The sequence below is a fragment of the Lynx rufus genome, unplaced genomic scaffold (genome assembly GCF_022079265.1).
Source record: "Lynx rufus isolate CCGP_SWC_20201006 ecotype Redwood Valley unplaced genomic scaffold, mLynRuf1.p SCAF_24, whole genome shotgun sequence".
Lineage (NCBI taxonomy): Eukaryota > Metazoa > Chordata > Mammalia > Carnivora > Felidae > Lynx > Lynx rufus.
In genome coordinates, this window is record NW_025814839.1 from 13,222,542 (window position 1) to 13,283,489 (window position 60,948).

General features: G+C 55.8%; 1 protein-coding gene across 1 annotated transcript; it reads left to right on the forward strand.

Moving 5' to 3' along the window:
• The first annotated feature begins 5,182 nt into the window (after nt 1–5,182).
• On the forward strand, nt 5,183–60,697 carry FAM222A (family with sequence similarity 222 member A). The gene is made up of 3 exons (XM_047088332.1): nt 5,183–6,000; nt 35,047–35,174; nt 58,171–60,697. The coding sequence occupies exons 2-3, from the start codon at nt 35,093–35,095 to the stop codon at nt 59,451–59,453; spliced, it is 1,365 nt and encodes a 454-aa protein (XP_046944288.1). The 5' UTR covers nt 5,183–6,000; nt 35,047–35,092; the 3' UTR covers nt 59,454–60,697.
• Nucleotides 60,698–60,948: the final 251 nt, after the last annotated feature.

Genomic DNA, 60,948 nt, shown 5'->3' on the forward strand with positions numbered 1-60,948 from the left:
CGGTGAGGAGGCCTCAGAATCCTCCTCAACACACAGCTGGTGTGTGCGATGAGCCTCAAATGAAACCGTATGCCCCGAGAGGGCTCTGGGTTCAAGTCCCACCTCGGGCCCAAACCTGCTGCATGACTTTGAGCACGGGCCTTCCCTCTCCGGGGTTTAACGGTTCCCAGATTCTCTTGGGTTCTGCCAGGTGGAAGGGACCCCACCACCTTCTGGCTGCTCTCCCAACTCCCCAGGCATCTCGAACCTTCCCCAATTCTGTCAGCAAAATAACGACATAGAACCTACTCTGTGCAAGTGATTATGCAACGTGCTGGCGATCCAGTACCGATGATGACAAAGAGTCCTCCCCACCACCTCCCCAGAGCTGACAATCTAGACTGGGAGACAGAAGAGAAACAAGTCAACCCACAAGGGCCCAGGGAGTTGCCGACAGTAATCAGCGCTGGGGAGGGAAAGCGAAGGAGGGTGCTGTCGGGGAATAATGCAGATGGGGTGGTCAGGAAGTGCTTCTCTGCAGATGTGACATTTGAGCTGAGACCTAAAGTATGATAATGCAAAGAGCAGAAGGAAGAGCGTTCCAGGCGGAGGGCACAGCTTGGGCAAAGGCCTCGGTGGAAACAGTTTGGCACCTGCAAACAATCAAGGGGACGCCAAGGTGGCCAGAGGGGAGCATGGCAGGGGCCAGTCCCCAGGGCTCCCTGGGCCTCCTCAGCCCCCCTCTTCTGGGCTCCTGGCCCCATCTCCCTGGCCTGCCCTAGAGAGAGACTCTAGGTACTTGGGGGGCAGGGCTGGGTGAATAACAAGGTTACACGTGCTTCTTCGTCTTTCCCCTTTTCTCCAGGAGGAGCATAAAGAGCTCTTTCTTTTCTGCTTATTAATAGCTCTGATTAAATTATCTCTGAAAAACCTACATGGTGTGCACCAATGGGGGCTCGGCTCCCTCCAGGCTCTGGCCTAGATTATGGCAACAAGGGCAGGTGAGGCAGGTGGGGGCTGGGGAGGGAGGCTGGGGCAGGCCTTCTCCCCCCACCAGGACAAAGGCTCAGTCTCTGCCTCCCCCCCCTCCCTCCCCAGCCCAGCTCAGCCTCTGAACCCCCTCCACTCTTGGGACACTCACAGCCCCCTCAGTTGGGACACTGGACCTTTGCATTGGCATTACCCTCTGCCAGGATGACTCTTCCCTCGCCCCTCCCCTTGGTTACCTCCTACCCATTTTTTAGGGGCTGCTGAGCAGCCTTTTCACCAGCACCAGCCCACTGGCTGGATCAGGTGCCTGCTCTATGCTTTTCCCTCCTGTTACCCTGGAAGATAAGTGCTAGCTGTCTTATCTGTCCCTCCCCCCACCCCCCCCCCATGAAACCTGAGACCCACAAGGTCAAGGACTGTGTTTAGATTACTGCTGAATCCCTAGTGGCTGGCACAGAGCAGGTACTTGGGAAATTTTGAATGAATGAACGAATGAATGAGCAGAGTGAAAGAGGGAACAGGCATGACTAACCTTACATATATAAGAAAGTGGGAACAAAAGTTCCAGGCTCCGGTCTCCTTGAGCAGTACCCACGTGGCAATTAACCCCATTTCCCGGTTGGGGAAAACCGAGGCACAGAGCAGATGAGCCACATGGCTATTAACCTGAAGAGTCAGGATTCAGATCCAGCCAGTGTGATGCCACTCCCTCCTCCTCTCCCTGCTTCTCCACTACAAGAGAACAAAACAAAACCTGGGCCACATTTATTCGTTGGTTCAGAGATGGACTCAACAACACTTTACTGAGCACCGACTGCATACCAGGCCTGTGCTGGGGTGAAAGCAGTTCAAGTGCAGCTCCTGCCCTCACAGAGCCCTCAGGTTGGCGGGGAAGACCGTCAAATAACTGGGCCATTATAAAATAGACGGGGTACGTCTAGGAAGGGGGGAGCGCTCCAGCCTGGAGGGCAGTAGTCAGGGAAGGCTTCCCGGAGAGGGGGCACCCTAGCTGAAGTCTGAAGGAGGAGCAAAAGTCACCTACCTGGAGGGAGGATACTCTAGGTGGAAGGGACAGAATGGGTAAAGACCTGGAAGTTAGCCACCTGAGAGGCTGTGCAGGTATTGCAGCAAGGCTGGGATACGGTGAGGGCTGAGGTGCTGGCTGTCCCACAACCCCTTCAGGGCCTCTTGAACCCCTGGCTGGAGCCGGCATTCAAGCGCTGGCCCGCCTGGTGGTTCTGTGGACCGTGGCAAATCTATCTTGACACTGTCTCCATTCACATAATGCAGAGTTATCGCACGTGACCAATAGCAAGGGAAGGCTGGATCAAAGCTGGGAACTGGAGGGCCAGGGGACACTGACGGGAGGGCCTGACCTCAGGGAGGTAGGCACTGTGAGTATGGGAGGGTGTAAGTGAAGACCTGAGGTTGAGCATCTGTGAGGCCGTCCACCTGCCTGGAGGGGCAGGAGAGGAACCTGGAAGACTGAGCTCTCCGCCTATACACCTGCCCTCCAGCCCACCGCTGCCTGAAATCCCACCATTAGCACATCACGGGCTCACGGACCTTCGGAGATGGAGGGGCCTTTTGAGAACTTCTAACCCCCTGGCTGTACATTGGAACCACAGTGGGACCTTTGGGGGCTACTGAGTCAGGGAGGGGTGCCAGCTCAAGAGAGTCCGATTGGTAGGGCTCATTTATAAGCTCCACCCTCCATTTTATAACAGAGGAAACTGAGGTCCAGAGGAGGAGAGGAAACTTGCCCTCAAGGCCACAGCCAGTCAATTAGTGGCCGGTATGGGGTGCAATAAATCAAGTTCGAGGGCTCCGGTGCTCAGGACCTGGTTCTGTCATTGTGTGACCTTGTGCAAGTCACATGGCCTTCCCCGGCTGTGAGATGTGGATCACAATCGAATAGACCTCACGGGGTTGCTACGAAGGTAAGAGGAGATAGAAAGTGATATAAACAGCACTGAGCACACAGCCTGCACATAGTAGGTATCAAGTCATGGTAACCTACTATGGAAAAAAAAATCCCAAACTTTGGAAAATAAATGGTGTGGCCCCATAGCCTTTTTCTGCACTTCCTCTCTTTTTTCCCAGGTTTGGTTTGTTTGTTTGTTTGTTTGGTTGGTTGGTTGGTTTTTGTCCCTCTCCCTGCACCTGGCTTGAGTCCTGCACCGTGTTCTCCCCACCTGTCCACACCCCAGGTCCACCCAATGTGTTGCCCAGGCAACCTGCCCAGGTGTCCCTGGAAGCTCTGGCAGCTGGCCCCTGGAACAGCTTGAGCAGAAGCGGCTGAGGGTTGGGTCATGTTCCCAGGTAAATCCCCACCCCCACTCCAACTCCACGAGGGTTGGGTGGGTCAGCCCGCGAGAACTAGAGCAGGGCACCGAAGCCAGGAACTACTGGGAATGGCACTCGCAGCAGCCGCGAGGACCTGAAATAGGGCCAGCTCCTGCCCTAGATAAGGTGGCAGGTGGCCTACTTGGTCGGGCCCTGGAGCTCCCCCTCTGGCGCCTCTCCCAACCTCTGGGTAGGGGGTGGGCTGGATCCTAAAAGTAGGCTAGGGCCTGACTATAAGCAACCCATCTCACTGGGTACACTCACCAGGGTCTTCAAAGCCTTCCGTGTCTGGATGACCACTGTTGGCATTCGTGAAGCATGTAGTGTGTTCTGAATCCTTTCCAGCAATAACTTTTTGTCCACACAAGAACCCCCTAAAATAGGACTTACGATACACAGACAAGACAGGCACAGAGCCACGAAGACAAATGACCAAAACCAACAGCTAGCAAGGGCAGGGATGGAGTGCCACCCAGGTTCCATGGGCTCCAAGGGGTCACAAGACACGGGCTGCGGTCACACAGACATAGCCGGCTGCGGTTCTGCCTTTCTGTAGGGACCCTGAAGTCTTTCCTAGAAAGCTGGCTCCCCAACTTGCTGTGTGATGGACACATGGCAACGGGGAGAACTGTCCCTCCCAGGACTCAATTTCTCCAGCTGTAAAATGGGACTGCTAAGCAGGCCACCCGTGGGCTCTCAGACAGACCTACTGAGAGCGTATGGAGCTGCTTAGAAAGTGAAACACAAGGTGCAGTACAGTTTGATGGGTTCAAAATTTGGACACCAGGTGATACTGTGCCTCAGATTCCCCATTTGTTAGGTGAAGAATGCCTGGGCCTGCCTCCCATACATGTGGTGTGGATACTATGAGATGAACCTTGCAAAGAGCACGGTGCCTGGGTTTATAGTCAGTGGTTCACAGATCTTAAATGTGATGCCAGAAATCATTGACTGCCAAAAATAGGCCTGGGGGCAAAACACTCAGGACCGAGTGTCACTTCACATCTCTTAGGGCCAATTTCCTCCATAAGTTGGGAGTATAATACTAGTACCCACCATATCGTTTTTCTCATCTGTTAAATAGGGATGATAATACCAACCCTCTAAAGGGTTGTTGCCAGGCTTAGGTAGAGTACTTCATTACATAAGAGTTAACTTGCTATTATTTTTAACAAAATTCCTCATAGGGTTGTTTCTAAGATTATATGAAACAATGCAGATAATGCTCTTAGCACAGTGCCTTGCCCCAAATATGCGCTCCATAAAGGATACTGGTTTTTCCACAGCTGGGTCCCGACAAAGGGACTACAAATACGAGCATGCTCTGCGCCCCAAGTCGGGGCCCCTCCGCCCGGCGCCGGCGCGCTGCATGCCGGGAGTTGCAGTCCTCGCGAGGTAGGCCCCGCCCCGCCCCAGCTTGGGGGAGGAGGTTGGAGAGCCGCCCTGCCGGCCTTTGAATTTTGCCGCGAAAAGCGCGCGTGGCGGCCCCTGGCCCCGCCTCCCGCAGGACGCGGCGCCGCGTCACCCTGGTAACCGCCTCTCGGCCGCCGCTGATTGGGCTGGATCGCAGGGGGCGGGCGGGGGGCGAGACGCCGCGGCCGCTGCCGGCGCTCGCGCCTGTCAGTCGGGCCGGAGCGGAGCAGCGGGCAGGACTGCCGGGCTGGCGGCTCCGCAGAAAGGCTGCGTGCTCCAGCCGGGGGAGGTGAAGAGCCCGGCCCGCCGCCTGCGGGACGCTGCGCGCGGCACCCGGGCCTGAGGCGAGGCGAGGCGAGGCGCCGGCGCGCGCCAGGCGGCGCGAGGCTGAGGCCCCGGGAGCCCCTGCGCGCCGCCAGGGGCCATGGGCGCGTGAGAGCCCGGCGCGCGCCGCCCCTCCTGCAGCTCGAGAGCTCGCACGCCCGGTGTACCGTCCTCCAGGCCATTCCCACGTCCGCCCTGCGCCACCCGGACCAGTTATTTCGCGGCGCCGAGGCCCCCGGGACTGCATCCGAGCCTCCGCTGCCGCCGCCGCGGCTGCCTCTGCTCTCCAGCTTCCCCTCCCCCCACACCCAGGGCTTGGAGTAGGAGGAGGAGGGGCCGGTGCATTCTCGCCGCCGCTCTTTGCAACCTGCGGGGGCCGGTGCATGCCCGGCGAGGAGTCGGGGCCGCTGCAGGTGCGTGCAGCCCCGGAGGAGACGACCCCCTCCCGCCCCCGGGCGGACCTGGGGGCTGCGAGCCGCGGGCGGGCGGTCTTGTGAGAGGAAGCAACAAAGACAGGCTGCAGCTGGGGCCGGCGAGAGGGGCCGCGGCCGCCCGGCTCCTGGCGCGGGCGGAGAGGGCGCCCCGGGGAGCGGCGCGGGCCGAGCTGCAGCCCTGAGCAAGACCCCGAGGGGAGGCGCAGCGCCGCCCGCCGGACGCGGTGAGCACAGGCCCCGGTGAGGATGCGCCGCCTGAGCGCCCGCACCGCCCAGGTCCCGGGCGGGCACGACCCACGCTGAGCCGAGAGACCCGCCACCGCCGACTTCGGACGGCGCGGGCCGGTGCCTGGATCACTCTCACCGACAACGTCCCTTTCCACCCGGAGAGAGGCATCGGCCCCCAAGGGGGGCTCCCTCAGGCAACATCTGCCACCTCTGCATGGCTGCGACCCGGCGAGCAGAGAGTCGTCGCCGCTGAGACCTGGTGCCCTTCAACGGCCTGGCTGATCTGGTGAGTTGCGCGGGGCGGGGTTCCGGGCTGGAGCTGGGGGCACTCCCTGGCGTCTGGGCGGCCGGATCGGAAATAAAGGGGCCCTGAGCTGTTGGGAATCCTGAAGCATTGGTGCTCCTTGTCTTCCCCCCACCCCTTTCCCTCTCACCCGCAACTTGTCTAAACCGGCCAAGCGGCCGGAGTGGAGGTTGTGGGGACTCCACGGAGCCCTGGGCGAGGCGTATGCCAGAGAGGAAAGGTCACCCCACCCCTAAAGCCAACAGACAAAGATAGCAGCTCTGTCATCCGAAAATTCCCTGGGAACTCCCGTGTCTTGGAGGGCTGGAACCCTCGGGGTTCTCCCAAGCAGCCTCTGAGATCCTCAGGGGACATCAGCTCAGGGCGGGGGGGATGTGGAGTCCTGGCCGTGCAGGTGGTTGCGTTTGAGGATTGCGCCCTCCAAGGCTAGACCATAGCAGGGTCTCCTGTACAGCCCTCGTTCTTCAAAAAATCTTGCAAGGATGGTGGGTTCTCCAGTGGGGCCACAGCGTGACGTCACTGCCAGGCTTCTGACGTCACGGGTTGCCTGGGCGACGCGACTTGCCTTGACCCAGGGCCGGAGGGGGCGGGGCTGTGGTAACTCCTGGTGAGACCTGATGCCTTTGGGTAATGGAGGGGTGAAGGCAGATTCCCCCACTCTCAACTGTAGTCCTCTGACCTAAATCCCCAGCTCTTGGATGAGGTGGGGGAGGGAAACAGTGCCAGCTGTCCCGGCTGATGCTCCTCCCCCCAAGGACAGGTGTTCAGCTTTGCCCGTGTAGCCTGGCACTGCCTGGGGGCTCAGGACTGCCAAACAGAGCAGCAACTTTATGCTTTCAAAAGGGATGCTACGGTGAAGACCTCGAACCCCACCATACATACACCCAGCCGGGAGGCTGAAGTTCCCAGGGCCCCCAGAGAGACGGGGGACCCCTGCCTTAAAACAGGCCACTTCCACTCAGGAAAAAGTGTGTGCTCCCCCAGCCAGGGAAGGTGCAGGGCAGCTGCTGCCTGCCAGCCCTCAAGTCTAAGGGTTTCCTCTGCTGCACAACCCCAAGATGAAGGGCCTCGGCCAAGCCTGAACTCCTGTCGGCCCCGCTCTCCTTTTGGCATTTAAGATGATTTTGACAGGCACAGTGTGGTGCTCATTAAGTGAACAGAGGGCAAGTCAGGCCCGTCAGTGCCAAGGTCTGAATGAAGTGTGCCCCTGCCAGGGGCCAGCTTTGATGGGGTCAGGCACCAGCCCTTTCTTCCCCACACCCTTCAGGCACTGGCCCTGTTCCTTGTGAAGGCCCAGAGATCCCCCCAGCCAGTATCCTGCCGCTGGTTCTTTGATTCCTCTTCTGAGTTCCTTCCAGCAATTGCTACCATTGTCGGATGTGGGTGAAACTGCCGAGATCACATTTTGAGGTAAAGGTTAGAGAACTGTGTCATCGCTTCAGCGTGGGGTAGGGTGAGAGCAGAGGGAAGTGTGTGTGTGTGTGTGTGTGTGTGTGTGTGTGTGTGTGTGTGTGTAGGAGGGGGTCATAATGAGAAGCCAGGCCCTAGTCTCTATGCAGCCAGCATTTTTTCTCTTCTCCTACCCAGCTCTCTAGCTAGATTAACAGGTCAATAAATATCAGTGGAGCTGCTTTTGGGGGCTTGGCAGGGAGATGATATTTCCAGCTGAAATGGTGTCGTTAAACACACAGGCTTCCAAGGACAGAGCAACAGCAGATGGGGGGAGAAGTGGGAGAGGTGGGCAGAAGGGCTGTTTGCACTGCCTCTCGAAGCTTCCCAGTTTAGAAACAAACCCGGAGTGCGCGCCAGAGATCCACAAACACAGGCAGTTGGAGGTCCTCCGTGGAGTATTTACACTTCCACAGCCAAAGCGGAGGGAAAGGCTGTCAGAATTGGGCAATTCCTTCTGTTCCCTTCCCTGGGCTTGGCAATAGCACCAGGCGACGAGCAGGAGGGAGTGCCAGCTTACCCAGTGTCTCCCTGTGTGCCAGGCATCGTATAGGATCTCAGTTACCGCTTGGAGTGGCTCGTGCGCTGTGGCCCATTTTACAGATGAGGAAACAGGCTCAGGTGCTCAGCCAGGCAGCTGTAGAGGTTTGGCTCTGAAGTGCCTTGGCTCCGGAGTCCTCAGGTCTTCCCACACCCTTCCACGGGTGGAGGGGAGGCCTTACACCACTTGTTGGACAGGGTCCCTGCAAAAGTCGGGGACTGTCGGCTATGGAGGGAGTCTGGCCTCACCAAGGTTCCTTCCTGCACTGAAACCTGGGTTTGAATCCTGCCTCCCCGTTACCTACAGGATAGTGTTGGGCAGAGTAGCAACTTCTGCCCTGGCCTTGTGGACACCCTGCTTCCCTCACCCCTGGCACCCCTCTTCTCCAGCACTGGGGGAAGGAAGGTGGGACATGAAGCCTGCCTGGCAGGAAGGGTTGAGAGAGCTGGCCCTGGGTTCCTTGTCATCTGCCCCTCCGGGCTCCCCCCAGGGAGGGGTGAGGCTTCAGTCAGTTACTGCAGAGACCCTCTTGGTAGGCACTCAGCTGGTAGGGAAGTCAAGGATGTATGTAGGTGGGTCGGTGGCAACTCTGGTAGATGTGGCTCCTGACCCAGCCTGGAGGTTGAGGAGGGCCCTCTAGGAAGGGTACAAGGTGACTCTGGACAAACAGGGATCTGCCCGACAGAGAAGTGCAGAGTGTTCTGGTCATTGGGTGTGGCCTGTGAGTGCTCTGGGGGTGCTGAATGAGGGGAAGGGGTGGCCTTGGGGTGGATGTGTCCTGGAGATTTAGGTAGATGGGAGAGGTTTGAGCAGGGGAGAGGTTTGGGCAGGGGAGAGGATCCCGCAGGGCTCCCTTAAGAGGGATGGTAACCCTGGACAGTCTCCTCTCTCAAGGTTAGCTCCCTCCCCCAACCCCCCAGTAATCCTTATCACTGGTCTAATTCCATGTAAGCTCGCCCATCCCCTATCCCTTCTGAGCGTCACAGTTGCTCTGGCAGGGAGGGGGCAGGGTTGGGCTGAGTTGCTTAACCCCCTGTGGTGGGCAGTGGCTCATGGTTAAGAGCCAGGCTATGGAATGGGTCCACCCTTGTTGGCTGTGTGACCTTGGGTGAGTAGCTTTGCCTCTCTGAGCCTCATCCTCAGAACTGGGCCGCGAATGACTCTTCCTGCCCCACCCGGAGCCAAAGATCAAAGACTGCAGGGTAGGCAGGGACCCTTCCAGCTGCCTCTGCTGGATCTCCCACCCACCTACCCAGGGCACCCCACGTGGTGAGCACACGTGGCTCCCATCTGAGCTCCTATGGGGCTGGGGCCTGGCCAGGGCCCCCTCCACCTTCCAGTCCCTCACGAACCGGAGGAAGCAAGCGGAGCAGCTCATATTCATGAACCGTAATTCAATCAGGCGGCGATTCCTCTGGGCTCGGGGCGGGGGTGAGAACGAGGAGGCGCGCACAAAAGGGCCGCTTTATTACCTCCCGCGGGCCGGGAATTGCTGTTCTCCCCCAGCAGCGGCCGGAGCCGCCTTTATTGTGTTAACCCATTTGCGTGTCAAGAGCTATTGTGCGCTTTCTCCGCCTGTGTCGGGCGGACTGCGGGCGGAGGGCTGCACGCCGGCCGGTCACCTCCGTGGGCGCCGCCCACCGCCCTGATTGGTTGCTAAGTGATTTGCATCCAAGGTAATCACTTTTATCTCAGAAGGATGTCGACTATAATTATAAGCTACTGACATCTTTTGAAATCTGCCTAATGACTATTTTAGTCTGCACTGGGCTGGGGGTGGGGAAGGGGATTCTGGAGGCTGGGGTGGGCGGAGAGGAGGCTGGAAGGGGGATGGATTCCTTACACCTGGACCATTGATTCGTTAGTTGAGAAATATCGGAGTGCCTACTGCATGCCTGGAACAAAAGAGGGGTTCTGAGATGGATCCGGGTTGCATTTGTGTGGGCGGAGTTAGTACCATTTCAGAGATGGGGAAATAGAGGCCCTGGGGAATATGAGCCACCTGCCCAGAATCACAGACCCAGTAAGTGGTTGGAACCTGAGTCTCTCTGACCCCCAAATTCATGTGCTGGCCGCCGGATAGGGGTGCAGACAGAAATAATAGTGGTGAGCATTCCTGGGGAGAGGTCACCTGTCTGGTACCTCCCAGGGTGGATGTCATAGCCCTAAGAAATGCAGATGCTGCTACCTGCCCCCCCCCCATTTTACTGGTGCGTGGGGTGGGACCCGGGCACAGAGAGGTTACTTCGCTCCCCAAGGTCACAAAGCCAGGAAGTAGCTCAGGTGTAAAGTCTGTTGGTGGCCAGAAGTGGGGGTGCAGAACACAGCACGGCCAGCTAGAGGAGGATGAAGGAACAAGCCTGGGCTCCAACCACCCCCCCACCCCCACCCCCACCCCCTGGGTCCACTCGGGTGTTGGGCATCAGGGTGGGCGAGGGCACCCTGCCGGCCACTGTGCAGGTGGCAAAGCTCTAAGGAATCAGATGGCCCACAGCCTCCACGGGGAGGAGGAATCTGCAGCTAATTCGGATTCTGGTCAGAGCCCGAGCAGGGCTGGAGGAGAGACATGCAGGAGGGAAAAACCACATCATGGAGGTCTTCCTGACAGAGGGGGCTTTTGCTCTCAGGCCTGAGGACCGGGTGGATCTGCCCAGCATGGAGTAAAGATGATGTTGCTGGCAGAGGGACTTTGAGATTCAGTGGCATGACCAGGAAGGGCAGGGGGAGCTTCCAAGAAGGCAGAGGTAAAGGGAGAAAAACTAGGACGGTGTGCAGGGCCTTGAGTGCTGAACTAAGTAGTTGACATGTCCAGAGGCAGAACAACCTGAAGCCAGTGAAGGCATCTCGGGGAGGGGTGAGGTATGATTGGGGTGCTAAAGAGGTCAGTCTGGCAACATTTGCGGGGAGTTGCAGATTAGGAGAGAATCCTGGGCTCTTGCACTCTCACTGGCTGTGTGTCCTCAGACAAGCCGCTTTACCTCTCTGGGGCTCACTTTTCTCATCTGTTCAAGGAAGTAATAGCAGTTTTCTCCCCGGCTGGTGGGTGGGACGAGCTTGAGTGTGCAGAGTACTTGGGTGAGTTTGAGCCCTTCACAAGTGGGTGGGCTCAGCCACAGGCCCCAGCGGTCACCCTGGCCCCAGAGCAAACCAGCATCCCGGCCACAGCAGCTGTTTGGGGCCCTGGGAGCCCCTGCCATTGTGCAGAGGGCACAGAGGACAAAGACCCGGGAGGTCAGGGGGTAAGGCCGAGGCTGGCTGTGAACAGGCTCCTGGGGACAGGGACTTAATGATGCAGAACTTAATGACCCAGAGTCTGTGGGGAGGGGTGGTCTCCCTCAGAGGAGGAGGTCGGTCCAGCCGCCAGCTGTCTGCTCCGGGACTCGTTGCCAAGGCGGGCGCAGCTGCCCCGTGGGGTCCAGGCCTGAGCTTGGCACTGGGAGACACAGAGGAGGCAGGGTCTTTCAGCCTGCAGTCCCCAGGCCTGAATCTGGGGCTTGGCCCTGGCCCTCAGCATCTGTGTGACCTCAGTCTCCTCATCTGTCGGATGGGCCAGGGGTCCGCTTGGGAGGGCAGCTGCGAGGCTTGGCAGTAACCCACAGCAAGTGAGCAGTAAACAGGAACTGCTATTTTTACTCTTGATTCATCCGTTCATTCAGAGAGATTACGGCTCCGTGCCAGGCTCCCTGCCAGGTGCTGGGGACGCAGAGATGAACAAGCCCAGTTGCCTTAAAAGGTGGTGAGGCCTCAGACACGCCATCACAGTGCAGTGGGTCCGTCGCCACAGTGCAAGAATTCACAGTGTGCAGGCATTGTGCCAGGAGCAGGGTCAGGGGGCCTGCAGTGAACAAGCCAGATATGGCCCCTGCCCTCTGGGGCCCCAGTCTCTCAAAGCATGCTGGGAAGTCAGGTAGAAACTATTACTGCCGGCTGGGATAGCCAGGGAGGGCTCCGTGGAGGAGGAGGTATTTTCGACTGCTGACTTTGGAGATTCCTGTCTAAACGCCTTTGCCTATTATGGGAATCACAGGGCACTGTTGGCCTCTGCCCGTGCTCCAGGCTAAGCTTCCTGCTTGGGCATTTTGGCCTGTCACGTAATCCCCATACGACTGTGGGAAGGGTTTTTTTTTATCCCGGTTGTATACGTGAAGAAACGGAGGCTCAGCAAGGTAAAATGACAGCCCAGGGCCACACGGCAGGTCCACAGAATCCCCTTCATTATCCATGCAAGCTTCTGCCTGTCTTCTCCCTGTGAGAGGACCAGGCTGGGTGGGGCTGTCATGGGAGGATCCTTGGGCAGGGTCTGAGGGGATCGGGTTCTGGGCCAGCTGTTTTCTTTATGAGATGCACGACCTTGAGCAAGTTACCTCCCACCCCAGCCCGGCCTCAGCTGCGTCCTCTGTAAAATGTCAAGGATGGCGTATCTGTGGCAGGCCTGGCTTGCCTCCCACCGCTGTGCCCTTGGCAGACATCGCCAATCAATTGCTGCCCTCTTCCCCTGCTGAGTTCTTCCCCTGACCTTGGGTTCTTTCCAGGGCTCTGGGCAGGCAGCTCCAATCCATCAGGGGGGCCTAAGAGCTGAAGCCCGCTTGCCTGCCTGGCCTTGATGAGCTCAGAGGCCACGCCGGCCCATCTCCATATGGTACCAGAATAAGGGACCCCAGGGGATCTTCTCTGAGGATATAGGTTGTTCAACAGTCACAGGAGCTGGTGAGGTATAAGAATCTGTTACCTTTAGCCAACGCCCAAACACACCTGTGTCTGTGTAGCCCAGTGCCTGCTCATTCCAAGTGCTTTAGGCCGATTCCAGATGCTTTCAGTCTGCATAATAATAACATTGAGTGAGCTCTTCCTGAGAGCTTGGTCCTTCTTGGCTACTCCGTCATTTATCATTCTGCAGAGCACCTGCAATGTGCCCCTCGACCACCTGTAGGAAGAAATCTTAACCCATTGTAGAGATGAGAAAACTGAGGCTCAGAGCCATTAAGCAGAAGAGGGCCATGCCCTTGCTGAGTGGCTGAGCTGACAGTCACACTCAGGTCTCGAGGTCCACAGCCTGAAGCAGGGCTGAGGGTGGCAGGCAGACAGGGCAGGCTTCCTGGAGAAGGTGTCACTAAAGGCCTTACAGCTTGGTGGGCTTCTGACAGGTAGGGCTGGGTCTTCTAAGAAGGTGACGGGCCCCTCTGGGGGAAAAGAGCAGCCTGAGAAGCAGCTCAGAGGCAGGCAGGCGGGCGGGCGTGACTAGCGTGGGTTGAGGGACCAGCATGTGGCTGGATGTGCCTGGAATATGGAGACACGCGGGGCCTGTGGAAGGAGCCAGGGCTGGTCTTGGCATCTGGACTCCGTGGTAGGGATCTGCAGTAGCTCTTTGGGCAGAAGAATGATCCGGTCCCATCTCCGTGTATTTCTTCAGCCTCTCCTCGAACCCAGGGTGAGGTTAGCTGGTGCTTCGGGCTACCCCCGCTCTACCTGAAGTCTCACCTAGAGCACGTTGAAGGAATAAATGACTGAATGCTCAGCCGCCTGGCTGTCCTGCTCCTGACTTCCCAGGGGGCCCAGCTGCAGGGAGGAGAGAGGCCAGAGGCCTGGGGTGGTGGCCGGGGGAGGGAGCCAGGCAGGCCCTAGGGGCCAAGGCTTCCCTCCCGGCCCTCCTCACCTTGCTGTCCATCCCCGAAGCCCCTCCTAGACCTTCCTGCAGTGCGGTCCACGTCTGGCGGGCAGCCTGGACCCGGTGCTTGGGGGGATAAAAGATGAAGGTTCGTGACCATTTTTTAACTCAATAAAGGGAGAGACAAGCTGCAGGCTGCAGGCCGGAGATATAATTAGTTCGCAGCAGTGGCGCTTTCTTGATTTAGCTTCTGAGAGAACAAGACAAGGATGTTATACCCAATTAGCAGTAACATCCAGTCGGAGCCTCAATAGGTGAGATAACAAGCTATTTTTATGACTTTTCTTTCCCAGCTTGGAAGGGGCGGGGGAAAGGGGGTATCAGGGCCTTATTTCTTTTCATCAGGGAACAATTATTAGCGATCTCAGGATTTCCCAAAGCCAAACGGTGCATTTGTTAACCCAAACAAGCACGCATCCCAGGGCAGCAGCTGGGGTGGCCGGCTGGCATTTTGAGGCCAAGAGGAGTAGAAGGGGTACAGGCCCCTTGCCCCCATTCTAGAAGCCCTCTGAAAAGGCTCCCAAATGCAGAGAGCCTGTTGGTTTGGCAGGGGAAGCCCGGGCCCCTGAGAGGTTCTTGGTGCCTGCCTTGATTTCCCTACCTGTACAGAGGCATAAGGAGGCTGGCCGGTTCTCCTGGGGACGAGGAAGGAGCCAGTTCTGGCTCTTGGCAGTTCTTCCTGGCACCGTGCTGGGCCTTTGTGCCAACTGGGCCAGTGGTTCTGGCTCCTCAGCCTTGAACCTGCCATTGCCCTCTGCTTGCTGGACCCCCATTATGGCTCGCACTGCTCGACCACCCTCCTGCCTGTCCTCATCCCAGACCAATCTCTGGCAGGGCTGAGTGGTGATTAGCTCCTCTCTCTCCCTCCTCATTACCCCCACAGCCAGGGCACCAAGCCCTGGCCAAGTCTCTGCTGGGCCGGGAAACCCTGCCAAGCCCCACCCCAGCCGCCTGGCCATACTCCCGACTCCTGGCGAGGGCTGGGGGATGCCCAGAGAGGGAGCTGGCATGGCTGTCCTGCCGCCCCATCGGCTTGGGCCCCGAGCCCAGAGCAGGTTCCTGGGCCTCCGCCCATCCTGCAGAATCTGGCCCCGCCCTGCCCTGAGCCCCATCTCCCCCGTCAGCGTGGAACCCCACACTCGAGGTTCAAACAACTGACAAATCCAGCCATGCAAAGTGGGAGTTTAATTGCAAACAGTTTTTATGGATCATGGGCCCATCTGTGCCACCATATGCAAAAGGAAAAAAAAAAAAAATCCCCATTAAAAAAAAATTTCTCCCTGCCCCACACCCCACACTGACTCTAAAAGAAACATTTGCCAAGGTTTTTCTGGCTGGAGCCAAGCACAGAGCAGGGACCCATCCAGGGGACTTACTGCAGGGAGGGCCTAGCAAAATCAGGGGGCTGGGTGAGACCCGGGTGGCTGCTGAAGAGAGGCTAGGGCCTCCTCAGACCGAGGGCATTTTGAACCCTGCCCGCCCCCACCCCCTGGGTTCTTTTATAGCTCTGGGCCTTTGCACGCGCCATGTAGCTGTCCAGGGACCCGCTCTTATTTTGCAGCCACCTCGCTGATCTTGTTTGCGTGTCTTCCACAGAGAGACTTGTCCCAGAACGGGCCCTGCCCAGTGTTGATGGAGATGTGGGAAAGAATGGTGTCCCGGGGCCCACAGAGGAGGGACTTCCTCTTTCATTTCTAGCCCAGCAGCACGGGGCTGTCCAGGGCCTCACAAATTCCCTTCTTCCTGGTGGTCCGGGCCTCCTGCCACGGTGCCCAGATGAGACCCACTCAAGGGGTCAGCCTTCCGCAGGCCCTTAGAAAGGACTTCCACCCACGTCCCAAGTGGGCTGGCCATCAAGTGGGTCTGAGAGGACTCCCCTCTGAGGCAGCCTGCCAGAGTTTGATTGCCCGGGTGACTTCATTTCTCCCTCTCTGTGCCTCAGTTGCTCCCTCTGTAAGACGGGGATAAGTCGATGGGATAGCACATCCGAAGTGCATTTATATCTGTCGTGTCTCTTCCCCAAAGGGAGGATCTTTGCTTTGTTCAGTGTGTTCCGTGATGTCCTCCCAGGTTCCTAATGAGGACGCTCGATGTTTACTGAAAGGATGTGTGTGAGCGAGTAAAGTATTTGGAAGGCTCTCCTGGAGGTCCTGGGACACAGGCTCATGGCAGGCCAGAAATTCAGGGTTTTTATACCCTTTCTGCGGGAGTCTAGGAACCAATCTGCAGCCTGTGGGGATTCTGAACTCCCAGGTCTGCAGGTGAAGAAAACTGAGGCTCAGATCAAGGGGCTCCCCCAAGGTCATGCCGCTGGGACTGGCATGCCGACCTGTATGCCTCTGGCTGACCAAGTCCCTGTTACATTACAGGTGCAGAATGCCAGGCAGGCCCTGAGTGGGGAGGGGATTTGGCCAAGGTCACATGGCAAAGAAAGAACTGCCAGCGTTTGTGGGGTCCTTCCTACCCCACGTCCTGAGATGAGGGAACTGAGGCCCTGCAGCCTCAGAGCCACACCAGCCAAATACCCCTGTGCTTCTCCCCTCCTTCCCTCCCTCCCTCCCTCCCTCCGCCCCAGGTCTGCGCCCAGGATCACTGTGCCTGTGGGTTTGCCCATCAACTCATAAGCCAGCAGCTTGGCGTGTGTCGGCAGCCAGGCCCCGTGGCGGGGGGGGGGGGGGGGGGGTCCTGGTGCCCAAGGCTCCGGACTTGATGCAGCCCTCCCGCAGGTGGCCGGGGCAAGCGGGACCCCTGGGACCCAGGCAGGCACAGACTGGTCAGACCCCTGGCAGGAGCCCAGGCCAGGCGCCAGGCAGCCCCTTCCCCGCCCGGCAGCGATCACCAGCTCCCGTTGTAATCATTAAAACTATTAGAAGGAAATGTTCGCTTGAAGCAAATGTCAGGCGCCGAGTTGTGCTTTGTAAACGCTCACAATTAATGCCAATCAGGCCCGGAAAAAAGCCGGCCCGGAATCCTGTCTGTTTCGTCTCATTTGTCAGCTGGTGCCGCTCCATGTTGCACATTTTCATACAATTGCTATAAACATAAAAGGGAAACTCCACAGTGTTCCTGGGCGCCCGGATGGTGTGCGCCGACTTAATTACTTGGTATTCCGCTGCTCACTTGGCCGCCCCGAGCGGGTGGGAGAGAGAAAAGGGGGACTTTGTGCGGCAGGGTGAGGGCTCCTGGAGGTCAGCCAGGGGGATGGGTCAGGCTCCGGGCTCGGGTCTCCCGTCCCACCCTCCACAGGCCGCATGGCCCACAGAGCCGAGGCCGGCTGTGATGCGAGAAAAAACTGCCCAAACACGTTTGCAGAAGAGGGCGAGTCAGAATCCACTGGTCTCGGTCGGCTTCGAACCCTGAGCCCCTCTCCAGAATGATCCAGCAGGTTTATTGCCCTCCTCCTGCACACCAAGCACGGCGTGGCTTGCCAGCTGGGCCTCGGTTTCCCCTTCTGTGAGTTGGGAATGATAGCTCAGTGGTCAGGAGTTCAGGCTTCCTGGGGCTGTGCCCTGGGCTGGGGGCAGCCAGCAGCTTGTCCTCATTGGGCTGTTGAACTGACCTTTGGGAGCACACTGCCCTTCTTATCACCAGAGCGTGAGGAGTCTCACGGATGGAAGCGGTGCCGGGCTTCCGACCTGGCTCACTGGACTCCAGAGCCTGTCGTCCTTGTGCCACCCTGCCGCACGCTCTCAGGGTAGCAGCGGGGTCGAAAGGAGACGATAAATTTGAAAGTCCTAGTGCACAGTCGGCGTTTTGTAAACCGTAGCTGCCGTTATCCCGCAGGTTGCAGATGGGCTAGGGTCGGAGAGGGCTCGCCCTGGCCTGAAGGTCAGCCTAGGTGGATCTTGCCGGATGGAGAGTGGGGATGGAGTGCTCCACAAGGGGTGCTGTGCCTCCTCCCTCCCCAGGGGGCTGGGCCCACCAGGTCCCCAGGGCAGGGCTCCCCCAGTTGCCTCTAATCTGACTCTGAGGTGCTGTGTGCTGGGCCCTGCACCGCCTGACTGAGCCCTCAGGAGCCTCGAAAGTTGGGCATCGTCTCCATTGTACAGATGAGACAACTGAGGTCTAAACTGACCGAAGGCCGCATACACAGCTAGGGGCAGCTGGAGCCACATTCAGGTTCGTCGGCTCCAAAATCTTTTTCACGCCTTCCTAGCTGCCTCCCCATCATGGCCTGGACGTGAGGCCTTGCCACACACCGTGAACCCACCCCAGGCCCCTTTTGAGCTCTCTGGCTCTCTGTGGACGGGGTCTTCTAAGGCCAGGCTGGCTTGGCAGGGACACACCGGCCTTTGTGTAGGCTCGGGCCAGGCAGGGCCGCCAGCAGAGTGGGGAGAGGGCGGTGCGGCCCAGCCGGCCAGGGATAAATGCTCAGAGCAGGGAATAGAGGCCCCTTTGTGTGGTGCTCAGTGGGGGAAGGGGATGCTGCCAGCTGCCACCCTGTGTGACCGGGGAGGCCCGAGCCCTCCACAGAGGTCTGCCACCAGCCCCGGGGGACTAGCCAGGGAGCCTGTCATCTTCTGCTTCCCCCCCACCCCCGCCGCCACCTTCCACCATTATTTGCCTGCTTTTGTTTTCTGGGACCTTTGGCTGCTCGAGAAGCCAAGGGCAGTCATGAACCTGGTTGGCGGTAGGCCTACTGTGTGCCAGCACCGGGCCAGATGCTCCGCCAACCCTGCAGGTAAAAGGGTTGAAAGGGGGCAACAATTTTAAAAGTCCTAGCGCACAATCGGTGTTCTCATAAATGACAGCTGCCATCATCCCGCTGCCTGCAGATGGGCCAGGGCCAAGGGGGCTCACCCTGGCCTGAGGGTCAGCACCAGCCAAGGCAGGTAAAGGGCAGTGGTCCCGTTACCAGTGAAGACAGGCTCAGGACAGCAGACTGGCCATACTCACAGCTGCTCACGGGGCCAGTATTTGGCCAACTCCAAAGCCTTTTCTTTCCATGGAGTTGCCTTTGGTGCCCTGCTGGTGTCGGGTCCCAGGACCCGGGGCTGCAACTTGAAGTCCCACCTCAGCTGCCCAAGTAGCTTTAGGAAGGCTGTCAGCTGCCTTTGTTCCTTGGGCAGGCACCAGGCACCCCTTCTGTCCCTCGGTCCTGGCCAGGCTCTGCGGTAGCTGCCGTAGCTTTAGTGGAGATCCGGGACAGGACTTTGTTGAGGGCCACCCTACCCACTAAACTTTCTCTGAGTCTCAATCACCATAGCTTAAAAATGGGAATGGAACAGAATCCCTGCATTGAAGATGTGCTAGGACATGGGCAAAATGCTGAGCTTAGAGCCTGTACGTGCTCAGGCTTCATGAACACGTCCTGGGCTTTCTGGCATCCCTGCCCCCTCCTGGGAGAGGTAAGAGGACAGGTGAGGCAGCGTGCAGGTGGCAGGGATGTGGGGTAAGCCTTGGGAGCATAAACACATGGCAGGGATTGTCTCATGGGGTTCCTGCCGCAGCCCCATTTTACAGATAGGCAGACTGAGGTTCAGATAGCTGAAATGACTTGTCAGGGGTCCTAGGATCACAGGGAAGGTAGTTTCCTGGAAGGCCAGTCCTTAGTCTCTTCCTGACCTCCACCCAACCCACTGGGCAGCTATCCACTGTAGACACTGACCAAGTCCCCTCTGTGCTGTGGGAGGCCCAGGACACCCACCCGCAGCCCCAAAGGCCACTCGGCTTCCCAAGGCGTATTGTAGCAACCTGATACCCCAGCTCGCACCCACCAGACCATTCCCTCCCCTGTGCCTTTGTCAGACCGGGGCTTCTACTGGGGCTGCCTTCCCAACACACACACACACACTCACACACACTCACACACACTCACACACACTCACACTCCACGCGTATCGGCATCTTCTCTGCAGAGTAAGTCCACCTCGCCTCTTCCTAGTTGTCCCCCATCGTGGAGGGGCTTGGAGTCCCCCTCTGGGTTCCATACCCTGCCTTCTGCCACCGGAACCCCAAGCCTTTTCACCTCTCCCAGTTCGTTGCCACAGTATGGTGCACAGTAGGCTGTCTCTGAAGTCCAAGATGCAGCCCTGGCCTCAGGGACCTGGCCCCCGCCCAGCCAGAAAAATGGATACAAGCAGATCAGAGACGAGGTTGCCTGTCCGGGGATGGGGTCAAGTGCAGGACACCTGGGGAGCAGGAAGCTCTCACCCCAGCCGACCCTCTTCTCAAGAAGGGAGCCAACCCTTCCAAGCCCCCAGTGTGCTCCTGAAAATTTAGCTGTCTTAATTTTAATCCTCCCGAGTTTCACAGATGGAAAAAGGAGCCTTGGGAAGGCAGACACTGGCCAAGGCCGCCCAGCTGTGGAGGGCAGAACCTTGGCCTGAGGAGCCTTGGCCTGAGCCTCAGACCACATGACCCCAGAGCCGGTATGTGCTTTTCTCCAGGGTGGAAAACTCAGGTGCCCACTGGGGCCAACCAGGTGATGCGATGAGCGAATGCACCTGCCCCCCTCACGGGGGTGTGGGCTCGGTGGTTCCCGAGCTGCCAGTTTTCATTCATTTGTTTTCAAGGCAAACCAGACAAGGAGAATTTGGAGGAGAATTTTAGTTTTTCTTTTCTTGTTAATATTGGCAACCATGTCACTCCCCCCCCCCCCCCACTACAGCAAACAGGGCAAAGAAAAGCTGTTTGTGGGTGGGATTTGTGCCCTTCAGGGACGTGGTGGTGCCTGGGTAGAGAGCACAGCCAGCCAGAGCCCCCAGAACCCAGCGGCAGCTCCAAGCACCTCTCAAGACACCCCCAGATGCCGCCTTCACTGCCAGAGGCAGGAGGCAGGGCCCAAAGCCCCGCGAGGGCACCACCCAAATAGCTATAATCAGCAGCCTCGCCAAGACTTCAAACTCACCCAATTATCCTGCGAGGGAAAAAAAACACAAAATGAAAACAAATTAACATGTTTGCATAGAAGCTGCTGCAGCAACACACACAGCCGCGCGCGCGTGCACTTGCCGGCGCATGTCCCAGCCAGGCCCCGAGACGCCGCTGCCACCACCGCCTCCCCGAGCCCGGCACCCACTGCCAGGGCTGAGCTGTGCCAGTCTGTGCCCACTCCCCTGGGCCAAAATGTGCCCTAGGCCCAGCGACTAGACCGTCACCAAACCCGAGGGGGCAATGTCTCAGTCCTCCAGCTTTCAGGGTTTTTTCTCCGCCCCCCCCCCCCCCACCAACTTAATAAATACCTGGAATTCACTGTGTGCCAAAATCCAACCTCACTGATGGGGAAATAAGCACAGAGAGGTGAGTTGACCTGCCCCAGGCTGCACAGCTGGTGAGTGGAAGAGGTGGGGTTTCAATCCAGAGAGGCCAGCTCCGGAGTCCTCCCCGTAACCACCAAGGCTTCTCTGTGGCTCCCTCTTGTCTGTAGATGAGGTGCCAAGACCTCAGCCTGGCCTTCAAGACCACCACCCAACCCCAGCCCCTCCAGCCCGTGTCCATTCTTGCACACCCCACCCAAATTGCCTGCCCCGTGTTTTTTTATGCTGAGGGGCTGTGGGTGGGGTGGTCATGATCGCAGAGCCACACGGATATGGGTTCAAATTCCCGACCCACCGGTCCCTCACTGGATGGCTTTGGGCAAGTGGCTTCCCTTCTCCGTGCCTCAGTTTCCCCTCCGGGAAGACTGGGATAATAATGGTCTCTACTTCAGGGAGGTTATGAGGATTCAGTGGGCGGATGACTGCTAAGTACTACCTCTGGCATCTGCACATGGGGTGGGGTCTTCCACTGGAATACCTTCCCACCCCTGCCCTACCGTTCAGTGAGCCCTGCAGGCCTGGCTCATCAGACTCACTAAGCCCCTCTCGGTGTGCCATGTGCTCCGTGCAGCACCCTGCTCTGGGCTCCCTCGGAGCTCCATCTGACCGGGGTTGGGGTCGTCGGGCGTGTGCCTCACCATCCCTGCCGAGCCTGCTGGGTCCCCACAGCCCGGCACTGCAGGTGCTCAGGCAAGGTCTGGAGCATGCAGCCACCAATGTCCACTCTGACCTGAGCATACGTGGGGCTCGTCCCTGCGAGCTGAAGGAAAAACCTTACTGGAAGAGCTGGGGTTCAGGTCTTGGAGCTCAAGGGTCCCCAGGCCAGGGCCACACGTACCTCCTCGAGTCCCCTCGCGCTGCTCTGCATGGGCCAGGGACAAATCCCTCCACTTGTTGAAGCCATTGTCCTCTCTGGCCCACGATGATGAAAGTGGAGGGTGGATGCTGCCGGCACGGTGGGCACCCGGTGGGCGGTGGATTTCAAGGGGCTAAGAAGACACCGCTGAGCAAGTGACTGCACTCCACGTGCTCCTCATCCTGCCCAGTCTTCTCGGCCCGGTGACAGAGGTGCCGTTTCTAGCCCCAGTTTTCACATGGAGAAACAGGCCCCCAGGGACCTGCTGACTTAGGAGAGTGCTGCCGGAAGTGGCAGAGAGGGCCCCGGGTCGGTGCTTCAACCTTTGCGCCCACTGCAGGGCGCCTTGCAGCTCTGGGGCGTGAGGCCCAGCAGGATGCCATCACTGTGCTCAGGACGGCCCCTCTGGCGTCAGCCCCTTCCTTGGCCTGCAGTCCTGCTGACTACTCAGAGTCAGGGCAGTGTCCAGGGGAGGTGGCCCAGTGCCCACCCCAGGAGCGACCAGTGGGACACCGGGTGCCCACTTGGAATCCCAGCCTTCCCTTGGTCTGCCCCTGCCACCAGCTTCAGAGCGCAGCAGACCCTGCTTCGTGTGCAGACCCCACCAGGTGGCCTTGGACAGACCCTGGGCCTCGCTGAGCCTCTGCTTGAGGCATGGATATGCCTGTGCTTCTCAGGGCGGGCTCAAGGCTGGGTGGAGCAAGGGGCGCCCCTCCCGTCTTCCAGAATCTTCCCAGCCCTTGAGCCTCCGTGACACCACTTGGGGTGGGACTCACGTTGCCGCCCAGCCCACACCCCACTCACCCATCTGCACTGTCAAGTACCCACTTGGTTCTCTGGGGGCCTACGTGTTCCAGATGTGTGGAGGGGTTTGTTGGGCTGAGGTGGTAGGTACACGGTGCGGTCAAATGAGGGAGAGACCCCAGGGGCCAGGGCACGTCACCAGAGAGGAGAGCTGTGGGCCCTGGGTCACACAAGGGGTGGTCGGGAAGGAAAGGCCCAGTGCATTCCTCTGTTCATTCGGTGGGAATTTACTGAGCATCTACTGTGTGCCTGGCCTTGGTGTAGAAAGAAACTAGAGATGGGCCTGTGAGGCCCCAGGTTCGGCCACCTTCCTGCTGAGCACCGCTGGGCCAAGCCACAGTCTCTCCAGACCCAGCCTTCTCACACAGGGTTATGGAGAGGGTCACTGGGAGGTGACGTTCGGTGCTAAGTGGTTGAGAGCCTGGGAGTCGCACACGGAGGTTCATCCCCTGTCCCACCCCTTGGGGATCAGGTAGGAGCTGGTCCATGGAGCTATGTCATGGAGCTACGTATGACAGGGGACACGTGCTCACCCTTCTGAGGCAGAAGCTGGGAGCCGGTGGGGTGTAAGAGGTAGGGAGAATGTTCTCTTTCCTCCCTCATTACAAAAGTAAAATTAATCTTTTAGTATTTGGAAGCAATACGACTGATAAAAATTCAGCCACCATCCAGCTGCCCAGAGCTCAGCACTTGGTCTCATGCTGGGGACATTCCCCCCAGGTGTTGGGCGTTCGGGAAGGATCTGGTTTCACCTTGTATAAATGACGCCCTGGTCAAGTGGGGCTTGTGTGAGTTAGTGTGGACAAGGCCAAGCCCAGGCCTGGCCTGGAGGAAGGGCCCGCGCCGATAGGCACATTCCGGCCTGGGCTTCTGGGAGCCACCTGCCCGCCCGCCCAGCAGCCCATTGTCTGGCATGTGGGGGCTCGGAGCAGCCGTTGTTCTGCACACATCTGATCCTGTCTTTTCCACATCAGATCATTTGTAACCGTCACCAGGCAATCGGGCCCGTCGCTGATTCAATCTCGGCTTTGTGCTGTCACAGCTGTTTTTCCGCGCCGGGCTGATTTTGAAAGGAGGCCCATCTTCTGGGCCCGCTCTTCAGAAGCAGGGGGAGGGGGTGGGGGGTCTTTATGTGTGTCTCTGGGTGTGCGTGTGCCTGTCACCCCCACCCCCTGCGCATCCCCTGCCCCAAACACACATACACACGCCTCTGCCTCCCCTCGCCGGAGTCGAATTCGGAATGAGGTACACAGATAAGGGCCCCGGGGCCCCACCCCATCCCATCCCCTACCACCTGCCCACCCCGGGCACCTATGTGCCCCAGTGTGCAAGCACAGTAGAGATTGTCCTCCAGTGGAAGAGACAGATGCTAAATTGTTCATCAATAAGGTCATTTCAGAGTGGTAATGACAATGAAGGACCTAGAGCTATGATGGAATAGTGGCTGGAGCAGTCAAGGAGGGCCTCTTAGAGGAGGTGATGTTTGAATTGAGGTGTGAATGAGGAGTTGAGCTGGCACAAAAGTGTCCCCCCTTCTGAACTGAGATGGTCTGTAAGTGTAAAATCCATCCCAGATTTCAAAGGCTTAGCCGAGGGGGGGAGGGGGGGACATAAACTATCTCATTAGTAATTTTTAAATATTGATTACATGTTGAAGTGATCCTATTTTGGACATATTAGATTAAATGAAATGTCATTAAACAGAATTTCCCTTGTGGATACTAGACAATTTGTAATTACATTATATTTCTATTGGAGAGCACTGGTGTATTTAGGAGAGACAAAACTATAAGTGCAAAGGTCCTGGGGTGATACCGAGGTTGACCACTGACCTCTTAGAAGAGCAGGGTAGCAAGAGGAGAAGGATAGCGTAGATAGGGAGTGGAAAGACGCTCACATAGAGCCTTAGAGGATATTGATAGAAACGCCATGGAAGCCAGTGAGGGAGTTTAGAGTAGAAAAGGAAGTGAGTTCCACATAGAAGCTCAGCCTGGCCCCTGCGGGGTGGAGAGTAGAATGAAGGGGCCCTGTGGAGGCTGGGACGTGATGGGGCGCATGGTCAGAGCATGGGTCTGTTGTGGAAGAGTTGCAGGAAGGACCTGCTGGAGGGTTGTCTGGACCAGCTTTGCTTCCCTTCACGCCTGGATTTCAAAGCCTCTGGGCCCTCTCGTGCTCCTGCCTCTCTCTCTCTCCACCCATCCCCACCTTTCCCAGCCACTGCCTCCTCCCTGAGCAGCTGCTCCCTGTCACGTCCAACAATTTATAATACATCCAGCTCCTCGCCTCCGGGTGGTCAGTGGTTGAAATCCTTTTCAAAAAGTTACTTAAGGGGCACCTGGGTGGCTCAGTCGGTGGAGCATCCAACTCTTGATCCCAGGGCTTCATCTCATGAGTTCAAGCCCTATGTTGAGTATGGAGCCTACTTTAAAAAAAAAAACAAAAAACAAAAAACAGAAGTGATGCACAGTCACTGTAGAAAAATTAGAAATAGAAGCACGAAGAAGGAGAATCAAACTCCCTAGAGATAAACACAGTCACATGGCCAGGCTGTGGCAGAGCTGGGGTTTGAACCCAGGTGGGTTGGCCCCAGCATCCCAGTGCTGAGATCACAGCACCCTGTGGCCAGATGACACTGAGGGAGCCCCTCTCCCAGAAAAGGGCTTAAAGACGCGGCACCCCCAGCCCGGCTCACAGCAAAGGACAGAAGCTGGACACCTGGCCCACACACAAGTGGGGCTTGGCTCTGGGGGGCTAACATATATATAAATCTATTGATGATATAGTTGGGCTAGAGTGCCTCGTCTTGTTTCCCTGCCCCCTGTCCTTTGAAGGCTCTGCTCATTTCTGTTCTAGCCTGATCCTCTGAAGCATCTGTTGATCTTTGGCTCCTGGCTCAAAGTCAAGAACAAACCTCAACCAGACACTTTTATCCACCCCTCCTCTTACCCCACCCTACACCTGGGCTTCTGTCTCCTAGTCTCCTAAGCACTCCTGGCCTTCCTGCCCTGGGCCCAGTTTTCTGCCCTTCCTCTCTCTCCTCAGGGTCTAAGTCTGGCCCAGCCCTGCCCCTCCACCAACTAACTGCCTGCCCTGTGGCCCTGGACAGCGCCCCCCCCCCCCACTGCCTCCCCACAACTCTGTCCTGGCCTCTGTTTCCTCATGGGTACACAGACCATAGTAATCTCTTTCTCTAGGTTGTGGGGTTGGTTAAATGACGTGATGTCTGTAAAGTGCTGAGCCCATGGGAACACTAAAAATAAAAATCAGCTCCTATTATTACTCTGATTATTAGATTTTCTCCTTCCCTGTTGTTGGGTTAAGCCTGAACTGTGGGGTGCAGGGACCTGGAGGCATGCAGGGGGATAGGTGAGAAGATGCATGGGAGCACTGAGCCCCTCCCAGCTCCACAATGGGTCTTACGTTTGCCCTTTGCACAGTGTTCCCCCTTCCGGACTCATTATCCCCAGTCATCTCTCTGGTAACACCTGGTATCGTTTTAGTTTCCACTTGTATGTTGCTCCTCCACAAAGGTTCCATGACCTCCAACAAAAATACTGGGTTGGGGCCTTTCTGCTGCTGACATTCAGTATATTGATGCCTGGCTTCACCCCCACCCCCCCCCCCCATCCCTTGGCTGGAAGGTAACAGTGGAGACCTTGCTGTCACTTATGCCTAGGTCAGGATAGGGGAAGAATGGATGACCTGTACAGTCGTGCCACCACCACTCCCGCCCCGCCCCCCCAGCACGTCCCTTCCTGGGATCTGGCTCTCAGGGAGTGGAAGCTGGGTAGGGGTCTGAGATTCGCTAGCTTTGCTTCCCTGGCTAGGGCTTCCTGAAGGCTCCTTTTTGTGAGAACGAGCCCCACCCCCATTCACTCCCCTGGTGCTCCTGGGCCGTCTTTGATTCTGGGAGGAGACCAACCAGGTGTGATGCCAGTGCCAACAACTACCCCCCTCACCCCATCACTAGAGGGAGAGGTTTTCAAGCCTTTTTATGGACCCACCCACCCAGCACCTTCTCTTAGCCTCTCCCTGCCGTGAACCAGCACTTGGCCACAGGAGGTGGATCTCGCCACCTCGTGACTGAGGTCCCTGCCCCTGGTGACCCTGCCTGGCCTTAACGCAGATGGGGTGCTCTTAGTTACTCATCAAGAAGGTTCCTTCTCCTTCCTGGAGCTGCTGCAAGTTCTTCACATTCCCGTTTTTTTCCAAGTCTTCATAGGGACCCTTTCTCCTCCCCTCTTCACCTGTTTACTACCTATCTGTTGATAGTAATCATAAATGATACTAATAACAGCTACCACTTGGGCAGTTACTACTATGACCCTGGCACCTTATTTGTATGATCCCTGGTAAGAAATTAACCCCTTTTTCAGAGGAGGAAACTGACTCTCAGAGGGTTTGCCCTAGGCATCAGTTAAGGGATAAAGCTGGGGTTCAGGTAAGGGATAAAGCTCAGACATCTGGCTCCAAAGCCTGGAACAATATTGTCACTCTCCTTAGGAGGCAGTGGAGCTGTCCTTTCATTGTGACACCCCTAGGCTAGGTAGGGTGGCCCCATCATGGCTACCCCTTGTCTGCCTTGTAGTTGCCCTTCTGACACCCTCATCCCGCTGTCAGGGTGTATCACTGCCTCAGCATCTCACACAGGACCCCACACACAGTAGGTGTTTAATTTGTCATGTCTCCAGAGGTTGGAGTGCCACCCAGGGCAAATAACATCTAGATTAGTTCCCATGGTGACTGATGTCACTGTGCTCCCAGGCTCTGCCCTGCCCCTTTCCGCCGGGGCGCTCGCACTGGGAGCTGGCCGTGGTGCTGAAGGGCTCGGGAGAGCCACCCACCCTAAACCGCCCCCTCTGTCCTAGTTGGTCATTTTCTGAGCCCTGTTTTGCCTCAACACCCTGGGCCAGCTTCTTGCCCATCCTTCCTTCAGGAGATGGTTTCCTAGGGGCCTACTATGCACGGCCACTGGTCATAGTATCATATACCCATGGAGAAGGGATCAGAGAGAGCCACGCAAGGAACTCCCATTAGTTGGATTATTGATCAGACATTTATCAAGCACCTATGTGTTTCTGAGAAGCCCTTGAGGAACCTGGACTCCAGCTGAAAGTCAAGTAGAATTTCAAGGGGCGGGTAGAGACTCAGGAAGGGCTTGCAGGCAGAAGGGATTCCATGGGCAAAGGCCTGCACGTGTGGTGGTGAGAAGCTTGCGCTCACCACAAGGCTCTGCTGAGGCTGCCTGCCCTCTGAATTCGTGATTGTCAGTTCACTTTTTGGTGTCTCCTGGCACCCCAAAACTGCCCGCCTCTCTGGCTCCAGTGCCCAGCCCAGGGCTGGACCTAGACTGAATGGAGAGTTGTCTCCCAGGCCAACTCCCAGGATGGAATCTCTGTCCTGGGAACAGAGGGAGCCAGGGATGCTTTGTGGCCAGATTTGCATTTTGGAGAGACCTCTGGCCCTGTGGGGGTGTGGGGATGGATGCAGCAGTAATCCTGGCGGTAGATGAGGCGGCCTGTTGAAGGGGGCAGTGCCCCTCCACCCCAACCTTTGAAAAAAGAAAGTGAAAATCCCCTTCTGGTGCTGCAACCCAAATGGCAGTGGGGAAATAATCACTTTTCACAGACCCCTTATCCACAGCCAAGCCCTGCGCCAGTTTAATCAGCAGTGGTGGTGCGACTTGAAGATTCCCGGGCTTGAGAGATCAGGAGAGGGGTTAAAGAAAATTACCCTCGCCTCCTCCATGCTAATGTAATCTCTAACCAGATCTGCCTAGCCGCAGCTCAAATTGCTTTTTAGATTAACATTTAATTATTAACAGGGTCCCCTGGAAGGCCTCAGGCTCAGAACAGGGATGGGGGAGGGAGCTGCAGGAGGGGGGATGGGGGTGGGCTTCTACTCTGGCTGCCCTGCAGAGAGACAGAGTGGGATGGGGGGGGGGAGGAGTAGGGGAGAGTGGGGTCAGGAAGAGAACAAGAAGGAGGGACAGCAGGAAAGAAGAAGAGAGACGCCAGGACGGGAAGGCAGATGGAGTAAGGGACAGGGAGAGAGACCAAGAAGAGGAAGAAAGAGACAGACAGTGGATCTTCCTATTGTGGGGGAGGGGCTGTGCACCCTGATTCCCTATGGTACTTCTGGGCAAGGGTCCCTCCGCCCCTCTGTCCTAGCCAGAGGCAGGCGATGTTCCTGCCCCTCCACTGTTTATGGAGGACTGAGCTTCTGAGGCTTCGAGCTGGCCTGACTTGTGGTGCTGGAGACGGTCACAGATAAAGTGACTTGAGGCCACACAATCAAGATCTGACTCCAACTCTCCCAGGCTCCCAGTCCAGTGCTCATTCCCTTCCCCAAGCCCTGGCCTCCCACCTCCATTACACATTCTTCCCTGTAGGTGGGGTCAGGCTCTGTGGCCAGGACAGGGTGAGGAGGAATAAGGCTTCCTGTACAGCAGCGGGGGCAGGGGAAGGATCAAGGTGAGAACTGTGGGCAGCTCCTGCGTCCTCCCCCTTGGAGGTTTGTGGGGCCCCCGAGGAGTAGTGGGCAACTCCTTCAACCCGTTAGGAAACTCAGAGTCCTAAGAGTCCTAACGGTCCACCCAGCACTCCATGTGAACTGCTGGATTTCTCCAGCTCCCTGTCTTATCCCAACTCAAGATTCTGAATCCCTCAAGTACAGGCTGCATCTAGAACCCCGCCCCCCCCCACCCCCCCGTGTGCCAACAGAAGACCTAGCCCTGTTGCCTTGCACACAGTTAGTGCACTGGATTGTTTGAAAACTAAATCGTAACATCCCCACATGTCTAGGCTGGAAGCACCTCCTACAAGATCCACTGGTCTACGCCCCATCAAGGTTCAGTGAGGGAAACTGAGAGGGAGGGACGGTGACTTCCTCCAGATCACTCAGCCAATCAGAACCAGCCAATCAGAACCCTGGTGTGGGCACGTGCCACCCACAGCTTTCCTCTGTGAACTCCTATTCTCATTGCACACTGGGAAGGGCCTGGCATGACCTTCCCCTCCAAGCCACAGCTAGTCTTTGGCCTTGAGTAGAGCCAAGGAGGCCAGAGCAGACAGCTCCAGGAGCAGGGGAAAGACACAGGCTGGAAGTGGATGGCCATGGCCTTCATGAGGTCACAGCCTCTCCAAGCATGTCCTCATATTCTGCCCTGCTTTAGGGCCAGCCCGGCCTGGCAAGGGACCATCTGCTGACCTGCAGGATGCATGAGGGAAAGCTCTGTCCAACTGCCACCTGAGAGAAATAGGAGCAGCTGGAGGGAGAAGCCAGGAAAGTTCACTTTCAATGGGCTGGATTCGGGAGTGGGAAGTCCGTTCTTACTGGATGTTCTCTTTAGCAGAAACATTCTTAACCGATTTTTGTACAGCCCACGAGGCACTGGACTGGCCCTCAAAAGATGCTCAGGGAGTGTTTGCTGCCTGAATGAATGAATGAATGAACGAACAAACGAGGGAGGGAGGAAGGGAATGGGTGGGTAGATGACAGGCACCTCAAAACGTTCTCACAGAGGCAGGGTCTGCAATATATTCAGCTCAGTATTGTTCTGCCCAACACAGGCCTCACACGCTGTCCTCTGTGAATGTTTATGGGATGAGTAAGTGGCCTCCTGGGAGCCCCTCCTCCTCCTTCCCCTCCTCACCTCCCTCTCTGTGATCCCAGGCCCTCCTGGAGGAGAATCAAAGTGGATTTGGGCACTGGAGAGAAGCAGGCCTTTGCCTCTGCTCCTTCCTGCCCAGCTGCCTAGAAGCTGGGGACTGAGGGCCCCCCCCCAAGATTGATCCAGGGGTGGGGGCCACATGGTGTGGGGCTGAGGGTGCAGTCTCTGGTTGGGAGTGACACCTAAAAGCTGCATGACCTTGTGCAGATTCCTTCCCTTCTCCGTGACCATTTCCTAATCTGTGAAATGGGGCTAAAACAGCACCCACCCCAGAGGCTGCTAGGAAGCTGCGGTGAGGTATAACGGACAGGATGCACGTGGGGTGTGGCACAGAGGGAAACTTCGATAAATGGGAAGCGCTATTATTAGTACTAATGTGTGTATAGTTACTTGTGAGCTTCCCCCTCCCACTGGCTGGGGCTTCCCGAGGCCCCCTGCAGCCAGACAGGCTGGGAGAGATGACAGAAAGCAGGCAGGGCCAAAGGCCCCAATTCCCTGTTCTTTTTAATAAAAATAAAGACCCTTTAGACATCCTTCTCCTATGCATTGTTCTGCCAAGGCAAGCAGCACAGACTCAATTCCTCCTCGGACTTGGAAAGTTCCTTCCTTTCTTTCCCCTCCCCTGTCACATTTCCTTTATCTAAATCCTCAGCCATGAAAGGGCATATCGACAGCTGGGGGCGTTATCTGGTGGAGGGGACCTTTTCCTAGGGGTGCCTCTGAGATAAGACGTCTTATCAGCCCCCACGTCAGGAATGATGCCAAAGCATTCTAATCATTGAGGCTTGCGACATTTTCTCCCTCCCTCCCCCCACCCCCTTTTTTTTATTAAAGTCACAAAAGACCTTGGGCGTATAAACAGCCTGATTTGCAGATAGGGTTTCAAAATGAGCAGCATTCCCAGGACGGTCCCTGGCTTGGGGAGTCATGAGTCTGGGTGGGGCCTCCAGGGTGCTGGCTTTCTGCAGATGGGATGATGCCAAGCAGAGAGGGGGCAAGGTGGGGTCAAGGCAAAGAACCTTGGGGGGGGGTCAGTGTTTTAGGCGCCTGCCCCATTCCTGTCCCCAGCTTGCTGTGTGACCTTGTGCAGGATGCTCGACTTCTCTGGGCCTTGGTCACTTCGTCTGACAATAACGGATTCATTGATTCAGCCCTTCATTCAGCACCTATTTATTAAATGATTGCTCTTTGCCAGGCACCAGGAGAAAGAGACAAATAAGACATGGTCCTTGCCCCCGAGAAACTCACAGTCCAGTGGAGAGAGACAGACGTGAAAATTGGCACTTACAACTCGGCGTGACTAGGACTGTGAGGAGGGATGCCCAGAGGAGGGGACAGCTGAGCCAGAGTCTGAGTTAAAATGGATTGGGGTGGCGGTGCTGTAGGCAGAGGGGCCAGCACAGGCAAAGGTTTGGGCGTGTGGGGCAGCCAGCTGGAGGGAGGTCTAGAAGAGCTAGGGCGGTGGAGGGGGAGGGTGCAGGCAAAGAAGGCTGGGCTCTATTCTGGGGCCAGAGAGACATTGAAGGGCAAGGAGAGGGGTCTTTGTCCTGTTGTAGATGGTTGGGATGATGTGGGAACTGGTGGTAACCCACTCGTCATCGTGCTCGGCCGGCTCCTACCCCCTCCCACCCACAACGTGCCCCAGCAGTAGGGCACAGGGTTCCTGGGAAAATGAGCAGTGAATTGGGATTAGAGGCACAGAGAGAAAAGCCCTTCCTCTTCAAGTGAAGATGGTCTCTCAGGCAGCAGGGCCCTGCCTGCCGGTCCTCCAGAAGTGAGGGATAAAATGATTCAGGCAGTTGCACTGAGCTGAGACCTTAACATGGATTCTGTTCCCTCGGTGGTGGCAGGGGAGGGGGGGCAGGATCCTCTGTCGCTCCCCCCCCTGCCCTGAGCTGGGGCAGGTGACCTGTTGGCTCCCAGAACCGCCTAGGTGTCCATCATCAGAGCATTCTGAAAACCAGAGCCTCACCGGGAGGGCAGCTGATGGGGTCCAGAGGCGCCCCAAATGAGGCAGTCTGCCCCTCACCCCCAACAACTACAGCCCCCAGCCTGCCCCTTTCAGCTGCAAAGCATGCTGTAATGTGTGGCCCAAGGGGAGTTGTGGGGGGGCCTGGACAGGGGCTGGGCTTCTTGGGCCCCTGGCACCCAGTGAAAGGCAAGAAGGAGGAAGGACCTGTGCACGAGGGCGGGGTGGGGGGGAGTGTTGGGCATTGTCTGGACCCTGGTGGATAATGACCTGGGAGGGTCAGGGAGCCTCTTTTACAAGAGAGGGGCGGTAGCTCCCCTGGGGTCACACAGTGGGCACTGGGGTAGGGGTATGTAGGTTCCAGGTTGCCTGGCCTGGCCTGCAGGCTGCCTGCTGGGGGGGGGGGGGGGGGAGGGTGGAGAGGCTTACACACCACTGCCTGCTGCGTGGCCCTGCGCAGGGTGTGGCCTCTCTCTGGCTTGGGTCTCCCCGAGAGGGCTTTCACCTGCAGCTGGCAGGCCTTCTCCGGCTCTCCCCTCTGTCCCCCAAACCCTGTGTCAGAGCAGTGAGAAGGGGGCACCATGCTGGGCTGCTGGGCTCTTACCTTCCAGGTGCACACACCATTGTGCATGACCATGGACAGCCTGCTTGTGCATGAGAGGGCGCCAGGGGGCGTGGAGGGGCGCGGCACCACTGGTAAGGATGGGCAGCACTGTGCCCATCTCGGGAGATGTCCGTAGTGAGCGTGTGACGGCATCGTGCCCACGTGTCCCCAGGTGTCCGAGCGGGGCAGAGTGTGTGCACAGCTATATCCTGAAGGGCCCAAGTCCCCAGTCCCCGAGGCTCAGTGCCTCCTTCCTGCAGTCAAGGGCTTTCATCCCTGCAATAAGCCCCACTTCATTCCCTTTTTAAACTGTGTAATTTCTGCCTGATTGTAATGGCATATTTTAAAATTACCAGAAATCAAAGCCGGGAAGTGGATACTGCAGCTCTGACTGCGCGTGCATCGTCGCTGCGTTAAGGCTGGCGATTGGGGGTGGGGGGAGGGGGAGAACCGCCTCCCCTCCCCCATTCACCCCTACTTTTTTTTTCTTTTCTTTCTTTCTTTTTTTTTTTTTTTTTTGAGACAGTAATAGGAGAAAATTGGTTTTGAAACTGAATAAAAGTCCCTTTCAGAGTAAATCATTTCTTTCAGGGTACCTTTGCTGAAAGTAAAATAGAGCATAATGAAAGGTGGTTACGTGATTGTCTTTCATTTACCGAGAGGCCAGGACAGACAGGAGGCTGCAACCGTCTCGGGGAAATTCAAGATTGGAATAATTGCGCCGTAACAAGGAGCTTGTTGTGAAATTAGTATCTTAAGAAAGTAGTGAAAAAAGGCTTTTCCTCATGAATACTTCATTATTAGAAGAAAGCAGCAGAATTTAAGGGCTCCAGACACCTGTTTAGTATTAAATAACTCCCCTTTCTTCCCCTTAAACACACACCCCCTCCTCTTTCTTCTTTTTTTTTTTTTTTTTAAAGAACTGGCGAGAGGATTGAGCTGGCCCAGCTTGGCTGCTCAAGACATGGGTGGGGTGGGGTCAGGAGGTAGTGGGGATCCAGTGCCCGGGGTGGGTGGACATCAGGGGTGGCTTGGGCCCGTGGCTCTGGCTCTTTACCGAGGAGAGAGGAAGGGAGGGGCCCTTGCGGGGAAAACTCCTGTCTTTTCTCCATGGCCTCCAGGGCAGGCTCACCCTGCCCCTCAGAGGCTCTGTGTTCTCGGGCAAGTGGGTTTTTCGAAGATAAAAGTGCATATTTCCTTGTAAACACTGGGCATCTGACTCTGGGCAAGTGAGCACAACGTGGACCTGTCTGGAGCCTCATCTGAGCTGCCACCTGTGGGGGACCCTGCCCAGCCTGGCAGGGTAGAGCTGCCTTGGGCGGCCCTGCCCTTCCTGTCTGGGGTGGGGAGCTCAGGCAGGGAGTCCTTGGGACCTGGGCTCAGGGCTCAGTCAGGCTCAGTGGGGATCAGGGCGGGAGATCACGCTTTCTCCCAGCAATGCCGTCCTGGACGTCTTCCTGTAGGGGTGCCGGGAGAATGCCCCAGATCAACATTCCAAAACGCTGGAACACCCACATGCACACTGGCAGTTCCTGGGTACCCCTCATGTAGCTTCCAAAGATGACCACATGGGGCCTTTGCCCTCCATGAGCCCGAGGCTGAAGAGCAGGGACAGAGGTGGTGACAAGAGAGCCAGAGGACACAACCCACTGGAAGGGAGGGGGTGCGGATGTGTCCAGGCGTGGGGGCATCAGGGAGGCCCCCTGGAGGAGGTGACCCGCACAATGGGCAGGGCCAGGACATGTCTGACCGTTCTGTTCTGGCCCCATCACAGTGGAAATCCACCACTCATGACCTGGATTCTTTTTTTCTTAAGTTTATTTTTGAGAGGGGCAGGGCAGAAATAGAGGGAGAATCCCAAGCAGGCTCCATGCTATCAGCACAGAGCCAACTCAGGGCTTGAACCCACAAACCATGAAATCATGACCTGAGCCAAAATCAAGAGTCAGACATCTAACCGACTGAGCCACCCAGACGCCCTGAGATCTGGAATCTTTTCCTTCTTGTGAGGCCACGGATGAGCCTCTTGACGCCTCCGGGCCTCAGTGTCCTCCTCCCCGCCGGATAAGGGAGAAGGGGCGTCTCCTTTGAAAGTCTCTGACGCTCTGCTGGGTAGTGGGGAGGCTGCTGGCAGTGACCCCAGCCTGGGGAGGTGGGAGGCCCGCACGGAGCAGCCTGAGTGACAAGCACCTCATCTCCCTCCTCACAGGGACCCTGCCGCAGAGTGCACCCCGCCACGGGCCCCCAGCTCAGCCATGCTGGCCTGTCTCCAGAGGACCCAGAACCCACCGGGCCAGCACCTGGCCTGCCCGAGCAAGAGCCGGGAGCTGCGTAAGTGTGAGTGCACGCCCTCCCCTGCCCCCTTCTGCTGTCCGCTGAACCCACAGAGCTTGCCGTGTTCCTAGACACGTCCTGCTTCCCCCAGCCAAGCCTCTGTGGGGCAGATGCAGAGGGAATGCCATCCGAACTGGCATGTCCACCCACCACGACCCTGCCCAGAACTCACCCTGTTCCCGGTCTTTGCCTGTGCTGTGCTGCCTCCCCCACGACAGCACCTACCCCCTTTGGCTGACTCCCACAGGGTGCGACCTCCTTCCAGGAGCCCTCTGACCCCAGCCCCGTGTCTGTGACCCCACGATGCACTACGTCTGTCTCAATCACCATTTTCCTGTGCTGTCAGCAGAGAGTAGGACAGTGTGGAAGCAAATACTCGTGAATGGGATCCTAGCTTGGGGCCTGATTTGCTATGTGACCTTGGGCAGGTCCTTGCCCTCTCTGGGCCTTGCTTTTTCAGTGTGTCAAATTAGGGAGCTGGACTTGGTGATCTCCAAGGGTCTGTCTTCCTTGGCCATCTAGGATAGGGATGACAAACCCTCTGATTATCTGTAGCCACCGTAGGGTTTTTGAAAAGTTGCAGTATTTGGAAACATTTGAAAACAGGGAGATTTGCATAATAACCTGGATTTTTAATGTCTCTTGGGGGAAAAAAAAAATCAGAGGATCTGGCAACATAGGCCTGGGTTCCTGAACTGCAGCTGTTGGTTGGAACTGAACTGCTCTTGTCTCTTTGAAGATCTCTGCCTCCTCTTCCCCACAGTTCCCACCCCCTCCCCGTTGGCTCCGTCCCACAGCTCAGGAGTGGTTGCCACTCATCACTGTGCTTACACCGCTGCTCTTTTTTCTTTCTTGTTCTGTGTTTATCTTTAGACAAGGTAGTACACTCATGTGGTCCAGTATACAAGAGGAACGAGGGGCGTGTATACAGACAAAAGTCCCCATCTCGCTCCTGTCGTACGGCTGCCCACTCCCCTTCTCAGAGGCAGCCACCGTCGTCCTGTGTGTCCTTCCAGACGTTCTCTGCACAACCCAGCACACCTGGGACACAGTCACACATCCTCCCAGTGGGCCCTGTGGGTCAGCATCTAAAGAGCTTCTTCCTTCTTCAGCCCCTTAGTTTTCCAGAGCAAGGGCGAACTGTGTTTCATTTGACCAGTCCTCTATATACACTGGACCTGCCCGTTGCCATTACAAGCAGTGCAGCGATCAGCAACCACATGTGTGTGTCACAAAGGTGTGAGCAAAACTGCAGGATAGACTTCTCGAGGGTCCAAGGTATTTATACTTGTCATTTTGAGCTATGTGGTCTGATTAACATACTCAGACAACTGTGTGTGAGACAGCCTGTCTGCCCACACCCTCGCCCATCACGGCACCGTCTCAAAACTTCTAGGCTCTGCTCACCTCATCAGAGAAAAACAGGATCCCAGCGCAGTTTTAGATTAACATGTAACATGAATGAGGATGAATATCTTCTCATGTCTGGGCCATCTGTTTTCTCTTTGAACTGATTCATCTCCTTGGTCCATCTTTTTCAGTTGGGTAGGTTTTGTCCTTATTGAATTACAGGAGCTCTTTGCATATAACGGAATTAGACCTCGGTCTGTCATTTGAATTGCATATGGTTTCCCCGATTTATCATTTGTCTTTGATTCTGCCATGAAGACATTTTCTTTGTGAAGTGAGATCTGTATTTCCTTTTATGGCCCCTGGATTTTGTGTCATACTTAGAATATCCTTCCTCATGCTGAGATCAGGGTTTCCTCTAGTTCTTTTATGGTTTTTTAAATACACGGTATAAAGCAGGAGGTATGGATCCAAGCATATTCATCAGTGCAATGCTATGGTAATTATTATAGTTGTAATACATTAAGAATTTTAATGTTATTGAAATATGATTCACATACCATAAAACCCACCCATCTGAAGCATACAACTAATGGTTTTTTAGTATATTTACAGAATCTTGCACCCATCAGCACAGCAAATTTTAGAACATTTCTGTCACCTCAAGAAGAAACCCCTACCCCATCCGCAGTCACTCTCTGATCCCCTGCTCCCCTTCTTTGCAGAGTCCCCTATTCTGGACTTTGATGATAAGGGAATCCTACAGCACGTGGCCTTTTGTGACTGGCTTCTTTCCCTTAGCACCACCACGTTTTCAAGCTCATCCCTATAGGTTCATCCCTATTGTAGCACGTACATAACCCCCTTTTCATATTTGGGGGGGGGTTGCTGTTCCTGTTCATTCCCCAACCTCCCCCCCACACAGAATTTCCTGGGCTATTTTTCTGTCTGAACTTATAGGAGCAACTTATCTAGGAGAGAGCAAAAAATCCTGTTGGGTGTTTTTTCCCCGGGATTACATGAAATTTATGGTTCAGGAAGAAATGATTTTTTTATGTTGATGCCCTCCAGGAACATGATAAAACCTTTGTTTGCTCAGACTTTTTTTTTTTTTTGTCCCTGGGAACGTTTTGATGTCTGCCTCATCTAGCTTTTTGCACATATGTTAAAAGTTGACTTCTGGATAGTTACCCGTTTGGGGCTACTCTTTTCTTCCTGAAACGGAAGTTATTTATATAAAGGCTATTAACTCCCGCCCCCTTACTGAATTCTGTTATTGTTTGTAACGGTTTTTCAATTTGGTTTCTTAGATTTTCCAGTTACGCTATTAGATTGTGTGCAAATGATAATTTTACTTCCTACTTCGGAAGTTTTATACTTTGATTTGTCTTATTTAATAGTGTCTGCTGCTATCCCTGGAACAATGAAAAATAATATTCGTGATAATGGACACTCTTGCTTCATTCCTGACTTTAATGAGAAGCTTTGATTATGTAAAATGCTGGTGTGCAGGGGGCAGATGTTTAGCAGGTTAAGTAAGTGTCCCTGTGTTCCTGTTTTATTAAGAATTTTAAAAAATCAACAATGGAAGTTAAAGCTTAGCAAATGCCTTTTCAGTGTCCATGAAGATGACCATATGGGTTTTTTTGTCTTTTAATAGGAATAATGACAGGGATTCCTTACCATTGAACTACCCTTGCATTCCTGGTCAAATCCCACCTGGTCATGGTGAATATCTTAATATATTGCCAGACTGGCTTTGTTGTTTCATGTAGGAGTTTTGCTTCAATTTCATTAGTGAGATTAGCCTTCAGGTTTTGGAACGCCTTTTGTTGGGTTTCGCTATCACTGTTCTGCTTGCCTCATAGAACGGAGGCTTTCGGCTTTCTCGATGCTTTGTGACAGCTTAAGTAGAAATGGATCTGGGGCACCTGGGTGGCTCAGTCAGTTGAGCGTGTGACTTTGGCTCAGGTCACGATCTTATGGTTCGTGAGTTTGAGCCCCACGTCAGGCTTTCCACTGTCAGTGCAGAACCCCGCTTCAGATCCTCTGTCCCCCACTTTCTCGGCCCCTCCCCCACTCATGCTCTCTTTCAAAAATAAATAAAACACTGAAGAAGAAAAAAGAAATGGATTATCTGTTCCTTAAAGATTCGTTGATCCTCTCTGAAACAGTCTGGGCCCGGGCCTGTCTTTGGAGTAGCTCTTTGATTCTTCTGTAATAATTGATCTGTTGTGACCATTCTGTTCCTTAAATGAGTTTGGTAAATTTTGTCTGTCTAGAAAAGTATTCATTTTATCCACTTGTCAAATTTACTTGTATGAGACTGAACAAATTAATTTACAGTTCTTTTATTTATTTTTATTTGTTTTGAGAGGGGGAGAGGCAGAGAGAGAGCGAGAATCCCAGGCAGGCTCCACACCCCTAGTGCAGAGTCCCATGTGGGGCTCGAACCCACGAGCCCTGAGATCATGACCTGAGCTGAAGTCGGACACTCCACCCGCTAAGCCACCCAGGAGCCCCTGTAATTCTTTTCAAGGATGGTTTCATTCTTATTTCTTGTCTATATTGTGCATCCCTCCCCCATCTCCCTGCCCAAACCCCATTTTTCTTGATTAGGTTAGTTGGCTAAAAGCTTACCTCTCTCCCTTCCCCAAAGATCCAACTTTAGTATTTAGTTATTAGTAATTACCCTTTTCTCACTTCATGCATTTCTCACTTATGCATTTATTTTTATTAAATTATTCCTACTTTCCTTGTTTTAGGAAAAATTTCTTAAGTTAGAAGCATAACTCTTTATACCGATAAACAAGGAGAAAAAGGAAAAATTAAGGCTACAAATTCTCTGAGCACTGCTTTAGTTATATCTGATAGGTCCTAAGAGGAGGTATTTTGTTTTTAAAACCTCTTGTGATTTTGGTTTCTTCTTTGACCTAAGGCTCATCTGGGTTCCACCTATCGACCCAGGTGGTAGGTGCTTTTGTATTTCATTATTTCTGGTTATAATACATTATGATTCAGAGAATGTTCCTCAAGATTTCTACTTTTTTTGGACTTGAATAAATTTTTCTTTGTGACGTCATCTGTAGTCATTTTTTTGTGACTTTTCTTTTTAAATGGGACTTGGAAAGAAGATGTGAGGAGCACCCGGGTGGCTTAGTCAGTTAAACATCTGACTCTTGGTTTTGGCCCAGGTCACGATCTCACAGTTTGTGAGTTCAAGCCCCATGTCAGGCTCTACACTGACAGCACAGAGCCTGCCTGGGATTCTCTCTCTGCCCCTCCCCTTGCGCTCACTCGCGCTCTCAAAATAAACATTAAAAAGAAAAAAGATGTGGCTGTTTCCAGGATTCAGAGTTTGGCGTATGCCAGTTATGTCTTCCCATTAACTATGTCACTTATGTCTTCCATGTCCTTACTTACCTGTCATGGATGGAGAACTGAATTAGATGCCTACCGCTAATGTGTCCCAGTGTATTTCTTCTCGTAGCTCCTAATGCTTTGGCCTTATGTATGGTGATGCCATGTCATTTAACACAGAGATCTCAATACCTTAAATCTTCACAGCGAATTGCATCCTTCTTTGCCATATTTAATACTTTTTGGCACGAGTTCAATTTTGTCTACTAAGATGGTAACCTCTGCTTTTTTACTTCACGGTTTTTCTTGAAACTTTACCAATCCTTTTATTTCAACCTTTCTGAATCACTTGGTTTAGATGTGACTCATAGACCATAGAGTTGAATTAAGCTTTGTGATCCAATCTGAATGGCTTTTTAAATTTTTTTGAGAGTTTTAGCCCATTTACGTTTATTGATATGACAGGTGTCTGGTCTATTTTGTGCTTTATTTTAATTGTTTTGAAAAGTCTACGTCTATGTGATCTGTGCTGCTTTGCGTACCTACTAATCATAAAGAAGGTTGATTTTGTTCTAGTGCTGTAACTTTAAGTAATACCCTAATCCTCTATTTCTTTGGAACAGTATCTATTACTGTCCTTAAAATGAGCAAACTGATGAAATCAATGTATTTCCTTTTTCTCTCTACATTTTCTTAGAGTTCCTTTCTTTGTATTAAGCCTCCATTACCTGACATCAGTTTTAAATGATATCTTTTGGGGCTCCTGGCTGGCTCAGTTGACAGAGCATGCAACTCTTGATTTCAGGGTTGTGAGTTCAAGCCCCACAGTGGGTGTAGACATTACTAAAAAAAGGGGAGGGGGGCATGCCTGGGTGGCTCAGTCAGTTAAGCGTCCAACTCTTTTTTAATGTTTGTTTTTGAGAGAGAGAGAGAGAACACGCACAAATGGGGGAGGGACAGAGAGAGAGAGGGGGAGACACAGAATCTGAAGCAGGCTCCAAGTTGTCAGCACAGAGCCTGACACGGGGCTTGAACTCACGAACCGTGAGATCATGACCTGAACCAAAGTCAGACACTTAACCAACAGAATCACCCAGGTGCCCTTAGGCGTCCAACTCTTGATTTCAGCTCAAGTCATGATCTCGCAGCTTGTGACTTCAAGCCCCGCATTGGGCTGTGCACTGATGGTGGGGAGTCTGCTTGGGAATCTCCCTCTCCCATTCTCTCTGCCCCTCCCCCTGCTCACACTTTCTTTCCCTCTCTCAAAAATAAACATTAAAACAAAACAACTTTAAAACAACTTTTTAAAAAGGATATCTTTGGGGAGCCTGGGTGGCGCAGTCGGTTAAGCGTCCGACTTCAGCCAGGTCACGATCTTGCGGTCCGTGAGTTCGAGCCCCGCGTCAGGCTCTGGGCTGATGGCTCAGAGCCTGGAGCCTGTTTCCGATTCTGTGTCTCCCTCTCTCTCTGCCCCTCCCCCGTTCATGCTCTGTCTCTCTCTGTCCCAAAAATAAATAAACGTTAAAAAAAAAAAAAAAAATTTAAAAAGGATATCTTTGGGGGCACCTGGGTGGCTCAGTCAGTTAAGCATCTGACTTCGGCTCAGGTCATGATCTCACAGTTCATGGGTTCTCGCCCCGTGTTGGGCTCTGTGCTGACAGCTCAGATCCTGGAGCCTGCTTCAGATTCTAGGTCTCCCTCTCTCTGCCCCTACCCTGCTCATGCTCTCTCAAAAATAAACATTAAAAAAAGAAAGGATATCTTTTATTCCCAATTATTAAATATGGGGATATCTGTGCGCTTCTACTGCCATCCCTCCTTTCCCTCCCCGCTTTGTTATTAGCGGTACCATTACTCTATCCCAGGGCTTGTAACGGTGGTTACGTCACTACGCCCAGTTATTTTCAGTCTGTCTCCGAGAGAAATAGGGCCAGTGCTCACCACCAGTTCCTGTGCCTCAGTTTCCCATCATCCAAAGTTGGTCCACTTGTATATGGCTTAAGGCCTCATGTGAACAGCACTTCGAGAGTTCCCAAGTTCAGAAAGGTCTATCTGTCGACTTTCTGCTTGAGTGAATGAAAAATAATCCCTGGGTCACTTTGTTTCCTTGAGGGTCTTTGCAGACCATATTCTATTCTCCTCTAATGTTGAATGTTGCCATGGAGAAGTTGAAGCCTGATTTTTCTTTCTTCGTATTTTACTTTGATCTTTCCATATCTTTCATGTTATTACTTTACTAGCATATGTCTTGGGGTTGACTGTTCAGAGTATCTTTTTCCCAGAACACAGTACCCGTGCCCTTTTGACAGGCAGATCCAAGGCTTGTATTATTTCAGTTTCCTTCTTTGGGGGCTCTAGTTAAGCACAGATTGGCTGTCTTTTGCCTTTCATTTTACTTTTTTTGTGTGTGCCTTGTTTTCCTTATGCACGCCATTTTCCCCTTTTGCTTTTACAGTAAGTTTCTTCTTCTACTCTTGTATATCTTCTTTGTGGTTTTGCTTTATGGAAACCATTGTTTACTAAGTTCTCTCCTTCACGATGAAATATTTAACTATAATCTTCATCTCTTCTGTGGCTACATTTTTCTGATGGGAAGCAGTGGTTTGTTTTGTTTTTTGCCAGCTTTTACTTGGGCTTTGCTTTTCCTTCTCATTTTCCTTTCGATTAAGTACTGTGGTGGTTCAATTTTGATTACTTGCCACTGGAGGAGGCTATTTCCGTCCAGTTGCCTCACAAACAGGTTCCTGCAAGTATGGCTTACTTGTGGGATTTCTTATGTAGCCCTACCTTCTTTGCTCTTCAGAACCAAGTGGGTCTAGGGAAGGTCTCTAACCAGCTGATGCATCCCTGGTTCCACTGCGGCAAAGAAGGGGTTTAGATTTCTACAGCCACGGCACCCTCTCTCTGCTTCCTCCCTCAGCCCCACTTGATCTCTGTTGCTTTGGGGAGCCTGTCCACCTGTTGTTTAGGGGGTTAGCTATCACCTAGTTTTGCCAGAAATGGAACTTGCATTTTTGCTTCATGTTGTTTTGGGGTTATTTGTAGGAAGAGAAGTTATTATGTCGACATCCTCAAAATTGAGGGTCTTCTGCTGGTGTTCTTTCGGAGATAGGAGTATAGAGAAATAACTTGCCTTATCAAAAACCGAATAATGACAGATAATTGTTGGGGCGGGGGAGGGCTTTGGTTTCAAGGAATCATGTTTTTTAATGCCTAGTCCCCGTCACTCCTTTATAGGACCTCCAGGGAGAACATGTTCTCTTTTGTTACATTAAGTACTTCACTGAATAGATTGTCCATGGCACCCAATTCAGAAAGAGCAAGAATTTAAAATGAAAAATAACTCCCTTTCCCAGAGGAAACCAGTGTTAGCAGTTTCATAAATACCCTCCTGAAAAATACACACATGCAGGAGAAGCATTAAATACCTCTTATACCTCCTCCCCTTCTCAATCCCTTGCCTTCTTCCTTACCAGTATATCCTGGCAGTTATTCACCACCTGACAGAAAGAATGCCTTCATTCTAACAGCTGCATGGTATTCTATTACATGGCTAAAGAATAACGTTTTAACCATCCCTCTCTGATAGACATTTAGGTTGTTTCTAGTCTCTTGCTATTCTGAACAGTGCTGTAATGAATCTTTGTACATGCACGTGTATCTGTGAAAAAACATCTATTCTTCCATGGTGGACTTACTGGCTCAAAGAATGTGTGTTCTCACCCATGACTGCTCCTGTGCAGCTGGAGGCAGGGCGAGGCATGACGACCCGGACTAGTCCATCCTTCTGCTCCAAGACTTGTACTGGTCAGTGTGGAGGGCCACCAAGGACATCCTTCTTCTCTGGCTCACTCAGACCCTTTGACATCTTTGTACTTACTAGAAAAGATACTGACTCTGCCTGTAATTGAAAAGCACAGGGAAGAGGGAGGCAGGAAGGGAGATAAGCAAATTGAATTGGGTGCCCTGCTGCTGGTCAAGGCCTGGACAACTGGCAGAGTCGTCTCCTGCCCTTTCCTCCTGGACATGACTTTGGGGCAGTCAGGCCCTAAGGCAGACCCTCTTGTGCCTGTGGCCCCTCAGACAGAACTGAGACAGGAAGGGCTCTCCCTGAGCTCTGTGACCAGACCGTGGGCTGTGCTGCATTTCTTACCACGGAAGAAAGGTCTCAACTGGGCCATGTGCGGTGTGACCTTGGACAAGTTGGTCAGCCTCGTAGGGCCAGCGTTCTCCCTTCTGTAAAGCAAGACGTCCGGTCAGGTGGACCTGAGAAGCCATCCAGCTCTGACCACCTGTGACAATAAAACGTCAGAAGCCTGGTCGGGGGAAGACATGGCCCAGTCTGAGAGTCCCTCCCTCCATTCCTGTAAAATGGGATCCGAGCAGCCTGACGACACAAGGCTGCACAAGGCACAGCAACCACATATGCCCAGAACATGGCCAGCAAACCATTTACCTCTCTGGGACCTGAGGTCAGACAGAGGAGTCAGGAGTGTGGGTGGCCCTCTGTCCAGGAGTCTGGGCAGTTGGCTCTTGTAGCCTATGCCGGGTGACTGGAGAAAGTGACCTGCAGACAAAGGAAAAAAGATGTGTATGTGTGTGTACGGTGGGCAGGGGGAGTCCATTTCCCCTCCTCTACCTCAGGCCTAAGATCTTGGGCTACTCCCAGCGGGCCAGAGTCCCTGGGTCCCAAACAGGACCTGCCCACACCTGGGACAGAAGCCTGTTTTTCTCAGCCGCTCAGGGCCTTCCCTGCTAATAAGTATTTGACTTTCTCATCATGGTGTTGATACATCAACTTTGAGTCACCGCCGCTCTAAGTTCAGGCTGTGCGGAGCGCCCCGGTGAGGCACCGTAGGGGCTTGGGGGGTGGCTCTCAGGGACCTGCCATCTGAGAAGGGAATGGCAGCTGCCCCAAGAGACTGATGTGAGCCACCGCTCTTGCTTCTTTATAGGTGAGAGCAGTGTACCCACCCTACCCCCCTTCCCATAAGCCCCTAGGGCACAAGCTTTGAGACCAAGATGGTCTGGGGGTCAAATCCTGGCTGTACCGTGAATGGGGCGTGTGTGCTCTTGGACAAGTGAGTGGCTGGCCCTTTGTGGGCCTGTTAACTCCACTGTGATGTGAAGATAAGAACAGGAGAGAACCCCCAGGGCCTGGCAGCAGGCTCCAACACTTTACCTGCCCCACCTCCCTCGGAGAGTGGGAGCCCCCTCCCTACACCCACAAAGGGACAAGAGGTTCCTGGCCCATCTCATCTTCACAGGAGGAAGGGCTCGCTGACCCAGGAGGAGCAGGGAGAGGCTCTTCTCCCCAGTTCCCACCCCTCATCCCCCCGCCCCAACCCTGACCCCAAAAGGCTAGAACCACAGCCCCATGACATTCCTGCCAGTGCACCTGCTTCCACTGGCACTAATAAAAGACGGAAGAAACAAAGCAATTTAAAATTCCAATAAAATTAAAAACAAACCTCTGGTAGCAGATTCAATTATGTAGCTGTTGCGGAGTGCAGCCTGGGGACAGAAGGAAGGTCCGGTGCCGCCCCCGCCCCGGGAACCATGCCTAGGAGAGGAGAGAGGCTCAGAGACGAAGGGCCACGAGCGAGCCCCCTTTTATGACTTGCCAAATAAAAACCAGCTCTCATAAACTAGGAAGGTAGGCAGCTTCCTCTGTCACAGCGGATCCAGCCACAGTCCACAGCAAAGCAACCCGAGGCTTGCTAAGACCAGAGGCAGACGAAGACCCGAATCACTGCCTTTCCACACTGCACAGAGGTCGTGGCCGGCCCAGTGAGAGCGAGAACAATAAATAAGTTACAAGGACTAGAAAGAAGGAAAACTAACTGCACAGAAACCCCCAAAAAAGTCAGTCAGCAAGACTGCGGATACAAGAGCGGCGCACAGACGCAATCGTGTTCCCCTACAACGGGAGTTGGCAAACATTTTCTGCAACTTTTCTGATATTTTCATCCCTGCAGGCCATCCAGTGTCTACGGTAACTTACCCAGCTCCGTCATACTGTAGCAGGAAAACAGCTGCAGATTCACGGACGTGAATTGGCGCAGCTGTGTTCCAATAAAACTTTATTTACAAAAACAGGCAGCAGGCCAGGCTTGGCCTGTATGCCACGGTTTGCTGGCTCCTACGTTACACCAAATACAAAGAGCTAGAAATTACATTTTTAAAAAAAGATACCGTTACCGATTTTTTTTGGCAGCTGCTTTACGCCGACGGTAACACCTACCATACGATTCACCCACTCAGACTGCACTAGTGAATACTTTCCAGTGTAAATTCACAGGGTTGTGCAGCCGTCCCCACTACTAAATTTCCAAATGTTTCCTCGTCGCCCCAGACAGAAACCCCACACCCATCACCAGCCGGTCCCCATTGCCCGCAGCCACCTTCCAGCTGTAGGCAACCACGAAACTTCCTGACCTACTTTCGGTCTCTGCGTCGGTCCCTCTCGATGTCCCGTATAAATGGAATTGTACCCTGTGTGGCCTTTTGTGTCCAGCTGTTTTCACTCCCTGTGTGTTCGGGGTTCATCCACGGAGTATCAGGTGTCCGTACCCGGCTCCCTGTCACCACCGAGTAACATTCCGTTACGTGGCCGGGTCGTGATTCACCGCCGATCAGCCGACAGGGCTTTTGGGTGTTTCCACATCAGGGGCGATGGTGTGAAATGCCGCTCGGAATGTTCCCGTACAAGTTTTCATGGGGATGTAGGTTTTCATTTTTCTTGCATGTAAACCTACAAGTGGTATTGCTCGGGCACAAGACAATTCTATGTTTAACTTTTCTTAATAATTAAAAAAATTTTTAATGTTTCTTTTTGATAGAGACTGAGTGGGGGAGGGGTAAAGAAAGAGGGAGACACCGAATCTGAAGCAGGCTCCAGGCTCTGGGCTGTCAGTACAGAGCCCGACGCGGGGGTCAAACTCCAGAACCGCGGGATCGTGACCTGAGCCGAGGTCGGACGCTTAACCGACTGAGCCACCCAGGCGCTCCTTAAAGTTGATGTATTTTGAGAGAGAGAAAGCATGCCTGCGCGGGGGAGGGGCAGAGAGAGGGAGAGAGAGAATCCCAAGCAGGCTCCATGCCTAGCTTGGAGCCAGACACGGAACCGTGAGATCGTGGCCTGAGCTCAAAAAGAGTCGGGCGCTTAACTGAGCCAGCTGCCCAGGCGCCCCTCTATGTTTAGCTTCCTGAGGAAGTGCCTGAACGGTTTCCTGAGTGGTTGTGCTCTCTTCCATGCCCACCAGCAGTGTACGGGGTTCCGGTTTCTCCACATCTTCACCCAAACCTGCCACCCAGCTTTCTGATTCCAGCCGTCCTGCTGGGCACAGAGTGCTTGCTCACTGTGGTTTTGATCTGTGGGTGGTGTTCTGATTACCAGGTCAGCCTCTTTATTTGTTACGGGTCCATTCAGATTCTCTGTTTCTTCTTAAGTCAGATGGGTAGTTTGCATCTTTCTGGGAACTGTCCACTTTATCCAAGTTATGGTACTATTACAATTTATTAAGGAACTAAAATAAATGGGTAAAAGAGGTAAATGACCTTTGTGGAGAAAAATTTATATTGTGATTTTTCTTTAAAATGTTTTTATTTTTGAGAGAGCACAAGCACGGGAGGGGCAGACAGAGAGGGAGACAGAGGATCCAAAGCAGGCTCTACACTGACAGCAGTTAGCCCAATGTGGGGCTCAAACTCACGAACCACCAGATCATGACCTGAGCCAAAGTCGGACGCTTAACCGACTGTGCCACCCAGGTGCCCCAATCCAGTGATATTTTTTAAAGACCTAAATAAACGTGGATGTAGATTATGCACACGGACAGAGTTGGGTATGGAAAAGAGTCAACCCAGTCCTTAAATCCTGACCATGTGTGTGTTGGGGAAGGGGGGTGTATAATTTGAAAAGCTGACTTTGTCAGCAAAGTCACCTGTGCCTTGCCCATTCTTGGCCTTTTGTTCTTATCAAAGTAGTATTAGGACAGGGGACCGGGCTAGTGCCTCCCTGGCTTTACGGCTGAGGTGGTGGGAGCAGCACAGGGACAGAGGGAACCAGGGCAGGAAGGAGAACATCTAGAAATGGGTCAGTGTGCATGTGAGCTCCGTCCGGGACAAAGCAGGCCTTGCAAGTCCCTGGGGACGGACAGGCAGTGCGGGAATGAAAGACGTCGGAGCCCTACCTCACACCACACGGCAAGAAGAGTTCCAGACAGACTTAAAAACCTGGTGCCGGGGAATGCAAAACCTTATCCCTCTTTGAAGAAAATGGAGAGTATCCACCAGGAAGGATTTGCAAATGGAGAGGGAGAATAAAGCACAAATAAAGGAAACACATTGGACCGCATTAAAATTAAAAACTGCAGCTCGGCAAAATACACCATAAAAAAAAGTCAAGACTAGCCAAAAATAGAGAGAGGGTGTCTGCGGCACTTACAAGGGACCAGTATCCAGAGTAGAGAGAGCCAGGGACGAGGCTGCAGAGAGAGACAGCGATGGGGAGGGGCAGGGTGAGTGGGGAGGGAAGGGTAGATGAGTCAGACCCACGCTGTCCTGGATGGAGACACACAGGGGTGTGTGTGTGTGGCCAGAAGGAGGAGAGAAGAGGCAGCAGTTCTAAAGGGCACTGGGCAGGCAGGCCGGCCAGCAATGCCGCAGGCGGGTCGGGAAAACAGCAAAGCCAGGGTCTGGGTACCGGGAGACGGTGAGAAGTAAGCTCTCAGAAGCCAGTCAGGGAGCAGCAAAGGGAAAGAGACGACGAGAGGCAGGAAGGTCCAGCTGGGGAAGCATTAAAGCCCACGTCGGCCGCTCCAGGGCGTGGAAGGTGTGTGCCTGTGGGCACCTGCTGGTCTTTGTGAACAGGATGTCCCTGAATATCTGGGCACAAGTGGCTCCACGTGTGTGCCCTAAGCGCGCACGTATGTGTGTGAGAACCTGCATGCATATGCACACACGTGGTTAGAGAATGAGAGGCTCCTTTGTGCAGCGCCCAGTGATAACCACCACCCTGCACTGCCTAGTCTGGCCTAGAAAGAGCTGGAAGCCAGGTGGCCAGCCTTTTCTGAGCATCCACTGTGTACCAAGATTTCTCATTTAATCTTCCTTCACTCTGTTCTCATAGGACAAATGGAGGCCAGGGAGCCACGGGGTCACCACCGTGAGGTCACCCAGCTAGTAATGGGGGCACCGGGATTCACACCCCGGTCAGTGGGCTGGGGGGAGGTCAGGGTTGTTGGCTGCCACCCCTGTCCCTCCCCACATCCCTCCCAGTGGAGGCCAGAGAACAGCTGCATCTGCCCCGGCCCAGCCACCCTCCCCACGCACCCCCCTCCTTCCTGGGCGGCCTCATTAGGGATTCTGCCGGTGCCACCAGCTAATTAGTGTCACGTTAATTGAGCATTCAGGAGGCTGCCACCTCCAAGGGCAGAGTGTCGGCAGCAAAGGGGAATGCAGATGCAGACTGCTCCTCCCTGTGGGCTCGGGCCAGGCCCTGTGCCCAGGGACCCCTTGCGCCCCGGAGCAGCCCGGGACACCCCTCCCCCCATTTCGACAACGTAATGCCCGCTGTGACTTCCTGAGCCCGAAGGCAAGAGGCAACAGGCAAAATCTGCAACCGCAGGAGAAAAGAGGGGACGTTTGCTGAACGCCTACTGTGAGCCAGGCATACCTTTAACCCTCCCTCTCCTCCTACGGGAGAGCTGCAGTTACCTGCATTTCAGTCACGAACTCCAGGGTCCGCCAAGGGGACAGCTTCTGCAGGAGTGTGTCCAGTGGACCAGCAGGAGCCTGCGTTCAGCTGGACGGCACCTGGAGGCGCCAGGATGTAGCCACGGAAGGTGCCTGGAGTCCCACAGAGAAGCCTGGAGCGTGGGGGCAGGAATTCCGCGCTGGCATCCCACCCCCTCACCCACCCCACACCCTCCTCAACCTGCCCCTTGGCGAGCAGGTACCGCACACCTTACAGGGCAGAGTATCACATGGACTTCAGCCTCCTGTGATCTGTCCACCCCTTCGTCCCCTTAAAGATGAGAAACGGGGTCACGTTAAGTGACCTGTCCAAGGTCACCCGGAGCAAGCGGTCACACCGCGCATCTGTCCGCCACGGCCTGACTCCTGCCAGAGTCCGAGCTGTGCACCTGTGCCCTGTGTGGTCTCTCCAGCAGAGCCCTCACCCCTCCACCCCTGCTTCTCCCCCTCCCGATGCGGTGCCGCCGAGTCCCGCTCTCCCGTCTCCCTGTAGCAACATTAAATCCCACTCAAAGGGCCGCTTTTAATTGGCTTAATATACTCGTTAATAACCACGTCTCTTTAACGCACCTGTAAAAGGCTCATAACATTAACGTAAGGGCAGTGACGGCTCATCCGCACTTCCAGCCAGCCTTTTAAATTTCCTTTAATGGGGGCCATGGGGCAGGGGCAGCCCAGCTCACAGGGTGGGTGCCTTTGTTTCCATGCACGGGAGTCGGGTGCTGTCTGCCTGCTGCCCCTCAGCCTCTCGGAGTCCTCAGAACAGAGAATTCTCTGGACTCGGCAGCACTTTCCAAGCACCTGCCGTGGTTCCACACATTTTCTTTTTTTTCAGGCGTCAGGGTGGTGAGAAAGTGCAGGGCTTGGCCTCAGTACCTAGCCCTGGAGACAAGTCAACAGGCAGTTACAGCTTGGGGAGCCCATTGTGGGGTGGGGGGTATGTCCCGGCTGAGACCGGGAGCGCCGGAGCCAGCTACCCAGGGCGGGTATAAGCAACCTTTCGTACTTCATTCTCCCAGCACGAAATCCAAGCATCTTCTGTGCTCCAGGCACTGTTGGGACAATTGCACCCAACCCCAGGCTGACCACTCTCAATCAGGAACCGGGGAGGACCCAGAGGTGTCTCAGGGCGCGGGAGACAGACGGACGCAGACTGGATGAGTTGGGTGTGTGCGGGACGGGAGCACAGGGAGGCCTCGTTCCAGCCGGGCTCTAAAGGACCAGTGGGAATTTGGTTACGGAGGGAATGCGTGTCGGTGTGCGAGAATCATCCCAAGCCACGGCGTCTGTGGTGCCCAGGGGACACATGGCCAGGGCTCAGATCCTGGCTCACGGATCCTTTCTATGTGACCAGAGCTCTCAAAGTGACGGTCCTTGGGCCGTTTCCCACCCGCCAGGTGTATGATTTGCCCCACTCAGTGACGGAGCCTGATTTCAAGGGTGAACGCCCCCAGGCAGGGCACGGCCTCCCTGTGCACCTCACCTCAGTCCCTGCCCCGCCTGGGCCTTCGGGCTCATTCCCGGCCCATCTGTCCTTCAGTCCTCAGCAAAAATCCCCGCTTGACACCCTGTTCCTTGAATGTCTCACCTCTTCTGAAACCCAGGGCTGCCTCCCAGGCTGCCGTGAGGACTTCAGGAGGGCGGGGCTGTAAGGATTTGGCACAATGCCTGGCCTGGGGCCACACTCAAGGGAGGGTGGTTGTCGGCTGGTGAGAGGAGGCCCAGGGGCCACCATGTGTGTGTCCAGGGGCCTGTGGGGAAGGAGGGTTGCAGAGAGAGGTCAGGGTCAGATGGCCGGGGCCTCGAATACCATCCTGAGCAGTTCAGATTTCACAAACACTGGGGCCCACCGGAGGGTTTTACAGAGACCGCCCCCCCGGGGACTGGGAGACAGTGGAGGGAGCTCCAGTGAGTTCATCACCACCAGCAACTACAGCACCCACTGAGGACAGGACCCTTTATGGTCCTCACAAAAATTCCCCAAGGACAGCAATAGCAGCGTCCCCATTTTACGAGAAAACGGAGGTTCCCAAAGGGGTCGTGGCCTGCCCAAAGCCACACGGTGCGTGTGTGGCACAGCCAGGATCTGAATCCAGATCTCTGGGACTCGGCCCCCATCTGCCCCCCTGCACCATGATGCCTTTTGAAAAGGCTGCCGGCCGCCCTCCATGCTCTGCCTGGGAGCAGAGGCGGCCGGACAGTGACGGGCGCCCAGGCGGGCAGACAGGGAGGGCCTCGGGCTGCTCAAGGCCGAGGGAAGAGGAGGAGGGTTTGAAGCAGGCTGTGCGACGCAGACGTCAAGGGCAGGAGGGCCCTGGGAGAAAGGAGAGCTGTGCGCCTGTCCCCCACCCTAAAGCAACGCAAGGTCACGGCCAGCCACTGGCAACGACAGAAAAGCACAGAGAAGAAACGAAACGCCCCCTCGCCAGGCAGGGCCATGCTGGCATCTGCGGCTCTTTTCTTCTTCAGTCTTGATTTGACCCCCCAACCCTTCAACAGGGAAGGAGAGAGACGGAGGGCTCTTGAGTACAGCCCCTCTGTCACCTCCTCTTTCCACATACCTGTACTCTATACCTTTGCCCACTTCGTCAGAGCCTTCTAGAACCCAAGTCTCAATGCCCAGCAAAGCACATTGCTGCTGAGAACCTGCTGGGTGCTCTGTCTCGTGGGGACAGGCTGCTCCCAGGACTTCCTCCTGATGCCCCTATTCCTGCCCTATTTTCCACCCAGTAGCTCAAGGGATCCCATCAAAACTCAAGGTAGGTCACGTTCTTCCTCTGGTCCCCACCCTCCAACGTGGACCAGGAGCCCAGGTCCTCAAGTACGCCACCCTGTCCATCTTCTACGGGCCTTCCCTGCTGGCTCTGCTTCCCCAGATGCACCCCGTTCACGCCCCTTGGCCTTGTTGCCTGCCGTCCCCCTGCGGACACTGCTCTTCGTCAGACAGCCTCACGGCCCACTTGCTCACCTTCCCGCCCTCTCTCCGAGGCCGTATCATCAGAGACGCCTTCTTCGCCGATCGCCCAGTCCACACTGAACGCCCCTCCACCAGGTCTGCCCCGTCCCCTGTGCCCTGCTGTTTCTGTTACTGTGCTTGCACAACAAATTACCCCAAAAGTCAGTGGCCTCCGACAGCCGTGTGGTACGCTCAGGGGTACGGACAGGGCACAGGCTGGGGGCTGGAACCTTCTGAAGGCTTTTGCTTCCTCATATATCAGGTGGTTGATGCTGGCGGTCGGGAAAACACCCACACGTGACCTCTCCACGTGACCTGGACTTCCGAGAGCACAGTGCCTGGGTTCCAGGGGTGGACGCCCCAAGGCACCGACACAGAGCCACCTCAGGCTCCAGGCGAAGCCACGCCGCAACGACCCAGCCACACAACATCGTGTCTGCCCCACTCTGCTCAGTAGAATGGAGTTGCCCAGTTACTTCCTGTTCGAGTGAAGGAAGGAAAAGCGGCCTCCGCGATTTGTGGGAGGAGTGGGAGAGTTCGTGGACGTGTTCTAAAACTACCACACCCACTCTATCCTTGTTTCCGGGGCTGGTTGCTGCCTGACTCGACGTATAGGATTGTCGCCCCACGAGACTGTCGGCTCCATGAGGGCAGGGACTCTGCCTGGGCTTTGGTTACTGCTGCTTTTCCCAGGCCCTGCATAGTGCCTGCATAGACGAGGGCCCAGGAAGCATCTGGTGGATGCGGGGCTGAGGGGAGGCTTCTGAGAGGCAGCTCTCCACAAGGCTGTCCGCTTGGCTTAGTTCCTCCCAAGTGTCATGACTGGCAGTGAACAGGGGCCCCCCAGGCTGGATGGGTCCGTCTGGGCACAGCACCATCATTCATTGAGACGTTCCTGAGCACCTACTATGTGTCCTGTAGACACCGGGGACTCCGTATTGAGCAAGCCAGCTCAGGGAGCCCAAGTCTGGTGGGGGAGAAGGACAAGTCCCCGGCACGTGGTGACCAAGCCCAGGCACTGATGGAGCCCAGCTGGGGGGACCCAAGAAGGCAGGGAGGGAGTAGCACTGAAAAGAGGCGCTGGGATCCCCCAACAGGCCCCCTCCCCTGCCACCCGTTAACCCTGTGAGTGCTCTTCCCACGTCCCCCATCCTCACCGCTGCTGAGAAGCCCGCCAGAGACAGCCGGCTCGGCTGGTGCCATCTGTGAGGCCTTTTTTGTGTCATCACAGTGGCCACACGGGGCTATGCAAGAGCACTGAACTGGTGGCTGGGCCCCCCTCCAGGAGCCCTGGTGAGAAAAGCTGGGTGTGAGGCACCCAGGGTGGCTCAGGAGAAGGCCTTCAGGAACAAGGCACAAGGCAGGGGCTGCGGCAGCCACGGCCTCAGCGCAACTGGGCCAGGTTTGGGACCGGGGACTCCGGTGACCTGCAGGGGCACACCCATGTCCCCACCCAAAGGCACTCCCATTCAAGACACGGGAGAGCCCTGAGCACATGCCGGGCGAGACCCGCTCAGGGCCGCGGGCTGGCAGGCCCTAGCAGCCAGCCAAGGGCAGGGGTGAGAGCTGCTGGGCCTGTGACCTCTAACGGCTCACCTCCTGCCTCTCGGAGCCTCCGGGGTCCCTCCTTTGGATTATTCCCACCCTCCCCCCCCCCCCCAGTTCTATGGAAGAGGGAGAGCCTCTCGAGTGTCCTGGCTTCACGGGGGCCTGCCTCGTGAGGCGAGCGTTATGAAGACTTGGAAGGAAGACACGCCGGGTCCAGTCTCAGCACTGCCCCTTGCCCGTGGCGTGGTCTTAGGAAGCTCTGAGGTCATACCCTCATCTGTAGAACAGGGGCCTCTGCTAGTTATCTGTTGCTGTGTAGCCGGTGACTTCAGAACTTAGCAGCTTGAGACCTGGACAGACGTGTGTTCTCACTCATGGTCTGTGATCAGGGATTCAGGAGAGGCTTACCTGGGTAGTTCTGCTCTGCGTCTTCCATGAAGCTGCAATCAGGATGCTGGCCGGGACCGTACTCATCCGAAGGCTCGACCGGGGCTGCCTCGCATGGCTGTGGGTGGGAGACCCCCGTTCATCTCCCCCGTGGGCTGCTTCCCCCGCAGCAAGCGATCCGGGTGAGTGAGGAGGAAGCCACAGCGCCTCCGTGATCTGGCCCTGGCTGGGTCCACAGGACCTCACGGGTCACCTGGGTCAGCCCCACTTGGGGGCGGGGGAGGGGAGCAGCACACGGGCATGAGTACCAAGAGGTGATAGTGATGCAGAGGGGTGTGGCACATCTTGGTGGCTGTCTGCCGAATGCTTTGACTCGTCTGCTGCCTCATCTGTAAAGTGGGGACCACCGCTCACTTCTGAGTGGTCAGGTGCTCCAAATGAGACGTCAAGAAAAGCCGTAGGCCCAGAGTCTAGCGCATGCTCCGTGCTCACCAGAGGGCAGGCTCCATCCACTCCCCCAAGTGCTGCAGGGACCAGCCCACCCTCCTGGAGCCCTGATGGCCAGCAGGGGGGCAGATGGGCTCCTCATTTCAGTGAATGGGAACCAGTAACAGGCAGTACTTATTCCCAACCCCCCACCCCCCGCCCCGCTCTCTTCTTCTTCTTAAAGGTTTTAAACACCTAATTTATTCCATCCATTAGATAGATTTTGTAGATTTAATCATTTTCACAGTTGGTGGCTCATTGGATACTCAAGATAAACTCCAAATGAAAGTATAATGGTGAGGACAAATGAGTTTTCACACCACAATGGCAGAAACCTGCTTGGGAAGAGGGTTTAAGAGGAACAAAAATACATACAGATATAATTTTTTTTCCCCGGCAGCCGCTTTTGCTGACTATAGTAGGTTACCACAGTTAATTTCACCAGTTTTGTTCATCTGTAAAATTGCATAAAAGTGACATTTTTGTGCTCATTATAGCAACTGCTGATTTATGGCTGGTAAATGAAGAGCTGGTCCCTTTTTTGCGGGACTCTCCGAGCGGTGCTAAGTGCCCATGAAATTGCTTGTATAATGTAGTTTAAATCCAATCTCAGAGAAAGATTCCCCCGTTGGCCAAAGTGACATTTCCATTCTCCACACCGAGTTTATTTTAGGCCACTTAGGGAGGGGGCTGCCCCAGGCAGGGTCAGGATGCGGGCCTGTGGCCAGCCAGGGGTCGGCTCCACCTGCCCGGCCCCGAATTAGGCCCAAGGGATGAAGGGGCACTCCCCTAGTCTCCTTGGCATGCTGAGTGCCGCCTGCCTCTTCCCTCCCTGCTGCCCTGCCCAGGTCAGACCACATTCCTGCACCTTAGGGCAGAAGGGAATGACCTTTGCAACACGCATGTGTGCCCCACCCCTCCCCTGCCCTGCCCTGCGGCGAGGAGGCCCCTTTGCACTGGCCCCCTGCCCTCCCAGGCCGCCTGTCTCTCCTCTTCCACACGCCTGATCCGGGCTTCTGCTCTCATTCCATATTACTTACAGTTCCTCACTCAGGACATGCTTCCTCACCTCTGGACCTCTGCCTGTGCTGTTTCTTCTGCCTGAAATATGTTGCTGTCCCCTCTCCTCACCCCTTTTGACATCGCCTTCACTGGGATGCCCTTTCTTCCAGAAAGCTGTCTCGCTTTCCAGAGCCCTGCTGGGTGAGGCCCCCGCCCCATCCCCAAATGCCTTAGCCTTCCCATCACAGCACGTGTCTTGCTCCGACCGGCTGTGAGCCCAACAAGGGGCTCAGGGGCGAGGCTCTGGATGGATGGGATGTGGGGTGAGACCTTCAAGGGATGGGCAGGTGGGGTCTGCACTCCACCCCAGCCACAGTGCCAGGACCCCCCGGGCTGGCCAGAACGAAGGGCAGCCTGAGCCCCTGCCCTTCCGCCCCCAGGATGGCCCTCATCCCAAGCAGATGGGGAGGGCGTCAACACTCCCACTCGGAGAGCACCCGATGCTGCCCGCACTCCACCACGCACAACTCATGAAAGTTCGCAGCCACCCTGGGAGGCAGCGTTCATGGCAGTATCACCTCCCATTTTACAGATGAGGAAACTGAGGCGCCCCATTCTCAAGTTCCCCCTGGGAGTCACCGGTGGGCCCCAAGGGTGTCATGAGGCAGGAGAAAGGCAGTGTGCTGCAGAGACCTTGTAGGGAGGGGCCCCTCGCCCCAGGGCCTAGACAGGTGACCATCTCCCAACTCCGACTGTGTGTCTCACCCCCTTTGGCAGCCAACACTCCAGGCCACCCTGCACAACTGACACAATCATGATCCCCGGTTCACAGGTGGGGAGGCTCTGTCAGGCAAGCCACAAAGCCCCACAACCAGGCAGGACTCCACTCAGGCCAGCCAGCTCTAAAATCCGGAGACCTCCCATCTGTCTCCCACAGCCCCCGCCCCACCCTCCTTTCCCCACCTCGGGAGGGTCCTGGGCAGCACTGAGGAATGTCTCAGGCTCCGGGGAGGGGCTCTGGATGGAAGAGGGGGGTCTGCCCACCGGCAGCCCACCTCCCCCAGGACAGTGGCCGGTAGGACGGTCAGCCTGTCACAAAGTGCAGCCTCCGGCCCCACAATGACAGCGTGCAGAAGAGGCAGTGGTTACCACCCTGGCCTTGTAGGTGACAGGCAGACTTGGGGATGGGACGGGCAGCCACTGTGGCTAAAACCCCTCCTCCCCTGCCTGCTGATCAAGGCAGGTCATGTGAGCAACCGCCGAAAGCCAACAGAGCAGCTCCTGTCTGTCCCAGGCCTTGTGCTGGCCTCTGTTCACACAGCAACACATTTAAGTATCCCATAGAGGTCAGCAGGTGGCCATCATCCCATTTTACAGATGAGCCAAGGGAGGCGCAGAGAGGATGACGAAGAAATAGGAGGAAGGGCCTGCCACCAGTGTGGTGTGAAGACGGGGCGCCAAGCGTCAGTGAGGGTGCGGAGCCCCCGGAACTCCTGTTTTCCGCCGGGGGAGCGTGGCCCGGCACAGGCTCCTTGGCAAAGCGTGGGGCGTCTTCTCCTGAAGCTGCAGGTTCACCTGCCCCGAATCCCCGTCCCGGACAAAGTCCCAAGAGAACTCACTGGGTACTCGCACACCAGGAAGCGTGGCGGTGTGTGTGTGTCAGCCCCAAACTGGAAACCACCCAAATGCCGTCAGCAGCAGGAAGGAGGAGTCCACACGAGGACCACACGGCCGTGAGGAAGCGCGAACCACGGCCACCAGAGTGAACCTCACAAAACACCTTGGGTGGCAGAGACCGATGCGGCCGAGGACGCCTGGCGGGATTCCAGCCCGCGTGTACAGACGCTGCCATCGGAAGTCAGGACGGCTGTGCGCTTGGGCGGAGTCGCAGGCGACACTCTGGGGGGACCGGCAGTGACCCATCGATCGGCCCAGCGCATTCCGTCCGTGAAAGCTCAGCTTACGATGCATGCAGTTTGCTTTCTGTACCTTACACCCAAGACGAAGCTCTGGGGTTTAGAAGGGACAAACGGAGGGGCGAGGGGGCAAATGAGGACCCAGAGGAGGGAGTGGCAGGGCTGTGGCCACACCGCCTCCCCGGGTCGCGGGGTCAGCCCTCACCTGTGCTTTCCTCTCCGCTTGTCTCCGCAGGCGAGACGGCCGCCAGCTCCATGCATTCGTCCCGCTACCCGAGCCCGGCCGAGCTGGACGCCTATGCCGAGAAGGTGGCCAACAGCCCGCTGTCCATCAAGATCTTCCCCACCAACATCCGGGTGCCCCAGCACAAGCACCTGGGCCGCACGGTCAACGGCTATGACACCAGCGGCCAGCGCTACAGCCCCTACCCGCAGCACGCCGCCGGCTACCAGGGCCTGCTGGCCATTGTCAAGGCCGCCGTCTCCTCCTCCGGCAGCGCCGCGCCTGCCGGGCCTGCCAAAAGCGTGCTCAAGAGCGCCGAGGGCAAGCGGACCAAGCTGTCACCAGCTGCCGTGCAGGTGGGCGTCGCGCCCTACCCGGCGCCCAGCACTCTGGGGCCCCTGGCCTACCCCAAGCCGCCCGAGGCACCCGCCCCACCACCCGGCCTGCCCGCGGCCGCCGCCACCGCCGCCTCCGTCATCCCCCTGCCTGGCCGCGGCCTGCCCCTGCCGCCTTCCAACCTGCCCTCCATCCACAGCATCCTCTACCAGCTCAACCAGCAGTGCCAGGCCCCGGGCGCCGCGCCTGCCGCCTGCCAGGCCGTAGCCGGTCCCCACCCCAGCCCGGCCAAGCACGGCCCCGTGCCCAGCTTCCCCGGCATGGCCTACTCGGCTGCTGCCGCCGGCCTGCCCGACTGCCGGAAAGGTGCCGAGCTGGGCCAGGGCGGCACGGCGGCCTCGACGTTGGCTGGGGCCACCAAGCCTGCAGGGTACGCCGACGGGGGCCTGGATTACCTGCTGTGGCCGCAGAAGCCGCCCCCACCCCCACCCCAGCCGCTGAGGGCCTACAGCGGCGGCACGGCGGCCAGCAAGTCCCCCGAGGCGTGCGGGGGGCGGGTGTACGAGCGGGCCAGCGGGTCGCCCCTCAGCTGCGCCATGGGGCTGCCCACCGGCTTCACCGTGGGCCAGTACTTCGCCGCCCCCTGGAACAGCGTGCTGGTGACTCCCACCAGCGATTGCTACAACCCGGCGGCGGCCGTGGCCGTCACGGAGCTGGGGCCGGGGGCGCCCCGGGAGCTGGCGGGCCCCCCCGTGGAGGCCCTCTCGGGCCTGCCCAGCAAGAGCGTGTGCAACACGGCCGTGCTGAGCAGCAGCCTGCAGTCGCTGGAGTATCTCATCAATGACATCCGGCCGCCCTGCATCAAGGAGCAGATGCTGGGCAAGGGCTACGAGACCGTGGCTGTGCCCCGGCTGCTCGACCACCAGCACGCCCACATCCGCCTGCCCGTCTACAGATAAGGCCTGCCCGGCGGACGCGTGGACAGACGGACAGGGCGTCGAGCGGGAAGGCAGGCCGCAGAACAGGGTGGGCGGCGCACAGGGGCGCCCAGCCTCGCCCTGTGCCCGAGTGCCCGTGGGTGCCCACAGGGAAGCCGGGCGGGCTGCTGCCGTGCGGCCACCTGATGGGGAGTGGCGGGGCCACCTTTCTCCCCAAGGCCCCTCCCTGCTATCGGCTGCCCGAGGACACGGGGAGGGCCCAGGACCACCACTGACGTCCACCACTTCCTCCATCCAAGCTGGCAGAGGCAGGGAGAGAGAAACCACTTTAAAACAGGAATGGTTCTTGCTGGCTTTCCCAAGAGAGGGGCTCAGGCCACGGGGGGACACAGGAGGAAATGTGATGGTCCAGAGTCAGGGTGGGGTCAGAGCAGCCCCCAGGGGTCAGAGAGCTCCTCCCCCCACGGGCTCCCCGTCTCCTGGAAAAGGAGCAGAGAGGGGGTATAGGAAGTCACAGGGCCCACAGTGTCCCCCACTGGCCAATCCAAGTGAAGACCACTCTGAGAGAGGCTCCAAGGACCACCAGTCCCCCTGCTCCTCCTCCTCTAGATTCTCCTTCCCTCCTCCCATTTCTTCCCCAAACAGAATTACACCCCCATCCCCACCCTCCAGACCCCGTACTACCACCATCCCCTTTCTCTCCACATCTTACAGGGCTGCTGGGCACGGCTGTACAGGCTGTGCACCGCACAAGGGCACCTCGTCCAAGGAGACACCATTTGCATCCTAGACGTGTATATTTATTACGGCAGTTTTCTGAATCTTGAGGAAGGGGCGCCATTTTCCTATTCGCACAAAGGCACCACAGGGGCTGACGGTGGGCCTGCCATCTTAGACACCAGTCAGAGGGACCCTGGCCTGCCTTCCTCAGGGGTTCTCCTCAGAGCCAGTGAGAGGCAACCTACTGGTTTTAACCGGGAGACCCAATCCAACGCCCTTCCTGCAAGCTGCCCTCCAAGGCCCACCCCACACCATGGGGAGGCAGGCAAGGAGCCCCCTCTTCGGTCCCCAAGTCCCGGCCCCTCTGGCACTCCGGAAGCGGTACTGTATCTCTCCAAGGCCTGTTCGAGCACTAAGTGCATTTACAAATCTCTGAGAATGTTTTTTTTTTATACTAAAATTGACCATTATATTCTACTGTGAGAAGTGCAGTCTGCACTATATTGTTTTAAAAACGAAGAGAAAGAAAAAAAAAGGAAAACACAGATGGTGTCTCAGCTGTGGAATTGTTTTGTTCTCTCCTCCCTCCCTCCCTCCCTCCCTCCCCCAGGAGTAAAACGGGCTGCCGACCGGGCTTGGAGCCCTGAGGAAGCAGGCCAGGAACCTCCTGGCACCCGCCGGCCACCCTGCATTCAGTGTTTCATTTCCTTTTCCAGCTCTTTCAAGGTAGACACCACACCGTCATTTACCCCGTTTAACATGTCCGCACACAGGCGGAAGGCCGCTGGGTCGTGGC

What these genes read in the sequence shown, in the direction of transcription:
- FAM222A (XM_047088332.1), top strand. Translation starts at nt 35,093, where the DNA reads ATGCTGGCCTGTCTCCAGAGGACCCAGAACCCACCGGGCCAGCACCTG. An exon ending in GAGCCGGGAGCTGCGTAAGT is followed by an intron (nt 35,175 to 58,170) that starts GTGAGTGCACGC and finishes TTGTCTCCGCAG; the next exon opens with GCGAGACGGCCGCCAGCTCC.